This window comes from Pollachius pollachius (genome assembly GCF_949987615.1).
Source record: "Pollachius pollachius genome assembly, chromosome: 11".
NCBI classification, from domain to species: domain Eukaryota; kingdom Metazoa; phylum Chordata; class Actinopteri; order Gadiformes; family Gadidae; genus Pollachius; species Pollachius pollachius.
The window spans coordinates 12,822,661-12,894,749 of record NC_136944.1 but is presented as its reverse complement, the minus strand read 5'-3'; the positions used below and the strand labels follow the sequence as shown (position 1 = coordinate 12,894,749).

General features: G+C 45.1%; 2 protein-coding genes across 2 annotated transcripts; one reads left to right on the top strand and one right to left on the bottom strand.

Annotated features, from left to right (window-relative positions):
• Positions 1 to 45,085: 45,085 nt before the first annotated feature.
• On the top strand, positions 45,086 to 58,995 carry LOC307083210 (BEN domain-containing protein 6-like; the record flags this gene model as incomplete). Its single annotated transcript, XM_079747044.1, has 7 exons — positions 45,086 to 45,146; positions 57,004 to 57,146; positions 57,318 to 57,413; positions 57,528 to 57,651; positions 58,191 to 58,342; positions 58,559 to 58,775; positions 58,883 to 58,995. Exons 1-7 carry the CDS (start codon positions 45,137 to 45,139, stop codon positions 58,993 to 58,995), a joined length of 855 nt encoding a protein of 284 aa, XP_079603170.1. The 5' UTR covers positions 45,086 to 45,136.
• A 5,252-nt stretch (positions 58,996 to 64,247) lies between these two features.
• Positions 64,248 to 66,284, bottom strand: LOC307083209 (uncharacterized protein; the record flags this gene model as incomplete). Its single annotated transcript, XM_079747043.1, has 6 exons — positions 65,540 to 66,284; positions 65,285 to 65,435; positions 64,815 to 64,898; positions 64,526 to 64,736; positions 64,297 to 64,424; positions 64,248 to 64,255 (listed from the first exon to the last, which is right to left on the bottom strand). The coding sequence occupies exons 1-6, from the start codon at positions 65,636 to 65,638 to the stop codon at positions 64,248 to 64,250; spliced, it is 681 nt and encodes a 226-aa protein (XP_079603169.1). The 5' UTR covers positions 65,639 to 66,284.
• Between the last annotated feature and the right edge of the window lie 5,805 nt (positions 66,285 to 72,089).

The window sequence follows — 72,089 nt, the reverse complement described above, 5'->3', positions numbered from 1 at the left end:
GGTATCGGATACAGGGGAGGGCCGGTTATCCCCGCCAGCTGGGGTAAAGGCTTCCGACCGAGGCCCCGCCGGCGTCGCCGGAGGGGTGGGCTTTGAGGCGGCAGGGCGGCAGCGAGGGGTAACGGGACCCCCCTGGGCCAGTGGGGAGGCACCCCCTTTGTACGGAGCCAGTCTGTCTCTGTGCAGTGCCACCCTTCTTCCTTTAGGTGGTAGGTGCAACCGGTACACCACCTCACCCAGCCTCTCCAGAACTCGACAGGGGCCCACCCAAGGACTGTCCAGTTTAGGGCATCTCCCCTTCTTCCTTTGGGGATTGAACACCCAAACTAGCTCTCCCGCCTGGAAATGCCGGCCTTTGCTTTTTAGGTCGTAATTCCTTTTCTGCCTCACCCCTGCCCTCTGCTGTTGCTCCTGGGAAAATAGGTGGGCCGACTCCAGGCGATCTTGGAGTCTCCTGGCATACTCAGGGCCAGGGGAACAGTCTGGGGCATCCGGTGAACGACCGAATGCCAACTCCGCCGGGGTACAAAGCTCCCTTCCCAGCATGAGAAGGGAAGGCGTGCATGACGTAGACTCCTGCACGGCGGTGCGGCAAGTCATGAGAACCAGGGGAAGGTGGTTATCCCAGTCTCTCTGGTGCTGGGAGGTGAGGATGGCCAGCTGTTGGCCCATGGTGCGGTGGAAGCGCTCCACCAGTCCATCACTCTGCGGCCTCTGGGGAGTGGTGCGGGTCTTATGGATGCCCAGGCGCTCACACATAGCGGAGAACAACCGGGACTCAAAATTTCTCCCCTGGTCGCTATGCAATGTCTCTGGCACCCCAAAACGGCTGAACATGCCTTCCAACAGGGCGTCGGCCACGGTCTCAGCTTCCTGATCGGGGATGGCATAGGCTTCGGGCCATTTGGAGAAGTAGTCGACGGCAGTGAGAATGAAGCGGTTGCCACGGTCCGAGCGGGGCAGCGGCCCCACCACATCCACCGCCACCCTCTCCATAGGCGCGCCCACCAGAAACTGCTGAAGGGGAGCATGTGAGCGCCCGGTGGGGCCCTTCCGTGCGGTGCAGGGGTCACACCGACGGCAAAAGTCCACGACATCCCTCCGGGACCGGCCCCAGTAAAAACCCTGGCGTAGGCGTCGGAGTGTTTTAGCAACCCCAAAGTGCCCCGACCCTGCGGCTCCATGCATGGCCTTGAGCACAGCCCCCTGTAGGCCCTTGGGAACCACAACCTGCCACCTCTCTTCGCCCGTGGCCGGCTCCTTCCAGGCCTGCTGCAGCACGCCCCGGCAGAGGCGCAGAGCCCCGAACTTGGTCCACAGTCCCTTGACATCTCTGGAGAGGGCGGCCACCTCCTCCCACGGTGGTTTTCGCTGCACCTCCACCCACTGCAACACCGGCTGAAGGTCGGTATCCTGCTCCTGCTGCTTTCTCCAATCGCCTCCATCTATGGTCTCCAACCCTCGGCAGATGACCTCCAACTGCTGCACCGCAGCTCTCTCTCGCGGGCCTCCTTCCTCTCGCAGCAGCGACACCCCTCGGCAGCACAGGGCCGCCGAGAGAGTGCGTCGGTGTTGGTATGTCGGGCTCCAGCCCGGTGTTCCACTCGGAAGACGTAGGCCTGGAGTTCCTCCAACCACCTGGCCACCTGCCCTTCCGGCTCTTTGAAGGTCATTAGCCACTGGAGAGCAGAGTGGTCAGTCCTCACTGTAAAAGGCAGGCCGCAGAGGTAGTACCTGAAGTGACGGATGGAGAGCACTACGGCCAAGAGCTCTCTGCGGGTAACGCAGTAACGCCGCTCCGCCTTGTTAAAGGTCCGGCTAAAGTACGCCACCACTCTCTCTCCATCGGGCCCCACTTGGGAGAGCACCCCTCCCACCCCGACGCCACTAGCATCGGTGTCCAGCATGAACGGCAGCGAGGGGTCAGCTGGGGCCAGCACGGGGGACTCGCTCAGGGCACGCTGAAGGCTGGTGAACGCCCCCTGGCACTGCTCAGTCCACAGGAAAACAATGTCCTTTTGTAGCAGCCTGTAAAGAGGAGCAGCCAAGCATGAAAAACCCTGCACAAACTTCCGGTAATAGGAAGCCAGGCCCAGGAAGCTGTTGAGCTGCCTCTGATTAGCCGGGGTGGGCCAGTCTGCAACCGCCTGCACTTTCGCTTCCATTGTGCGGATACCCTCCCCCCCACTGTGTGCCCCAAGAACTGTACCTCTCTGAGCATGAAGTGACACTTATCTGGATGCAGCTTCAGGCCCGCTGCACGGATCCGTTCCAGCACCCGGCGCAGGGACTCGAGGGCGGAGTCAAAGGCACTGCCATGCGCCAAGATATCGTCCAGGTATACCAGGCACTGTTGGCGGGGGATGCCCGACAAAACCCGGTCCATCAGGCGGGCGAAGGTGGCTGGAGCGTTACACAGTCCAAAACTAAGGACTTGGAACTGCCACAAACCCCGGCCTGTGCAGAACGCTGTCTTGGGTCTTGCTTCTGGGGAGAGGGGCACCTGGTAGTACCCACTGCGGAGGTCCAAGGCAGAGAACCAGGACAATCCCGAGACTAAGTCCAGGGACTCGTCGATGCGCGGTAGCGGGTACGAATCTTTTTTGGTCACCCCATTTACCGGCCTGTAGTCCGGGCAGAGCCTCCAGGTGCCGTTCTTTTTGGGGACCATGACGACAGCGGACGCCCAAGGACTGTCACAAGGCTCAATTACGCCTGCCTGCAGCATGTCCTCCACCGCTTGGTCACACGCCTCCTGACGTGCCAAAGGGAGACGACGCGGCCGACACTTGATAGGCCTGGCCTCCCCAGTGTCGATCTCGTGAAGCACCAAGGGAGTCCGGCCCACGTCATCCTCCCCCATAGCAAAACTGTCCTGGAACTCCAGCAGCAACTGCCACAACCGCTCCTGCTGCTGGTCGTCCAGCCCCTCCCGGTTCTTTAGCCATATCTCCCTCACGGTCGGCGGCGACGCCCCCCCCTTCAGTCGTCGTGACTGGGCCTGGGCTGCTTGGGGCACATAAGTCCTGGGAAAGGTTACGGACGCCACGGGCAGGGGATCGCTGACTTCGGGCTCTACTGCACACACTGCCGGCGAGATGGACCCCACGGGCGGCCCCGAACCTGAGCCAGTGGGCAACTAAGCGATCACAGGCCCCCCTCGGAAGCTCACCGTGCCCCCGTCCAGATCGAGTTGGCAACCTGTGGCCTTCAAAAAGTCACAGCCCAGAATACATGGGTCCTGCACCGCTGCTACCCACACTGGGTGTCGTACGTCCTTTCCCCCCACAGTCAATGTAAGTAGCCCTGTACCTTTCATCGGGGCCAGCCCCCCTGTGGCCGTGCGCAGCTGCACGTCAGTGGGCTCCAACCGAATCCACTCCGGGCACACGTCTGGTCTGAGCACCGTCACTGATGAACCGGTATCCACCAGGGCCGAACACGGCACCCCCTCCACGGCCACAGGAACATAGCATGAATCCCCGTCACCGAGTCGACCCACCACCATCGCTGTCCTTGAAGCTTCGATGACGTCTGCTTCTGGGGGAAGTGGGTCTTGGCTCCCCCGCCTGTGCTGTGGCCCCTCCGTTTCTGGAACAGCTGGGGCGGGGGGAGCGGGGGAAGAACTGTTTAAGGTCCGCACATCCCCCCCTGTGCGGGCCCTGTGGCATTTCCCGGACCCGCGCGTGTGGGGCAATCTCTGACCAAATGTCCGGGTTGGCCACACCCCCAACAGGCTCTTTGGTCGGGACTCTGTCGAATGCGTGACGGCTGCAGTGATACGGCCCTTATCAGTTCCGTAATTTCTGTCGCCCACGCCGGCTTTTCCTCCGCCACCGGGCCCCGGGCTGCCCCCCCTGCCGGATAACTCCCTCTCGGGTCCCCCTCAGTGACCGCGCCCCACACGATTTCCCTCTCCACGGCCTTCTCCAAAGCCGACTGAAGAGAAATTGGGTGCTGTAATTGCACTTGAACCCGCAGCTCCAGAGGAAGGAGGGCTCTGATGAGCTGGTCCCGTGCCAACTCGCTCTGCACGCTGGGGGGCATGTGTGCATATGCCCTACGTGCCAGGCTCTCAATGTCATTAGCCAACACCCTCAGCGACTCCCCCGGCTTCCTGCAGCGGTTACCAAGCTCATTACGAAGGAGCTCCGGCTTCACACATTGTCCAAACCGCCTCTGCAAGGCCCCCACTAAAGCTCCGTAATCCCGTCTCTCCCCCGGTGAAAGCAGCAGCAGGCACGACAACGCGTCGTCTGTGAGGCACAAAGCCAGCTGCAATGCTTTAGCCTCTACTGTCCATCCCCCAGCGTCAGCCAGCAGTTCAAATTGAGCATGAAACGCCTACCAGTCAGACCTACCGGAGTACTTAGGCGTCTTAACCGAAAAGGCGGCAACTGGGACATGGGGTGCGGCAACTGGAACATGGGCGCCGCCATGTCTGTTTACCTCCCGAGCCGCGGGCTCCCGCTCCGGGCGCGCGGGAAGAGAAGACAACCCTGCGTCGGCCGCCAGCTTCCTTGCAGCTTCTCTCAACCCCTCTCTGGCCTCTTGGGAAGCTCTGCGAAACTCCCCATACGCGTCCTCTGTCCATCCGAACGCACCAGTCTCCTGCTCCACCTTCTCCTCTTTCACTTTCGGAAAAGACATGACCGACGCGAACTAACCGACACACTGAAACTAACGCTGTAGCCCGACCGCGACGTAAATCCAAAGTAGCCCTCCGCTTGGACGCACAACTCTCCACCCACTCCCGTCGTTTGTTCACTTCTGACACCAATGTAATGACCACAGGCGAGGTAGTTAGCGAAGTAAGTCCATAGGAGCTTTATTAGATTCCTCAAAAAGGGCAGACAGGCGCAGCTCAACCGGAACACTAAAACAACCGGACACACCCACACGGAAGGAAACCCCCAGGACCCCCCACTCAGAAGGCCCACCCCTTCCTCCCAAACCCTGTGACGCTACAATATTAAACCAATGCATTTAAATCGGGAGATTTTTTTCGACTTCAGAAGGGGGGGCGGGCTAAGCAGTGCACGCTCTAGCATCATCTTGGTATAATGATAATTGAATAAAAGCTAAAAGGGAAGGGCATACAAGTCTTTTTGGCCATGGATCCAGATCTGTTCCGGAGCATTTCAGCACCTCGGGCAACAGCGCAAGGGTTGCCAGGTCCTTCAAAAAACGTCCTGCCCACATACCGTTCAAAATCCACCCAAAATGTCTTAGAAGCAGCCCAAATAAAAAGATATTCCATTGTGGCCAATGTTTTAAAAGTAATAATATTTGAGGGAACTTTTTCTTCTATTTTTTTTGTTGTTGTAGCAGCGAACTGCATTGTGTGTGTGTGTGTGTGTGTGTGTGTGTGTGTGTGTGTGTGTGTGTGTGTGTGTGTGTGTGTGTGTGTGTGTGTGTCCACTGCCCAACCCCGCCCATCCTCTGGTGTTTAATAGTTCTGACTGAGTTTTCATAAAGATTATACAATACATATTACACCCCAACTGTTCCTGCGGTGGGTTTTGAAAGTATGAGAAAACCGTGACCCGCGCCTTTGAGGTTTACACGGAAGACGGAAATTCCCGAGTTCTGAGTACAATGGAACGCAGCATGCCTCGCTGGTGAAGTCGGTATGGGTATAAAGTGATGCGTGGTATGTGGACGCATCTGCCCTCCACAGAAGTTAATGCTGGGTTTTGAGTATCATATGCACGCGAAATTGGCATATGGCGTATGTACTGCACGCATTTTGAAATTGTAAAACCGTGCGATCTGTACGCATATTGAAGAGACTGGGTTGCTTTCCGACAAACTTGTTTGAGATATACAAACAGGGATATATTTTGTTAACAACTCAAGCAGCTATTTATTTTAAAGATGTTTATCTGGTTCGTTATCCTAATTTGTGTAAAATGACTATTATGAAACTTTTTTTTTTCAAATGTAGTTTTAATTAATAGAGTTGGCATATAAATCTTCACAGCTGGACCTGGAAACAAAGCATCATCCAGACATATGTAATTTTAATTCAAGACAGAACACATACAACACCTTATTATTAGACAGATAACATGCATTACAAGACTGAAAATTTAGACCTGAAAATAAAATGGTATAAAAGGACAGAAAACCTCACGTTATTGACAGCAAAAAAGGTAGCCCTACATATATCATGATCCATACAAGACTTACAGCCTACGCACTAAGCTTACATCTTAAAACTGCCTTTATTATACCATAACATTATAAATTAAATACATTTTATTTTTTTAATACAAGTAAATATAAACAATGATATGTATGATTATAAATCTTAATAACACAGGGTTAGACAACAAAAAAATATGATAGTATTATGGTTTAAATAACACACTATCAAATAATGCAAAAACGTGTAAATGATCTCTGATCCTGCCCCCCGGTCATGTAGCATCTCAACCAACATTTGTCGCCTCATTGAATTATGCAAAAAGGACTTTGGGTCTTTCTCCTCTTGCTGAGCCTTATAAGGTGTCAGGTGTAGAACAGGACATCTTCCGCCAGTTCAGCTTCAACACAAACCATGTTCTCTGTAGCTGTACTGCTGCTGCTCCTGGCTGCTGGCTCTGGTGAGGCTTCATGAGAAATCATCCAACCCATAAGAAAACATATTGATTCATAGTTGAAGTTGCTTATATATGACCAAAAGCTTATATTCTCTACAGGTGTGAACTGTGAACAGCTTACTCAGCCAGAGTCTCTGACTGTCCGACCTGGCCAACGTCTGACCATCCGCTGTCAGGTCTCTTATTCTGTTAGTAGCTACTACACAGCTTGGATCAGACAATCTGATGGAAACGGACTGGAATGGATAGGCGATGAAGCAAATCTGAAAGACTCCCTAGGTAGCAAATTCAGTATTTCTGTTGACGGGGCCAGCAACACAGCTACTTCACAAGGACAAAACATGCAGCCTGGAGACTCAGCTGTGTATTACTGTGCCAGGCGCCACAGCGCTACAAACTATTATGACGAATATACAAAAACCCTTTACCCATGAGCTGTCATAACATGAACCCTCCAGAGGGAAGGCTTTTAATCATCTCATTGGTTATTTTTCTCAGAATATAAGCTAATAAATACAGAAAGTCAAACTCTGAAGAACAAACAATAATCTTATTAGTTGAAAATAAAAACAGGGCAAATATATGTATTAATAAATCCTACAGCCATTTGTACTCTGGAGATTATGAACTGGTTCTCTACTATCAGAACCTTTTTTTTATTAGTATTAATACATTTTCATAAAATTATTAATCAAACTTTTAGAAACTGCCGTTAAAAGATCTGAGTTGCTGCTGGAAAAGCAACGGCAATGTTATTACAAGATATCGCTGTCGGTACAATAAGAATGTTCATAGAACCAAGTGCAAAGCACCAAAAACCGCTAGTTTAACCCAATCCCCGTATTCAACATAGATAGATATGTTAACATTCTACATAACTAAGCACTATAACTAAATATGACTGTGGGGGGCGTGCGACGTCTGGCCTGCAGGGGGAGTATGGACAGGTTGGGAGCGCACGGAATTGGCCGGGGGGGGGGATTGAACCTGGTGGTGAGCAGGTGTCTGCACTCAGGTCAATCAGAGAGGCTGTACTTATGTGCCTGCTTTCTGTTATAGTGAGAACCAGACCCAGGACCGAACGGACCACGGAGGTCCGGAGCGAGCGAGCGAGTGAAACTGACCGAGATCCACAGCGAGACGGCTCTAAATGGACCCTTTTGTTACAATTTAGATATTTCTGTTCCGTTTGAAAAGCCAATAAACCGATCTCCTGCGGAGAGAACGACAACCCCGCCTGCTCTCATTCCTCGAACCTGCTACAATGACATACAATAAGTAAGTACATTAAGTGCCACGATGTACAACCAACCCAGTCTCACGGAACAACAAAGTCTCACTCCCTACTAGTCAAATGGGTGACGCATGGCTAAGGATCCCTGGCGTCAAGTTCCGACGAAAGATGTGTACCTTTTGCGTTGTTCTTCGACGTGGGGGTCCGTCAGATAGACAATCATGTTAATCCCTCACCGTCAGATATAGACAAAAGGAACGGTGATGGTGCCCATATGAAAGTTTACCATGGTAAATGTACCATGGTAAACTATGGTACATTTTGTACCATGGGATTTTTGACAAGTACCATGGTAAATGTACGATGGTAAGGTACCATGGTAAATGTACCATGGTAAATGTACCATGGTAAGTGTACCATGGTAATTGTACCTTGGTATACCATGGTATACCATGGGATTTTTGACAAATTTACCATGGTACATTTACCATGGTACCTTGACCATGGTACATTTTACCATGGTACCTTGTCATGGTACTTTTACTATGGTAATTACCATGGTACATTTACTATGGTAATTACCATGGTACATTTTACCATGGTACATTTTACCATGGTACCTTTACCATGGTACATTTACCATGGTACCTTGTCATGGTTCATTTACTATGGTAATTACCATGGTACCTTACCATGATACCTTACATTTTACCAAAGTTTACCATAGTAAATGTTTCATAGTAAGTGTGCCATACCATTGTACAAGGAGTGGTAGCTGTCAGGTTGGCTCTGTATCATATGCTTGGCAACAGCATCACAGAACTTGGATAATCTGAAAATTATGAAATGTGTCAGTCAAAACAATACCATATTTTCCTGCACGACTTTGGTTATGTATAAGATAGGCTTTACGTAAAAAACACAAATGCTTAGATGCAATGAATCGTTTTATTTAATTATATTACAACTCAAGAGGACCAGAATAAAAAATACATATAACCTCAACCAATGACACAAAGGTTATCCATTTTCTACAAAAAAGATAAGCTACATGAATTTATAAGTTCCTCCCTAAATGACCAAATATATTCACAACCGTGCAATATTTAAAACAAAAAACAAACCACACATGAACTGGTGCATTAACATAAACATGATATTCTATCAAGTACAGTTGCAGTATCAAGACTATCACAGATGTACATGTTGTGTCCTGTTTGAACTCACTGGCTTAGCTGTTGATATATAAATGTAGTACTTACAGATCGAACTTTTCGCTAACATTCTGATTAAAATCTCCATATATAGCATTAAGTCCGGTCAGACTTCTCTTTACGCCGCAGAATTTTGGCTGCATTCGAAAATTTTTCCCTCATGAAGCGCCTGATGTCAGCTTCCGCTGCCTCGGGGAAGACCTTGCGTGCTTCAGCTGTGCATAAAAAAACAAAGATTCAGTAACACTGCCCCTTGTAGACATTGACAACTGAATGCAAGGATTAATTAACGCAACCATTTTGGTGGTTCATGTAATTGTCAGTCTTACCTCCGGTTGCCATTATTTTGGCCGAACAAAGTTTAACTTTTCCATTTCGTTCCCTCCATCGCACGACATATTCTTGTGCTTCATTCTGCTCGTCAAATTCTCCCTCAATCCAGGAGAGCTCGCCAATGTCGACAGAAAAATCATCAAAGGCAAAAACAGCTAACATTACCATCGTGTTAATATTGATAGTTCTTCAAGTAAGACTACTTCGAACCGCGACCGTTAGTGCTCCGCTGCGAAAGGTCGCCACAATATTTAAAAAGCTCCACTCCGGATAAGCGGTAGGTCCTAAAACTCGGACTCACGTGATAATTAGCGGTCTAACAGGATCATGCAAAAATGAATATGCAATTTGCAAACTGACTACACTCAATAGCTCTGTGAGTAATGGTCCAAGCGCGAAAAATAAGCATTTGATATTCAATATTCCGCATTGTACCAGATTTCATCGCACATGCGCACACCTGCGACCGGAAACTGGAGTGCGATCCAGAACGAGGATTGCGTCAAGTTGATTGAGATGAAAGAGCAATGGCGACCTATCTGTAGTTGTTTTTAAGAGTGGGCTCGAGAAATGGATCGTGGGAGAAAGATTCCGCCATCTTATAAGCGATATTTATGTGACGAATCACAAGATATTCCTCGGACTACTGAGTTATATCGAAAGCTTCCGAAGTCGGCGAGGACGGAACCGACGTCATCGTCAGATTCTGAAGATGAATTACAAGGGTTGCCGCCTGCGTCTGCATCAGAGATTTCAGAACAAGAACAAGTTGTACAATGTCAAATAGAGTAAGTATAAGTGGATCGGTGTAACTTACACCTGATGCCATTTATTACCTGAGCAACTTTTTAACTGTTTAAGGCTTAAGCTGCTCATGCAGCAATTTTTCACCTACAGTGTGATTTTAGAAATGTTATTTTGGCAAAACGTTCTGTAATGTTGGCTCCATGAGTAGATGTGTGATCATATGTTAGAAGGTAAATGCAATGCTGTAATGTGCAAATGTTGATGGTATAGTAATATTAAGTTACATAACACAGCCATAATTGTCCACACAAGTTTCACCCATTTGGCTACAAAATGGCTTATATAACCACGGCAGGGCTGGTAATTTATTGCATAATATAAGTTATGTGCTTATATTTATACAGGCATGAACGGGTAAATCACAATCAGGGTCAAAAGTCAAAAATAACACTGTTACATGAGATTTAATATATTTTACAGTGTAAGAAATAAACCTTGTAAGTAAAATCTTCCATGTGATACTTAAATAACTTAGTTAAAGAAAAACGTATTCAAATCTAAACATTCTGGATACAATTAGTCATTTTATGATCTGAATTCCATTTTTATGAATGTTCATTTTACATATCTTAATGTTCAGTCTCTATATTCTTTGTTTAATATTGATGCAATATAGTGATTTTTATTCATCTATGGTGCATTGGGTCAATTTATAATTGGCTGAATTGAACTGCATGGTGTTGAATTATTAGTTTATGACACACACGTCCTTTTTTATTTATGGTACTCTATATTTAGTATATCGAGGCAGTAAAATAATCAGTGTATAAGCAATAACTCATTCTCTCTTTAAAAAATATTATTTCATTTAATTATATAAATCATTATTTTCTATGTCAAACATTTGTATGCGTCTTATGTGACATGTTTTATAGGTATAATATAAGTGTCAACATGGTACCATATGGTCAGTTACTGTGTAACTGACGCACAAATATTTACATTAATTTTCCCTTTATGTATATTTTTATATATTGTCTTTCTAGTGACATCAGTGATTCATCTGAAGATGTCTCTGCTGGCTCTGGCCCAGAAAGGGGATTACAAATGGAAGTTGGAAATATGGATGAACATGGAGGCAACACATGTGACAGTGATCTACTACAGCATATGGTAGGCCTACATTATTTTCCATATTTTTTAATGATGACCTATGCGATATATCAACAATTAATGAAACTGTGTACAATGTTAAAGTTAAGTAAAAAGAACATTTCACCTAAAACAATACTGGAATAAGTTTGATAAGCGATAAGAAAAGGAGCTGAGAGAGAAAAGAAGAATGCAGAATAAGGCTATTCTTCAACTTTGGTGAGACATAAGCGATAATGATTATGTTAACAAGATGTGAATCCTCTTCAAAGCAGCAGTGTTCATAAGCCGGATAGAAAATAATGACCAAGCCAATATAGCTATGGAACCTTGCATTAATACTAATCCTGATATTTCATTTCCAGAATGCTCAACAAGAAGAATATGACGGCGCAGAGCAATATATAGCAGGGGATGGCCACGAACATGGACAGCCTGGCTTTCGTCACGTTAGTTTATATATATAACTTGTCTGTTATAACAAGTAATGTGTAAAAACGGGTGACTTTTTAGTTTTACTTAGAGAACCATATCAAGGTGTAGCGTGCCGAGGGTGTAAGTGGCCAAATCGTATCGCTGCCACGAAAACTGTAGCGTGCCAAGGGTGTATGTTGTAATTACACACTGCTCTGGGGCCCACACCGTAAACTAAACACAGTATACGGTGTGGGGCCCCTACCCCCCCCCCCCCCCCTCCACGGATTTAATGCGCCTGTGCTGCCACCCCATACAAATGTATGATCAAACTACCAATACAATTGAAATATATATGGCATCAGCCTCTTGGTAAATATACTGATAACTATAATTCAAAGAACCACCATGGTCACAAACTGAAATATCACTGTACATGCTGCCTCAAGTCTCTCTTTACATTCAATATATCCTCTAGTTGCCTAATTGCTGGTCGCATAAATCTATTACAGTATTCCTCTTATCCCCAAGCTAATTCTTTACATACCACTGCTGATTCCTCTCAATATACCTCCAAAATACAGCTCTCTGACCTAGACCTCCAAGACAAGCTTATTCCCACATTTTACCTTCCTGATACTGCACAAATACTTATAAAAGAAAATAGCAAAGACTGAAAGAAAAGAGTAAAGAGGTGCGCTGATGCTGCGCTAAGGGGAGAGAGGTGCGCAAACGTTGCGCTGAGAGAGTGTTAGAGGTGCGCTGATGCTGCGCTGTCCCCCCAACTCCAACTGGCTTTCTGGCTTGATGTAGGGCCTTTGATACCCACATCCGAGTGACGCTACCCCTAAACTGACCACTGAGCGTAACTGAAATGAAAGAAACTGTATTCATACACTTTAAAATAGGGCCAAAATGCTCATCATTATCCTTCGAACTACTGGGGAAACTTGCTACATAAAAAAAAAAAGATACATAAACTATTCATTAATATACTGGCGATAAATACTCGAATCCTCTAAATCTTCTCCCGAACTTGCTTCTTTCCTCTCCTGGCAGATGTTTACTACGCAATCTCACCCACGCGCCCCCTGCCGTTGTATTTCTTCCTACCATTATGCTAGTTCCCATATGCCGTGCTACTTCTTATCATTCCGCTAGTTCCCCTATGCAAATTCGCAACAAAGGCATGGCATTGATTCAACAAACCCCCACCAACTGCAGCACCTTTCAGCCCTGACCTAAATGGTTATAATTTTTAGTGATTGATCTTTGTAACTGTTGTGCAATTATATAATTGTATAATTGTTTAACACTTCTTAACAATATCTATAATGCAAATTGTTATGATCTGTATATGGGATAACAATGATTTGTTGTGTAGCAAGTATTGGATAAATGACAATTATCAGCATAATACCTATTAAAGTGCAATATTTGTTGTTTTTTCAGGAGAAGCTGTTTGATGAAAAGCACTTTGACAACAACAACCCTGTCTTTGAAGGAGCTGATGTTTCAAAGGGACAACTGCTAGCGATGCTGATGGGGTTGTGCCTAAGGCACGGATTATCTGGTGTTGCCATGAAAGACCTTCTCGATTTGTTTAATACCGTCATTCCAGGATGTGTTCCCTCAAGCAAGTGGTACTTGGACAAAGCTTTCTTCAATCTGTCCGACAAGGCAGAGTTGCATTTCTATTGCACGGACTGTGTAGGATACATCGGCAAAGGACCAGACTACCATTGTGAAACTTGCCTGAAGCATTGGCACAAGGAGGAACTTCTCAAATCTGCAAGTTACTTTCTGGTGATGCCTTTAGCCGATCAGCTCAAAAACATCTTGCCACAGTCGGCACTGCGGGGCCACTTTCGACATGATGAGAGTGTAGGAGACATAAACACAGGAAAGCTATACCAAGATCAGGGTGATTTTATCGACAATCCGGACAATGTCACCATATCTTTCAATTGTGACGCCGTTCCCGTTTTCAAATCTTCGCAGTATTCTCTTTGGCCAATACTCTGCACAATAAACGAGCTGTCACTGGACGAAAGAGGCAAATCCATTATGTTGCATAGTTTGTGGTTTGGGCGGCACAAACCCCGGGTCGACACCTATTTCGCTCCGTTCATTGCTGAGCTCCAGAGTTTACATGAGAATGGTGTAGCTTGGATCGATAGTACTGGCCTGCAGAGGAATAGTAGAGTGCATGCACTAGTTTGTGTCTGTGATGCTGTGTCGCGGGCCATGATTCAAAACTTTAAACAGTTTAACGGAAAATATGGATGTGGCTTTTGTTGCCATGAAGGTGAAGTTGTTGACAAGGGAAAGGGGCACACCAGGGTGTATCCTGTACAAGCTGATATAGTACCGTTAAGATCCATGGCGAGCACAGTTGAGTTAGCCGAAAGAGCAACTGAGAGCGGCGAAGCTCAGATGGGTGTCAAAGGGGCGAGTCCTTTGTTTCTGTTACCTTCCTTTGACTTTGTCAAAGGATTTGTACCAGATTACATGCATTCTTAGTGTCTAGGAGTCGTTAGACAGTTTACCAACCTGTGGCTTGATGGCAAGTATAGTGCCGAAGAATATCACCTACTCCCAGACCAAATGAGACAGATTGACAGTGCCCTATGTGAGATCAAGCCCCCAAGTGAAGTCAGGCGAAACCCAAGACCGCTTTCTGAGAGAGCCTTTTGGAAAGCCACTGAATGGAGAGCGTTTCTGTTGTTGTATTCCCCAGTTGTTATGAAAGACTTTCTACCCAGGAGGTTTTACAAACATTGGATGCTACTTGCATTTGCATTACATATTCTTCTCTCCTCCGTGACAACGCAGGATCAGGTCAACTGTGCAGAACTGTGTCTGGTCCAGTTTGTGGCACAGATTCCTCAACTGTATGGCATCGAACACTGCTCATATAACTCTCATTTGCTTGTGCATCTGGCACAGAGTGTGAGGGACTGGGGGTCGTTGTGGGCCAACTCTGCATTTGTATATGAAGATGCAAATGGTAAGTTACTTGATTTGTTCAATGGCACGCAGGCGGTACCTTGTCAGATTTTCAAGTACTTCTTTGCCCAGCAGAGGTTAATTCGTTCAGGAACTGCAGTGTTTGAGGACGCACCAAGACCAGCCCGTGAGCTTTTTTGTAGATTAACCGGTTTGGATTATCTGACGAAGGCAGGAACTGTCATTGCCAGGCACATAGTGATGTTGGGGAAATGTAATTACAGGCAGTTATCTGCGTGTGAAAGAGTTGCACTGGAAAATAGATTCCCATTAAACGATTATCTGCACAATATTCCTTGTCGAATATTCAAACGTTGTGTTGTATGGAAAATGTTACTGACAACCCAAGGCTACGCAGCTGGCTACAAGAGAAACAATTCTGTAATTGCAACAGAAGGAACATATGGGTTGATAGCTTCTTTTGTAGTCTTATCCAAAGTCTGTCAATGCGAACAAGATTGTTCATGCTCAGAGTTGCTTATATATTATTATGAGTTGTCTCCGACGCAAAACCAATTTGTCGTCTATGACGGTGATATCAATGTCAAAGTTCCTTGTTCAGGTTGAGAACACTGGACGTTTGATGGTGTGAACCTCAAGGGAAGTGAAGGCCAAGTGTACTCTTGTGGAACATGCTAACCGTGTTCACGTTGTAAAAATGCCTGCATTTGAAAGAGACTAAAAATAAGTTTCTTTGTGATAATCTACACTGCTCATTCGTTCATATATAGTTATTCTATCGAGAGTTTTCGGTCAAATTGACAAAACTTTATGTTAGTAAACTTCAGAGTAAGTTTTTAACTCATGTTGCTTATTTTATTAACATATGATTCAACAAAAGGTGTACAGGAGTAAACGGTTTAACATTTAAAATGTCATTTCTATTATGGATTGTGTTTTGTTCTTACCGTGCCAAATGTTTGCTTCCACTACATTGCAATTGGCAAAAGTGTAAAAGAGAATTTCTAATGAGGAATGTGAAGCCAAACGTATTGTGCACGACTATTTTATAATGTTCATGTCCTTCATATGACTTGTCTCTTAAAGTACACTGATTTTAATCGTACATGAAGCATACATAAGTGGATGATATGTTGGTATCTATAAGTTATCACAAATGAACGTTGATGCTGTTTAAATAAATACATCAATGATCAATTGTACATCTTCATAAAATGTGATTTGCTGTGTCTCCAAAAGTATATTCCTTTTTGAAAGAAAATAAATCATTTATAATTGGATATGCTTGTGTCTTGATGTTATTACACATTTACCGTTGTGCTGTTTAAGAAAATACATTCATAGTAAAAGTTCCATGTAACATGATATTGTGCATTATGAAAGGTACAAGGGATAGAGAAGGGGGCCCAGGACAATAGAGGACTTTGTAGTGGCGAGGGGTACTGACTTTGGCAGGGACTTTTGCTGGGCTAGTTTAATTTTGACAAACATTCTACATCATGCGTGATATATTATCAGAACTTATATCGACTTTCTGACATATAGATCTAGATCTTCAGATTGTTTTATGTATTGTGTATTCCCTTCGATGTAACATGTCATACACAAAATGGTGTCGAAACTGGCAGCATCCGATTTGTTTTGAATATTTTACATTTCCAAAATACCATATGGCATACTGTGGTACATTAAGCCTAAGTACCATGGTACTTAGCGATGTACCATGCTTTACCATGGAACATTATACTCATGTACCATGGTACACGATGGCATCGAGCAATGTACCATGATATACCATGATACAGTAAGTAATGTACCATGGTATACCATGGTAAAATTTCACATGGGTGATGCCGTCACGTTATGCAACTATTGATTTGTTTGACATGATCTATAAAAAAAAAATAACGCAGACCATCAGACCCATCTACCTTATACTATGGAAGAGGATTAGAGCCACTCATAATTATTTTTATTAGTTCTGACTTTATTCTCAGAATTCAGAGAATAAAGTGTGGCCCTCATCCTCTTTCCTAACCTTAGGTTACTTTAATCTTGCATGCTTTTATTCAGCTCTGGTGTAGGTAACGTAAGGTAAAACAAATCATAATAATGATTATGATGATATAATAATAATTATAATCATTGAATATTTATCTCACTTTGTGTATCTGTGTTGGCCAATCAAGTCCATCATCAGCGATGCCGTCAATGTATGCGCCAGGATCATTGCGCTTCTGGACTCAACTGTAAATATAGCTCTGACTTTAGCTTACAAAAATGTGAATTCGAAAAATGACCCATGGAAAATTATCGAGTTATGTTTTGTTTGTTGACACTCTCTAAAGTGCACTGTTAAAAATACATGGGATAGAGACGGATATAAGTGGTCTAGCTGCTCAATCAATTCTGCTCAAATTCAGATAGCATTTAAGGAAATAATCGAGTTATGAAAAGACATATTTTCATTTTTTTCTTGTAATTGTAATATTTGAGTTACTGAGGGGCTATTCACAGCAACACGTATACATGAGATTGTGTTGTAATCGATTCTGAATGCCCCAAGAGCCTTTAACACATGCTTATTGACCCACATTGTCCCGTGCAATTTGGTGGTGTGTGCCATCACCAAAAGTGCAGAACAGTTTTTGCTCCTACTGTCTCCCCCTTAGTCTCTCTATTGCTGCTCTTCCTCTTTCTCTGCGTGTGTGTGTGAGTGGTTTAGGCCCTGCCCCTCCTGCCAAGAACCTAGTCAGGTGAGGGGAAAGTGGAATAGAGCATTAGACCTATGTCCAATGTTCTAATATGTGGTTCATTGTTATACATTTCTCATTAGTAGGTCACGTGGACACTAAAGTATGCTCCTACTAAATGACTTTGTATGATATCTGTACTGTGTTCCAAAACAGGGATAATGTAAGATGTCTGGATTGATATACATTTTGATTGCTTGTTTTGCACCAAACGGCATAGGCATCATTGATTAGAGTAGCCTGGGTGTCTAATAGCTCTGCCACTTTCACTGTATGATAATCATTAGTTTGCCATGATCTGTTGTGTACCTACCTTCTTAAACTCTGGATAATCCTGTGTCAATCCAGAGACGCATATTCTGAATTGCATTGTGCTTCATTTGTGCCTCTTTCCTGCATACAGCCAAATTAAACGCTGTATCTTGATTGTACTTCTTCTCTGTGACTGTGGATCTGATGTCTCACTTTGGTGTACTTTTACCAACCCAGGTGAGCCGAAAAACCTGCAGCTGTTGTTTCACAGCTCTCTCAAACAAAGGAAAAATAACAGCCAAAACTGTGTCCTTGGACAGGAAGTGGGCGGAAGGGCTATAAAAGCTCATATTTCATTAAGCAATAATGATTTGCTTCACTTTCATCAATATTGTGTGATAGGGCAAGGACCTAATTTTACAAAAAGAAGTGTAATCTGTTAGTGAATGAATTTGAGGTAGGCATAGATGGCATTGGTGTAACAAATGATTTATATTTCTTTGTCATTTGACTAACATGCATGGAATAGACTTTCTTTTTGACCAGGCACTCATGTACATTTATTTACATATACAACCGGCTACGTTGTAAATGAAACCTATGCGTGCTACTGAACTCTGTTTCTGCTAAAGGCAGATCACAGAATCCAGACCCAGGCACTATAAAGCCATTCTTGCATGATTATGTAAGTAGATAACATTCTCCAAAATAGGTAAAAGTATCTGGAGGAACGCTGTTCCCCCGCTTACTGCGACACCACCGTCTACAGGCCGCAGCGAACACACATCTCACCGGGACCCGTTTAGAGGCATAGAAGGAAAATCAAAAACAACGAAACATGAGAAAGGAATTCAGAAATGTTTTTCCGTTTTCAATTGTCCGACCAATAAAGCCGCAATTGATGAGTTACATAATTTAATCACCCCCATTTAAATCTGTAACCTATGCTAGCTGGCGTATTTTTAGGTGGAAGAGGAGGAGGAGCGCTGTTTGAACATGGTAGCGGAGGACAGGGCTGAGCAGGCAGGACCATTAAGCATCATTACAGGCCTAAAAAAAGCCCCTTGGAAAGCAGAAGTGAAACTTGGTCACTTCAGTGGTGCATTAAAGACACCAGGTGCAAGATTAAATATGCCAGCAAGGGAAATATGCTTCACATTTTAATATCAAGAATGATTTACATTACTGTCTTTTTGATGGTTCTGGAATTCTCTGGACCGTTGCCCACAAACGTATTTAAACTTGTACACACTGGTTAATTTCCCCCCCAAAAAAGTTTTGACTAAAACAATTGTTGATACTCAAAGATTTCCTCATTTTACTAAAATAACAAATATGTTCTTTTTGACTGTTTCTGCAAGCTGTAATAATGCCTCCCCTTCTCTTCCCGATCCCACACCTCCTGCCACACAGCCATGATGTTCTTTTTGATGATTGCCCTACACTCAGTTAACCCCAGCCTCACTTTTACGTCCACCTCTTCCCTTCTTAAAGCCCTTTTCGCTGCCCCATCAGCTAGCTCATTCCCCTCTATCCCCACATGAGCTGGGACCCACATGAACCCCACTGACTCTCCCGCCTGCTCAATCCTGTACATCAGGGTAAGAAGCTCCACCATCAGGTCCGACCTGGCTCCAAGCCCTCCCTCCCTCAATGTCATCAGCACTGATGCAGAGTCAGAGCATATCACAACTGGCCCTGGCCTGACCTCCTCCACCCACTGCATAGCCCAGATTATTGCAAGCAGCTCTGTGGTATAAACTGAAACCGCCTCAGACAGTCGCTTATACTTGATAACATCAGAATCTGGGATCTGGCATTTAACTTTCTTTCGCTCCGTATTTGTGAGGCCAATCATGTTGCTGGGAGCGTATATCTTTAAGTTCATAATTGGCGAACACAAAATCGGAAGTTTACAATCAACACTGTACAATTGTACCGCTATAAAGTGTCCCTAACAGGAAACAAGCCGAAAAAAACACTTTTCTTTTTTTTCTTTCTTTTTTTTTCTGGGGACCCATTTTGTTTTTATTACAAACCATCGCGACGCAATGTAAAAAATAGAACAGTACGATCAAAAACATGCTTCTTGTTTAAAGATTTTTTAAATGCTCATGCCGAACAGGTAGGCTTGTATTTATGGGCAGCTATTGTTATCAAACAGTCAATCAATCAATTAGTTAACATAAGATAAGATAAAACTTTATTAAACCCCCAGGAGAGAAATTCGGGTGTTTCAGCAGCAAGAAGTAAGACAGTCAAAACTGAAACTGTAGAGAGAGATCCCAAAATAGTGCCATAGTATTTCTGTAAAAAGAAAAAAAAAGTTAATTTTTTTATATACATTTGGCGACCCAATTAAAATCCCCACACGTGGGTCGCGGGAGACCCAGTCTTTGGTAAAGACTGCTCTATGCAGTCTATATATAATACAGTAGCTGTTGGGCTATGGTAGAATAAAAGGCTAAAGAAAAAGGCTTCAATGCTTCCTTTCTTATCGAGTATATCGAGTATAGGATACGCTGGACTATCCTTTAGGAAAGGAAAGGAGCTAATGCTGTCCCACAATTTCTCGCGGCAGGAACATTTAAAGAAATTCTTCAATCGGCGGCTCAATCAACATGACCGACAGTTGTATCACACAATCATATTTATGTCATAACTGGGATTCATGTCGATTAATATGAATGGAGAGGAGGTTAAACTTGAGAAAACATTTCACGATGTGACAACCATTTCTGTTCACCTTTGTGCCTATACTTTTATTTCAGATCCTTGGTAATGAAGTTATACATTTTCTCTGGGTTATATAGCCTGCATGAAGCAACACAAAGTATGCAAAGTATCTTAACATGTGCGCTTAGTAGACCATCTTCGGAAAGTTGTAGGTTCACCAGGACAGATCAACATCAAAAAAGGTACATCTTATGTACTTTCCTAACCTATTTTTCTCAACCTCAATAAAAAAAGGTCATGCCACTTTGATACTTCCGGGTCATTTCACTCAGTAAGTTACCTTTCTAAGCATAAAAGAATGCATCGATCCGTTCGCAGCCCACCTATGCATTCTCCTTCACATCTTTCCTTGACCTCATGGCATTTTCCATCAAGGTCAAGGAAAAGTCAAGGAAATAGAATGTAATTCCATTCGACCGTAGCCTAAAATAATCCGACTGCACTTACACTAGGTTGCCGTGGTGTAACCAGAATGTTCAAAGATGGACTACTCAAACGCATCTTAGAAACTTTGCCCCATGTGTTCTTACTCTGTTGTTGCATGCAGGCTGTATGAACGTGGACAATCCATTGAAAAATATATAACTTCATTACCAAGGCTGGAATTCAGATAGAAAAATTGGATAAAGCTTCCCAGTCACAAAAGCTAAACAAATCTTACTGCTTTTTTTATTGTACAATGATTAAGTGGTTTGCTGTCATACTAATAATGATTAATGAGTATGATTACTGTATAATATAATTTTTTTGCTTCAATTTAAACAGTTTCTGTAAAGATCCTCTGAGTGGGAACAGGGAAAAGATAGCAGCAGTCAGACTGTTACATTTTATAACAAGGCATACAAACAAAAAAATATGTACCTTTATTTTCTTTGAATAACATGATACATGATACATACACACAAGAACACAAAGTCAAGATCTTGTCATTGTCCATGCAGTTCCAATCAGAGGGAGCAGAGCACTGTAAGGCCTTCACCCCAGTTCAGTGTGGACCGTAGGCACACCATTCACATATCCCTGTGGCCTTGGCCTTAGACCAGCATCAAAAGATTGAAAACCACATTTTGATAAAAAACTAAGAAGGTAGGCCGACAGAAGTTTAGATCTTCAAACAGCCTTATAATAATATTATTAATAATGATTATAATAATAGTGTGTAAGTAAACATACACATTATAAGAAAATGCAAAAATGTGTAAAGGATCTGTCATTCCTTTGTCCAATGTCACGTATCTCAACCAACATCTGACACCTCATTGAATTATGCAAAAGGACTGTGGGGTTTTCTCCTCTTGCTCACCCTTATAAGTTCTGAAGTGTAAAACAGGACATCTTCCTCCAGTTCAGCTTGAACACAAACCATGTTCTCTGTAGCTGTACTGCTGCTGCTCCTGGCTGCTGGCTCTGGTGAGGCTTTATGAGGAAATATCCAATCAATAAGAATGCATATTGATTCATAGTTGAAGTAGCTCATTCATGACCAAAACCTTATATTCTCTACAGGTGTGAACTGTGAACAACTTACTCAGCCTGAGTCTCTGACAATCCGACCTGGTCAACCTCTGACCATCCGCTGTCAGGTCTCTTATTCTGTTAGTAGCTACGAGACAGCTTGGATCAGACAACCTGAAGGACATGCACTGGAATGGATTGGAGAGATTTATACCGGGGGCAAAACAGTGAAAGATTCCCTTAGTAGTAAATTCAGTCTTGCCGTTGATGGCTCCAGTAACACAGTAACTTTGCAAGGCCAAAACATGCAGCCTGGAGACTCAGCTGTGTATTATTGTGCCAGAGAGACACAGCATTACAAACTGTGGTCAAGGATGAACAAAAACCCTTCACCCGTGAGGTGTTATTACTTGAATCCTCCAGGGTGGGAGCTCTAAACAAAAAACATCATTCAAAATAGATTATTTAGCTCATGAAAATATGCTGAGAAATTCAGTGGGAGATGAATGACAAGCTCTCTGGAACATTTTATTTATTTTTTTTTATTCATTGATCAGTTAGGCCAACTGACTAACTTACCAACCAACTTTCTTGTGAAGATGTTCAAGTGGTTCATTATCCTAATTGGTGTTAAATAATCATTATGCAATATATTTTCTTTGTTTTTCATTGTCATTTTAATTAACAGACATGCCGTATTAATCTTCACAGCTGGACATGGAAACAAAACATCAGCCAGACACAGTGGCGGTTCTAGACAAATTTTACTAGGGGGGCCAAAGAGGGGCCGGTGTTCAACCAGAGGGGCACAAAAAAAAGGCACAAAATGATATTTAAATATTTATTTATTTTATTTTCAAATTAGTAAAATACAAAGAAAACTTCCCTGTATGGCCCAATAAAACAAACCAGCTCAACTGTACTGCATGGCTTTTTAACTTAACCACTCAATTTATGGAGCTCATGCCCTAAATCCTGAAGCTAAAGGAGGTAGGGCCGTAGAAAAATGAAAAATACAGTACAGGGTACAAATACAGTGTTTCAATTCAACGTGAACAAACCTCCAGGGTACAACAAAGGGTATAAAAATGTGACATTACCTATTAATGTAAACACTACACTACAACAACAGGATACGGCGGTTGTGCTGTCTGGCAAAACGGTCCACAAATGCATCCAGATCCAGAGCCTTGGCCCTTCTGGACTCTATGCTCAGGACACCAAGATCACTGAGTCTCATGTCAGTAGTGGTGGACCGCAGGAAGGTTTTGATCAGTTTCAGTGTGGAGAAACTGCGTTCGCAAGAGGCTGAGCTTACAGGAAGGGTTACGGCAATCTTGCACAGTCTAAAGAGTTCAAAGAAAACTTCCCTGTATGGCTCAATAAAACAAACCAGCTCAACTGTATTGCATGGCTTTGTAATTTCACCACTCTGTATTTTTCTGTCCAAAACTCTTAAATTGATGGAGCTCATGCCCTAAATCATCAATGTCTGCATTGTACAAACGGCCAAATGAAAAAACATTTGTCTCCTTTAAAAAGGCATCACTCTGGGGGTTGAGAGACTGTATGCTTGTCATGAGCTCACAGTTGGTATTGGAGAAACGTCTGTTCAACTCCTTGAGCATGCTGTCAATTACAGGATAGAAAAATGATGTGCAAAACATAGCTTTGTCACGTTCTACCTCCCTCTGACCAACAGTGCTTAGTGTGCAGTAGCCACTGAGCCTAGTGCTCAGCATTGTCTGACGTTTTGCCACTGATGGTGCAGAATCACAGTGCTCACAAATAGTCATAGCTTCATCCCACAACTTATCAAAGAAAGACTCCTGCCTGTGGTCTTTCAATGTCTGGACTAAAGCATTTACCAAGTCAACAGCTCTAGCCAGATCAACAGTTTGTGACTGTAACATGTCAGACAGTAGTTTTGTCTCCCCAAACAACTTACTAAGAGTGACAAGGTGCACAACAAATTGTAGGTCAATTTGAGGCAGAAGACCTCGGGCCTCAACAGTTCTTTCACCGTGGCGTTCTTGAGCAATCTGTTGCAGTAGTCGTTTAAGGGCAGGTAGAGTGTCAATTATGTTGCGTAGTGCTAGAAATCGGCATGCCCAACGTGTGTCGCTTAAACGTTGCAACTCTCTTGTTTTGCCATACATTTCTTTTTGGAGAGACAGCCATTTTGGGTGCACATATGAGCCAGAGGTAAAAATATAAAGGCTCTGTAACTGTGGTAACCCGAGGGTAATGACGCACGCACACTTGGAGCTCAGTTAGGGTACTTTACTGGAAAAACATATCACCGTACAACAGCCCAGCATGGACCATGCATTCCTTAGACGGTGCAACACTAAAACCGGCCGGTAGAGTACACGGGTAAAGGCACAAAGGTTCCGGGGTGCAATATATAAATGAATGCAACATTAATTCAATCTATAACACTTCTCCCCCTTTAAGTAAACACTTAGAATACGGTTAAACAAATAAACTGACTTTGCATGTATGTACCCTTGTAACCAATACATAAATACTATTGCACTTAAACCAACTCCAATTCACATTTCACAACAAGCCATCAACAACATCCGGTATTGCACAACATTTTTCTTTAACACAACAGGCAACAACGACCGATATGGCATAACACTCTTTTTCTTTTAGTTTAACAGTTCAGTCTCTCTGGAGGCTTGTGTTGCCTCTCTGACCTTCTTAGTGAAACATTAGAGTCCACAGCCTGGGCAACAGACGGTGCTCCACTGGGAGGAAGTTGGGCAGGGGCAGGTGAGGCAGTCTGCTCAGACAATTCCTCAGGAGGCAGCAACCGTCCATCAATGCACACCGGTGCCACACAGTCCGTAGAGCCGCTCACACTGTCCTTGTGAGCAACACTCCGAGACCCCTCCCCCTCTGCATCAGTGCGGGCCCGCACGTGATCCTGGTGCCGGCGAACCTGCCTGCCATCCAAAAGGTCCACCACAAAAGAAACTGGACCAGACTGGCGGTGAATAACTCCTGGCAGCCATGGTGAGCCAGCGGCAAAGTTCTTCACATACACACAGTCCCCCTGCTGCAACAGCCTCTCCCTGGCATGTTGGTCCCGTCTCACCTTCTGGTTCTCCTGTGACCGGGCAACTTTTGCCCCCACATCCGGGCGAAGGAGGTCCAGATGAGATTTGGGCTTCCTCCCCAGCAACATCTCTGCTGGAGGCAAGCCAGTGGTTGTGTGTGGAGTAATCCGATACTGGAACAAGAAACGTGCAAGCTTAGTCTCCAGCGTGTTCCCCGACATTTTCCTCAGTCCATCCTTCAGCGTCTCCACAGCACATTCTGCTAAGCCGTTGGAAGCAGGGTGGTATGGCGCAGACCGTATATGTCGGATTCCATTCTTCTCCACAAACTCTTTGAAAACCTCACTGGTGAAAGTGGGCCCGTTGTCACTGACCACTGTATCCGGTAGCCCGTGGGTGGCAAAGATGCTTCTGAGCGTGTCAGTGGTAACAGGGGCTGTGATATTTGACATGATGTGTGCCTCCATCCACTTTGAATGAGCGTCCACCAGCACAAGGAACATGCGACCCATAAACGGACCAGCAAAATCCAGGTGGAGCCTGGACCAGGGACGGCCCGGCCACTCCCATGGGTGGAGAGGCGCCGGTGCGGGCATCTTCTGGTTACTTTGACACTGTGAACATGCTTTGACCTTTTCTTCCAACGCACCGTCCATCCCTGGCCACCACACAAACGACCTGGCGAGGCTCTTCATCCTTGACACCCCAGGGTGGGCTTCATGCAGCACTTCCATTACCTGAGCACGACCCGCAGGTGGAATAATCACCCTGGAGCCCCAGAGGATACAGCCATCCAGCACACTGAGCTCCAGCTGACGCTGGACATAGGGCTTGAGCTCCTCCCGCTCAACTGTTACCGGCCAGCCCTGCAGTAGCCACTGCTTTACTTGTGACAGTGCCGGGTCTCTTTCAGTCCACTGTTTGATCTGCTCTGCGGACACCGGAGAGTCAGACAGCCTGTCTAACAAAAACACAGTCTCTGGAAGGAGGTTAGCTTGGCTCGGTGACTCTGGGAGGGGAAGACGGCTGAATGCGTCTGCATTTGCATTTTCACTTCCTGCTTTATACACAATGTGATACTGGTACGCTGACAAAGTTAATGCCCAGCGCTGCACTCTTGCTGACGCCATGGGTGAAATACCTTTAGTCTCACCAAACAGGCCCAGCAGAGGCTTGTGGTCTGTGAAAATGGTAAATGGGCGACCATAAAGGTACTGGTGGAACCGTTTCACAGCAAAAACTACAGCTAGCCCCTCCTTCTCTAGCTGAGAGTAACCCCGTTCTGCTGATGTGAGAGTACGAGACACGTACCCAATAGGCTTCTCACCTCCGTCGTCCATACGATGCGAAAGGACCGCCCCCACGCCGTAGGGTGATGCATCACAGGACAAAACAACTTCCTTGTCTGGGTCAAAGTGCACAAGCAGCGTTGCAGAGTGCAATAGTCCTTTTACCTGCTGGAACGCTGTCTCCTGATCCTGCTGCCAACTCCAGGAACAGTCTTTGTGCAGAAGCTGATAGAGTGGAGCAAGCACAGTGGACAGTTCGGGCAAGAACTTCCCATAATAGTTCACTAAGCCCAAGAACGACCTGAGTTCTGCCACATTCTTTGGGCTAGGAGCCTCCTTTATCGCCCTCACCTTCTCCGTCATGGGGGAAAGCCCCTGAGCTGAAATCATATGACCCAGGTAGGTGACACTCGGAGCCTGGAAAACGCATTTACTGCGCTTTAACCGCAGCCCGGCCTCCTTCATTCTCTGCAGCACCTGGTCGAGGTTTTGCAGATGCTCCCCTTCGGTCTTACCCGTCACCAAGATGTCGTCTAGGTAGACAGCAACATGGGGAATGTTCTGCAGGAGGTTGTCCATGGTGCGCTGAAAAATGGCTGGGCTGGACGCGACGCCGAACACCAAGCGATTGTACTTGAACAGACCCTTGTGAGTGTTGATGGTCACGTATTGTTTAGAGTCCTCGTCCAGCAGCAGTTGTTGGTACGCGTGACTCATGTCCAGTTTTGTAAACGTTTGTCCTCCTGCCAGTGTGGCGAACAAATCCTCCACTCGTGGCAGGGGATAAGGGTCCAGTTGTGAGGTTTGGTTGATTGTCATCTTGTAATCACCACATAGCCGCACCCCACCATCTTCTTTCAGCACAGGCACAATTGGGGCTGCCCAGTCAGAGAACTCCACCGGTTCAATGACACCTGACCGCTGCAGCCTGTCCAGCTCCGCTTCCACCTTAGCCTTCATAGCGTATGGCACTGTGCGTGGTTTACAAAAACGTGGCTTTGCGTTGGGGTCCACGGTCAACTTCACTGTTGTGCCCCGGAGGGTGCCAAGCTCATCCTTAAAAACGTCTGCATACTTTGATAGGATGTCTCCAACCACCCTCATGTGCATGATCTCCCCCCAATTGAGGCGGATTCTCTGTAGGAGGTCCCGCCCAAGCAGACTAGGTCCCTCCCCGTCTACCACTATCAGCTCCCCTTTAGCTGACTGGCCTTCGTACATAACGTCTACTTCTATAGCTCCAAGTAGAGGAATGCACTCACCAGTGTATTGTCTCAGTTTAATATTAGTCTTTCTTAAAGCGGGCGCCTTTCCAGAGCCCCACAACCTGCAGTAGGTGGTATGACTTATCACTGAAACTGAGGCACCCGTGTCCACCTCCATGGTCATCTCTTTTCCATTTATTTGCAGCGTTGTGCAGATTGGGGCTGCCCGGGGTTTACAGAGGTCCATACTGAACATGTTGAATGAACACTGCTCCTCAGGTCCTTCGCTTTGCAAATGATGCGTTTTCATTTGGGGTTTTGACTCTTCCCACTCCTTTTTCCATTGCTTTTTAGCACCTCTGCACTTCTTGGCTATGTGTCCCTTTTTCTGGCAGTTATGGCAAACAGCATCTTTAAAACCACAGTCATTAGCGAGATGCGCTCCCCCACACCGGTAACACTCTAATGACTTCATCGGCTTGCCTCTCCCCTCCTTAAACAGACGGTGAACGGTGCTCTGTGGCACACTGGCATTAGCTGCTTGAATGTCTTTTGAGTTGTTAGCTGCCGTTTCCATCGCATGAGCGATCTCCAACGCCTTCTTGAAAGGTAGTGTAACTTCACCCAGCAATCGGCGTTGAATGCTGTCATTATTGATACCACAGACCAACCTGTCCCGTAGCATGTCGTCAAGCCCCGGTCCAAACTCGCAATATTCCGACAGTTGTCTCAGCTCCGCCACGAATGCAGCAACTGAAACTCCCTCTTTGCGTGAATGGGTGTGGAACTTGAAGCGCTGAACAATCACTAACGGTTTGGGGTTGTGATGCTCCTGCACCAGGGTCACCAATTCCTTGAATGACAAGTCACCTGGCTTCCGTGGGGTTGCTAAGTTGCGTATCAACTTGTACGTCTTGGCACCGCACACACTGAGGAGAATCGATCTCTGCCTTTCCTCCTCCTCAATGCCATTCGCCAGGAAAAAGTGCTCCAGTCTCTCGACATATTCAATCCAGTCACCATCCAGCTCGACGAACTCACTGAGCGTGCCGACCGTAGCCGCAGCCATGCTACAAGCTAAAACTACACGGAACTTCTTCTCCGACCCTAACCACACGACACTCCGTCATATATGTTTTAATCCTCGTCGCCAAAAGTGTGGTAACCCGAGGGTAATGACGCACGCACACTTGGAGCTCAGTTAGGGTACTTTACTGGAAAAACATATCACCGTACAACAGCCCAGCATGGACCATGCATTCCTTAGACGGTGCAACACTAAAACCGGCCGGTAGAGTACACGGGTAAAGGCACAAAGGTTCCGGGGTGCAATATATAAATGAATGCAACATTAATTCAATCTATAACAGTAACAAAGAAAAAAACTCCTCTGTTTCTGGGACATTTTTGACTACATCAACTAACACTAAATTGAGACAGTGTGCACTACAATGAATGTAGAAGGCAAATTTAGCCTGTTCTTTGATCCTTGCCTGAACCCCTGAATGTTTACCGCTCATAACGGCAGCGCCATCGTATGCTTGGCCTACAAGGTTATTTTTGTAGTTCAGGCCGTAACTTTCCAGTAAGTTCACTATTTTTCCAGTTAGGCTTGCTGCATCTAACCTCTCTGCAGATTCAAAATGGAGAAAACTCTCCTTAATGGCCCCATTGTAATAGTACCTGAGTGTGAAAGAAATCTGTTCACTTTTTGAAACATCCTTTGTTTCATCTGCCATGATGCTGAAAACCTCACTGTTCTTCACTTCTTCTATGATTTCAGAATGAACCATTTCTGCCAAACAACCCAAAACCTCATTCTGGATGATCTTGCTTGTGTACTTTGCATTGTTAATAGAAGTTAATCTTCTCTTAACAAGTGGGTCATGGTTAGCAACTGTGCTAAGAATTTCCCGAAAGTTTCCTTTGTTATTGGACTCTTCAGATTCATCATGCCCTCTTTGTGCTGTTTTGTGTAGCTGTAAGTAACAGCACTTCCCCAATTGTTTTAATGTATGCCCGATTTTCTTGTACTTGTTTAGTGTGTTCTTTGTTAAGGATATCTGCTAGTGTTGCATCATTTTTAACAGCACTTTGATAATCCCGCCATGCTATCATCGCACACTTGTGTCGCTCAGACTTTGCATGAACTGAAAACCCTGCCTTTCTCATAGTTGCATTTTTCCAGTTTCTAAACCCAGGGGTTGAAACAAAAACAGTGTCAGGGGCCTTTGGTGTGCTAAAATGTCTACATGCATAGCAATATGTAGAGTCCATTATGACAGAATACTCAAGCCATGGATGAAGAGTATACCAGTTTTGCCTGAAGCACCGTCTTCTGTCCCCCATCAAAGTGGTTGGGAATATATTCAAGTTCGGCTGTACTGGTGCATCATTCGTGGACTTGCTGATATCTGTAGAAAGATGTACAGTAAACATAGAGCACAACTACAACATTTATTTACTTACGCATGTATATCTGCATGTAGTTCAAGTTTGTGCCATATTGGCACAAATTGAATTTACAGCAGAAAGCATAATTTTAAGGATACACAGTAGACCTACAATGAAATTGTAATTGCACTACTTTGCAAACAGAAATAACCTTCTTCATCACAAACCTGCAGTACTTGATCCACATGGATTTACTTGCTGTACCTCTGGCTGTTTCTCTCTGTCTCTGTATGTTTTCTTCCTCCTCACCCTCTTCTTCATCCTTCTCACTCTCTGAAATTTCCCTGTGTCAGAGCCCTCACGTTCATCACATGCCCTCTCTCCAACCTCCTCCGACTCTCCCTCTTCCTGCTCCTCAGCTCTCTCAATACCTTGACTTGTTTCTCTCACTGCTGTTTCTTTCACTTTTTTGTTTACTGGGGCAAAAAAGGATGCTATATTCTTTCCTCGTTTCATGATAGCTGCTATTAGAAGAAAAAATCGTAGGGGCACGCATTACACTTCGTTGCAAAACCATCTCTCCCTACTTAACACGGGAAGATCAACAAGAACAAGTCACATAAAAGATTAAATCGTTTTGCTTACCTTCGACTTTTGCAACAGGAGAAATCGTAGCTCCTTTCTTTCTCCAGGAGTATTTGCTGAGCTCGCATTCACCGAGCAGCAGCAACACAGTGTTTGGGTGCGCCGTTTGGGTGCGCCGCTCTAATTTACCCGTGTAGAACGTGCAGCAACAATGTTTGGGTGCACCGTTTGGGTGCGCCGCTCTAATTTACCCGTGTAGAACGTTGCGTCGCATTAGTTCCGCTTTTGGCACTCGCGTGTAAAATCATAATCAATTCATAATTGTTTTATTTGGTCAGCACGGTGGGGCCACAGGGGGGGCCAGGGACATGTCCACAGGGGCACGGGCCCCCGTGGGCCCCCGTGTAGAACCGCCATTGGCCAGACATATATAATTTTATCACAAGACAGAACACATATATCACCTTATTATTAGACAGATAACATTTCTTAAAAGACTCTAAATTGAGACCTGAAAATGAAATGTTATAAAAAGGTCAGAAAGCCTCACATTATTAAAAAACGAAAGAGTTCGGACTACAAATATCATGATCCATACAAGACTTACAAGATACGCACAATAACCCAAAATGTTGATCTTAAAACAGCCTTTATTATCAAATTACATTTTTAATTGTATTAATGATATTTTTTAAATACAAGCAAATATTTAAAAATATGTGTATTATAAATCTTTATAACCCTTTAAAATAAGAAAATATAAATAATTAATAAAAACATTATAGTAATGTTTTAAGTAACAGACTTTCAAATAATGCAAAAACGGGTAAATGGTCTATGATTCCTGTCCCCCGAGCAGCGCAGCATCTCAACCACTCTGTGCCGCCTCATTGGGTTATGCAAAAAGGACTGTGGGTCATTCTCCTCTCGCTCTACCTTATAAGATGTGAAGTGTAGAACCGGATATCTTCCTCCAGTTCAGCTTCAACACAAACCATGTTCTCTGTAGCTGTACTGCTGCTGCTCCTGGCTGCTGGCTCTGGTGAGGCTTTATGAGGAAATATCCAATCAATAAGAATACATATTGATTCATAGTTGAAGTAGCTCATTTTTGACTGAAAGCTATATATTCTCTACAGGTGTGAACTGTGAACAGCTTACTCAGCCTGAGTCTCTGACTGTCCGACTTGGCCAACCTCTGACCATCCGCTGTCAGGTCTCTTATTCTGTTAGTAGCCACTACACAGCTTGGATCAGACAATCTGAAGGACACGCACTGGAATGGATTGGCATGTTATATACTGGGGGTAAACACCAGAAAGACTCCCTTAGTAGTACATTCAGTCTCACCCTTGACATGGCCAGTAAAACAATTACTTTGCAAGGCCAAAACATGCAGCCTGGAGACTCAGCTGTGTATTATTGTGCCAGAGAGACACAGCATTACAAACTGTTACAAAAACCTTCACCCGTGAGGTGTTATTACTTGAATCCTCCAGAGGGGGAGCTCTGAAACAAACATATGATTCAAAATAGATTATTTAACTCATGAACATCAGCTGATAGAGGGAGAGATAAATGCCAAGCTCGTTGGAACATATAATTTAGTTTTTTATTGATTGATCAGTTCTACCTACTGACTAAGTTACCGACCAAGTTGTTTGAAATATATAAACAGGGAAAAATGTATATTGCTAACAACTCATGGAGACATGTTTACATGTTTCATTATCTGAATTTGTGTTAAATGATTATTATGCATTATATTTTCGTTAATCGATCAGTTGGTCAGAAACTAAAGGATGATCAACTTGCAGACTGTTATACATAAACAGGAAAAGGAGGAAATAGCATTAGCCAGACATTAACATGTTTAAATGTAATAGTTCCCCCTATATAGTTGCCTTATAGATTTTCACGGCTGGACCTGGAAACATTGCAGCAGCCAGACATATATAATTGTATTACAAGACGGAATACATATAACATGATATTCTTTGAAAAATGACATGCTTTACAACATTCCATATGTAGACCTGCATATACAATTTTATCAAAATATCAGAATTTAATAACATTTTACTAAAAAACTAAATGGGTAGGCCGACATTTGTTAGTTTACATTATGAAAAACACCCTTATTCTCAAGTAAAATTGTATATGATACTAATGTTATTTATAAATAAAAGCAATTATTAATAATGATATTTAAGGCCCACTATGCAGAATCGGCCATTTCTTCGCTGTTTTCTCGGTTTGCGCTCGCACTCTTCCCTACACAGCTCCCCAAACAGCTTCGTAGTAGATATTTTACACACTGTCGTAACAACTCGTTGACGACCCTTTCCCATCCACTTCTACGCTAGCCATGTGCATTGGTTTTCAAAGAAGCCGGTGAATGCGTGAAGCCATGTCCGAGGTAGGTGTTCATAATGAGTAAACAAGGTTATCCATTTTGAAATGGTGTATTTGTGTTACAATAAACCCATCCTTTTTTATAGTTGACGGGGTTAGTGTTAGTTAGTTAGTTAGTGGTATATCTTAGATTAGAATTTTTTTTTCTTTGGTTGTTCAACAGCGAGATCAGTGTAAGAGTGATGGCCAACATATTACATAACGATAGCATGAACAATTTGCGCAGCAATCGTACATTTATGTATCTGCTCAAGTAGGCCTATGTCATTTGTGTACGGAATTACAGGGAGATGGATTCAGACATCGAGAGGGTATGCTGTCGCTAGTCCCCGCAGGAGAGTTGTCATAGCCAGATGCTGTATCTGGAAGATTAGGGACACATTTATGACTATGTGTAAATGTTCGCAAATAAACATTGTAAATAAATATTATTGTATATATTTTTTTTAATGTTTCCATTTTTTTATATAACAGATGCTTGCATCACCTTTCTTTCATTTGTTTGTAACCCTTGTCCCATGTAGTTAAATAATACATCTAGAGTGGTTAATACAATAAGACTGGGCCTGGGCTCGTTGTAGGAAACTACAACTTTGATTCATATGTTACTGTTAGATAATTTTAATAAATGACCACCACAACTGTATTTTAAATGTAAAAGTATTCATTCACATATTTATTCACAAAATGAAATACTAGTTCAATGTATTTTAGGCAAAGAAACAAATAAAATCAGATGCACAGGATTCTCCAATTTACAACAATGCAAACTCAATGTACCACACACAATCAAATTAACAACACACTTTAAATGAGGTTAACCCGTTGCAGGCCTGTTATTTGAAGCTTGTGTGCGGCTGGGCCTAAAAACTGTACTGGCCGCTTCACTCAGCGTTGAGCTCACAATAAAAGCACGTGCATGTGTAGGTCAGTACTCACGAAATCCAGGGTGTAATTAGTAGGGGCAGAAAGGGATTGGGGGATGATATTCTCACGAAGATAATGGCAATGGCGGTGGCAATCCAAACACACACGCGGGCAATGGCGGTGGCGAAGTCACAAAGAAAGAAAAACACAGAAACAGCAAGGCCATCTGCTGGAAACCCCTCTCTCTCCAACGTCCAGCTCCTTTAAGCATATTATCCAATGAGCCACAATATCAAACACTATTTCACATCGAACTAGCATTAGCTTTGCGTTAACTTAAGTTACATTACAAAACTACAATATGTGGGCACATTAGCACAGAATGCTACCGCTAACTAGCACGTCGCTAACCACGTTACACATCTAGTACTCTTCGTTACTATAACAGTTAGATATAGCACAATGGAGGCATACACATCGTATTCACCTTTTGCAGGTCACAAAGAAGTTTAAATCAGGACCACGAGTAGTCGACCTCACGATAAAACTTAACTGCTTCCCACACTACGATGCCTCCTCTTAGCTCTCAGGTCAGGTTTCTTTCTCTACATGTGCTCACTACTCCCCACACTAACCTGCTGCACTAGTCCCGCCCGTTACACGGTGAGACTTTATTTGGATTGGCTTGTGAGGTTTTAATACAACCAACGACAAAACAGAAATTAAATGATTTACGTGTGACAGGCAACAGGTTAAGTTAAACATTAACACGGCTTCTTCCTCTCTTTTATATCCTGAATTCACAAATATTTTAGACTTGATAACTTAAAGACCTTTATATTAATTTATCTTTTAACTGTAAATAGTTTTATTAAACGTATTATATTTATGCTTTTAACCCGCACACATTTTAACCCATTTTATTATTATGAACTCTATTTATTTATGAACATTTAACACAGCATTTTATTATACTGTTTATTTTTTATGCTCTGTAACTTATGATTTTTGTACAGGGCTACATGTTCAATAATAGACACTTTTTGGTTAGAAAAATATTTAGATTGGATATTGAAAAAAATGCAAGTGACAGTTCATCATGGTTGGTTTTTTTGCCTTACGGCTATTGTGTAGCATCTTCTTGAGGGTTCTCAGGATTTCCTTGTGACACTTATAGGGGGATTATTTGTTTATCAACACGGCAGACGCGCGCAGAATGACGGCAAAAAGAAAAGTGTTTGACCGGTTGCAATGGTTATCTCTGTGGTTAATTTGCAGTTGCAGTGTTAATTAGCGATTTTGTCAGCTAACTGTTACATTAAACTGTGATCAGAAAATGCGGTTATATGCTATAGACCCTATAGTATCTGTGGTATAAAGGCTGGGACGAATTTCAAATTATAAATATGAACACTTTATACTGAAAGCATAGCGTCGTGATTCCGAATGAAACGAATGGCGCGGTGATTATTCTTCAAAACGAGAAGAGGTGATGCCTGGAGCAGGCATCACCAAATTGCGGACCGGGGTCCGGGTCCGGATCCAGTGACGGTTCTGCCCGGACCCGTTCAAATTCTAATTTTAAATAAAAAAAAGTGCATGCGCAGCTAATCTAGTTAATACAACAGGAGCATCATCAATAGCCAAGCCAATCAAATTGATTGTTTGCCTTCCCACACGCGCTAGACTCGAGTGAGAGTGAGGAGATGAGGGATGGCTTGCTCAAAAGTGAGAAAAGTAGATGGTGAAAACAGAACTTTTAAAGATGAATGGACAGACAAATACATGTTTGTTCTGCCTGCAGACAGTTCTAAACCGCTGTGTCTCATATGCTGTGAAACTGTGGCGTTGACAAAAAATGGCAACGTTAAGCGCCACTATGAGACCAAACAACATGATGGAAAAGGACTGGAATGGATTGGAGGGATTAAGACTAATTGGAAATGAGTGAAAGACTCCCTTAGTAGTAAAATCAGTCTTGCCGTTGACGGCTCCAGTAACACAGTAACTTTGCAAGGCCAAAACATGCAGCCTGGAGACTCAGCTGTCTATTACTGTGCCAGAGAGACAGCATTACAAACTGTTTTAAAGGATGAACAAAAACCCTTCACCCATGAGGTGTAAATTGAATCCTCAAGAGGGGGGGCTCTAAACCAAAGACATCATTCAAAATAGATTATTTAATTCATGAACATCAGTTGATAAATAGAGGGAGAGATACACTATGAGACCAAACACGGGACGTTTGAGGAAAGGTACCCACAGAAGTCCTCAGTGAGAGCAAGTAAAATGATCGAACTGAAAGCACAGTGTGACAGGTCTACCCGTGTCCTCACGGATACATTTACAGGCCAGCAACGTGCAAATGAATGTTCATTAAAGATTGCGTGGATTTTGGCTCAACACAAGAAAGCATTCAGCGATGGGACAGTTGTGAAGGAGTGCTTAAATGTGGAAGCAGAGACTTTACTTGACGGTAAAGAAAAAGACGACATGTGTGAAAAAATCAAGCAAATACCATCGTCAGCTACGACAGCAACCAGAAAATCTGAACTATTAGCTGAGGACGTACTGGCACAGCTTGATGCAGCTGTTCAGAACGCAGTATGCATATCCTTAGCCATTGATGAGTCCACAGATGTAACGGATAATGCCCAGCTTTTGGTGTATGTCAGATTCCTTCACAAAGAGAAGAAAGAGATGTGTGAGGACCTGTTGGGTTTAATGCCACTTGAGACATACACAAGAGGAGAGGATATATACGAGGTGATGAAGGAGACGCTCACAAAAAGAAAGATTAATCTGAAGCAAGTAGTCTCAGTCACCACAGATGGTGCACCTGCCATGGTTGGGAGAGAGAAGGGGGCTGTGGCACGGATGAAACAAGACAACCCTGATCTCATAGCCTACCACTGTATCATCCATCAGACTGTTCTCTGTGCTATTCTGTCTGAAGGGTTTGCTGAAATAATGAATACCATGATGAAACTCATCAACATTCTCAGGGCATCCTCATCCGTTCAGCATTGACTGCTAAGATAATTTCTTAAAGAAACGGAGGCAGATGCAAATGACCTACTACTCCACAACAACGTTAGATGGCTGAGCAAAGGGAACAAACTGGGACGCTTCTGGTCCATCCGAAAGGAAATAGCTGCTTTCTTACAGCAGTTCAAGAGTCAAAAAGCAACACAGTTTGCAAACTTTTTGCAAGATAAGCACAAGATGGATGTGGTGGCTTTTTTGGTAGACATCACCGGACACCTTAATGAGCTCAATTTAAAGCAGCAGGGTCAGAAAAATTCTGTCTGTGATTTGATGAAAAATGTCCGCTCCTTCCAGATGAAGCTGGACATTTTTAAAGAAGATCTCCAAGGAGAGTGTGAGCACTTCCCACAAATGCGGGAACAAATTCAGGGTGAGGGAGACATTTCCCATTATGTCGGCTTCATAGACAAGCTGATTGGAAACTTTTGTCAACGATTTGACAGCTTCAAACTTGGACACCAGCTCCTCCTGCTAATCGAGAATCCATTCCTTATCAGAGAAATCAGAGGATTTTCAAAGGAGGTTCAACAGACCTTCACAAGTGGGCACATCCTGGATCTTTACAGTTAGAGCTCACTGATCTGCAAGCAGATATTGCTCTGAGAGAGCATTTTGAAGCAACTGAGTCTGCTTCTTTCTGGTTCCAGATTGTGCCTGAAACGATGTTCCCTGGTCTAACCAAAATAGCACTTCACACCTTAACCATGTTTGGATCAACCTACAGCTGTGAGCAGGGCCGTGTCTAACGAATGGGCTGACCGGGCTGTAGCCCCAGGCCTCGCCGCTAGGGGGGCCTCCGGTCGCTGAAGGTCAAATGACAAAAATCCATAAAAAAAAACGAGCGAAAATGCTGGGCCAAAGGAAACACGAGAGCGGAGCAAAAAAACGAAAATAAGATGAAATAAAAAAGGAAAGAGCGAAATAATTATTACAGAAAACACCCAAATTAACCAACATGTGGAAGAGTAATCAGCCCGCTGTAGCAGCTACCACCAACAAAGATACAACTGTCAGTGACGGAGAGCAGCCAACCACCGCTAGCCAACTAACCAGCCCAACTAGCCAGTCTGCTAGCAATAGTGCTACAATCTCTGAGGAAACAAGGGATGGAGAAGAAGCAGTGGGTAATGTAGCAGATGAGCCTGTTGATTCTGAGGCTGGGGCGAAAACAGATATATCAACAGACATTGCCTGCTGGGGAGAAGTTAATGAGGAGACGCGAAGCTATTGGGTCGGAAAGGGAATTGAAGCACCTACACAATGTCAACATAAAGATGTCGATTTTTCGGCTTCTGAAAGGAGCTATAAAAATCAGAAGCGATGTCTGAGCAAAACATTGTTCTGTCGCTCGCTCAGAAATGGAGAGAAGGTGGCAAGAGAATGGGTGTCTTACTCCCCATCTACTGGAAATGTGTTTTGTTTTTTTTGCAAACTATTCAGTAACGATTTGTCCGCTTTCACGCACGGATTCTCTGATTGGAAACACTCAGTTGACCGAGTCGAGATGCACGAAGCGGGTCAGCCCCACAGAAAGGCTGTTCTTACTTGGCTTGCGCGCACCCAGGTGCGTGGTATCGACGCGGGCCTGCAGGATCAACTGAAAGATGAGGCGAATTACTGGAAGGAGGTATTGAGGAGAGTTGTGGCCGTGATAAAATTTCTGTCAGAGCGTGGGCTCGCTTTCAGGGGAGAAAATGAAACACTGGGCTCAGTGCACAACGGCAATTATTTGGGCATCTTAGAGTTGCTGGCCAAGTTTGACCCTTTTTTGGATGAACACTTAAAACGTTTTGGAAACAAGGGGCGGGGGACACCCTCATATTTGTCATCGACTGTATGCACTGAGTTTATTGCACTCATGGGCCAGCGAGTACAATCAGAGATAATAATGCAGCTTCGACACGCAAAGTATTTTTCACTTATTGTGGATTCTACACCGGATTTGAGTCACACTGACCAACTAACATTTGTGGTGCGTTACGTGTCTCAGGAGGGCAAGATCTTTGAGAGATTTTTGAAATTTCTGCCCATTTTTAGCCATACAGGCGAGTCCCTTTTTGACTCAGTCACAGGTGCGCTGCAGGACATGCACATAGACATTAAAAATTGCAGGGGACAGTGCTATGACAACGCGTCTAACATGGCAGGTGCATACAAGGGATTGCGTGCCCGAATTCAGGAAATAAACCCACTTGCTGATTGGATTCCATGCGCGGCCCACTCCCTGAACCTTGTTGGGGTCTGTAGTGTGGATTGTTGCCGTGACGCCAGCTCTTTTTTTAGGCTAGTTCAATCCATCTTCACTTTTTTCTCAGCTTCGCCTAGCCGCTGGAAAATATTAATGGATGGACTGGAGTCTAACGAGAACAAGTGCATGGAGATGGTCAAGGGACTTTCATCGACGCGATGGGCAGCACACGCCCGGGCTACAAAAGCTCTCCGTTTAAATTTCAAAAATATCCACGACACTTTAAACGAGATAGCAGAAGACGACCATCAGAAATCAGCCGCACGAGATGAGGCGAAGTCTCTAGCAAAAAAATTGAATAGATTCGAGACAGCATTCCTCGCCATCATATGGGATACCATGCTGCAAAGATTTGACATCACAAGCAGGGCCCTGCAGAAGGTGGAGTTGGACCTAGTTACTGCTGTGGAATTGCTCCAGTCCCTCATAGACTTTGTGTCCAATTTACGCTCCCAGTACAAACACTTGGAATCCCAGGCCAAATCACTATCACTGTCACAGCAGTACACTGTGACTCGACAGGTAAAGCGCACCACCCCGGCTGATGACACAGACGAACCAACCCTTGTGTCCAATGCGGGAGAAAATCGCTTTCGGGAGACATTCTTTGTCATCATAGACAAACTGATCAGTGCATTACAACAGAGACACGCAGTGTACAAAGAAACGTCCACCTACTTCGGATTTCTAACGCAACTGGACACATTGTCTCTCAGTGAAATACGCGAGAAAAGCGTCAACCTGCAGGCAAAATACCACGAAGACCTGGCTGATGATTTCCCTGATGAACTAGGACAGTTTTTGCATTTCGCAAAAGTCTCCACTGTAAACAGGCAGCCGATGAACCTACTGTCATTCATTCGAGAAAGGAATCTACAACAAGTTTTTCCAAATGTCGACATAGCACTGCGGATCTGCCTTACATTGCCTGTCAGCAATGCCAGCGGAGAGAGGTCATTTTCCAAACTTGGAATTATCAAGAACAGGCTGAGAACGACAATGTTGGAGGAGAAACTTAACAATCTGAATTTAATGTCAATTGAGCACGACATGCTGGCCCAAATGGACTTTGAGGAGCTCATTAATGATTTCGCACGGAAGAAGAGCAGAAGACGGACCTTCTGAAGTCCCTTGGTGAGTCATGTTTGCCGCGGCGGCCTCCTCTATATGACCCAGCCCCATTAATGTGTAAAATAGTTTTAGCTTGTTTGTGTGCACATTTCAAACAGTTCACCCCAAATATGTTGCATCGTACATTCCTGCCTGTCTTCTTGCTTGGGGTTTGTTGTGCGTAACCGGACATGTAGCCTACCAGGGCGTTACTCCCGGAGTAAATTAACCATTCAATGCCCAAACCGTTTGAGCCATAGCCGGGGCCTTCATTGACCTTTGTTTAATAGCCTACAATAGGCCCTACATTGTTTTATAGTTTTTGATGAGTTTACAAAAACAGGATGCATTTCTATAAATTAAGTAACTTTCAAAAAACAGTTCATTTATGTTGTCTGGGCCTAACTTGCTGTACTTGATAGCAAATGCATTGTAGGACCTATTACTTTTTCTGTAATGATTTGCCAAAGTCACCGAATCACCAATTTCATACTTTCTTTTTTCCTACATTTTCAAGTAGGCCAATTCAGATACATTTTGTTTCCCCATCCTCATTCTGTCAGCTTTGTCAACACTACTGCAATTATAATAAAGCTACCCTTGAATTGAAATGAATTTAATTAAATTGAAATCATATTACCAGTTCACTTTAAATAGTCTGTCATAGATTGGTAGGCCTACTGTGTACGCTGATGTGTTAGTGGGTTTGTGTGAGGTCATGCGTCAGAACATCATGATATGAAGGGCCTCACCCGGGTAATTAGCCCCGGGCCTCAGAAAGTGTTAATCCGGCCCTGGCTGTGAGACAACTTTCTCTTCGATGAAAATTATTAAAACAAAGTACCGTTCCAGGCTCACCAATGAGCATCTCCACATGAGCATGAGAATGGCACTAACCCCATTTAAGCCAAGATTCAAACTGCTTATCAGAGAAATCAGAGGATTTTCAAAGGAGGTTCAACAGACCTTAAAGTGGGCACATCCTGGATCTTTACAGTTAGAGCTCACTGATCTGCAAGCAGATATTGCTCTGAGAGAGCATTTTGAAGCAACTGAGTCTGCTTCTTTCTGGTTCCAGATTGTGCCTGAAACGATGTTCCCTGGTCTAACCAAAATAGCACTTCACACCTTAACCATGTTTGGATCAACCTACAGCTGTGAGACAACTTTCTCTTCGATGAAAATTATTAAAACAAAGTACCGTTCCAGGCTCACCAATGAGCATCTCCACATGAGCATGAGAATGGCACTAACCCCATTTAAGCCAAGATTCAAACTGCTGGCAGGACAGTTACATGCACATTTCTCTAACTAGGAAAGGAAGTTGGAATGGGAGGAAGGTGAGGAGGAAAGGAGAGAGGAGAAAGGGAGCTGCTCAAAGCTCTGCACTTTTCTTTTATTCATTCTGCCATGTTTTATTTTACTACAAATGTAAGCTTTGGTCTAAGGTCCCCATGTTATTTTGTTTGAAATGTAGTTTATACATGTAAAAAAGGGGGTGGGCAGCTCAAAGGTCTTTTTAAAAAAATTTTTCTTAAAGATGCACTTTTATTTTATTCAAAAAATTCTGAATGTTTCGCGTTGAATACCCCTGCCCTAGAGTATTCGTCCCAGCCTCTGTATAAAGGCTGGGACGAATTTAAATTGTAAACATGTACACTTTATGTTGAAAGCGATTCCCATTGAAACAAATGGCTCGACGATTATTCTTCAAAACGAGAGCTGGTAAATTGTGGAAAATGAATTAAACTGTAATCAGACAACGCAGTTATATGCTATAGACCCTAGAGTGTCTGTTGCATAAAGGCTGGGACGAATTTCGAATTATAAATATGTGCAATGCATAACGCTAGCTCTCTGGCTCATAGATCAGCTGACTAGAATACCTCCCATTGCCAAGTCTTCGCTACGGTGCGTCCTATTTATGTGAAAAACGTTATATTTGGATTGAAAAACGCATGAAAATATAAATGAATGATCTTAATTTCTTTTCTTTGGCAAGTGACCCTGGTATACCCTTAGCAAAAAGTAGTTTATTAAAGTGTACTACAAGTATACTTATTTTATACTAAAACTGCAGCAGTATACTTGAAGTTTACTTTTTACATACTTTATTTTATATACTTAAGAAAAGTATAGTGAAGTATACTTGGCTTATACTTAAAAGTATAAAGAATAGTCTAAGACTTAGTACATTAATAGACTTATACTTAAATACTAAAGCTTATACTTGTACTTTAGTATATTTCTTACTTCTTTCTGCCACAAAGTACTAATACTTAGTATATCTTGATCCAAGTACAGAATAAGGTCAAGTCATTGACTTGTGCTTACCTTTAATTTAGCAGAATAAAAATGTTTTTCACTAAAGGTATTACCCCTATAAAACTGTTCAAGATCGTGAGTTAGAGCTTAAAAGTTTACAGTCAATAGTATGTGTGCTCAATTGCATCATCTTTATGTACGGTACCTTAAAAACATACACAAAAACAGAGAAACATTTGACTTGACTTTATTGATCAAGTTCTAGTCCCTTTCATAAGGGTTTGGCAATGGTGTTATGTACACAGCATCATCTGTTTCAACAAGAACACATTTTGTTTTAATCATGTTAGGCCAGACAGCATTAACAGTTTCAGTCTTTTTAACCTGATACATGAAAGTACTTTGTACATTGATCTGTGAATCTTTACATACAGGCCTGTGTGATTTAGAAAGTACCTCGACTAAAACACAACATAGTTTAGCACACGAACAGAATGCAGAAATTTGAACGTTTTTTTTTCCATAAATGTTTGCTATTATGTCCAAAGTCAGGTCAGTGGCGGTGAAACTCAGACCCCCAAGCCCACGCCAGTGCTGTTTAAACAGACCAGCGAGGCGCATCAGAGGCGCATAAAACCTGTGCTGAACAGGCTGTCTAAAAGGGGCTTATGTTAACAAAGTTGGCCTAGTGTATTCCCCCAACCCCAAAACAATTTTACAAGTGTACCTCTTGAATGTCCATATCCAGCAGGCTGGTTGTGGAGGAGTTCTCATTACTGAGTTCATCTTCACAGCTGGAATTGTTGATTTCTTTCTCTCCACTGGTTGAAGTGTTACTCATGTGACCATCTGTGCTGATGTCGTCATCATGACTGGAAGTCTACAGATTAACAAGAGAAAGACAATAAACAATTGAAAGAATTAACTCCCTTTATGTCAACTCCAATCACCAAATCATAAACAGAGAAGGTGTACACTTTCATTTTTAGACAACTTAAAAGTTATTTAGACCTCAACTACCTGTAGTCTGGGAGAAAAATAAATCAGTGACGTGGCATATGACATGTGCTAATGATTATGTCTACTTGGGGAGCTGACAGCACAGTTTAGGGAAGATTCTTAAAATTGAATCAAGCAGAACTGGATAAAAAAGGGGGGGGGGGTATCCTGGCAACATGTTACATAAGATGTCCTGGCATATTTCAAGATTTGATGCTTGTAATAAAAACAATTCCACTTGTACTAGAACTGTGTCATTGCGTATTACCTGTTGAAGGGCAGTATCTAAAAGCCTAGGTGTGGAGGAGCTTCTGCTGTTGACATCATCTCTACCTTCTCTGTGGGAAGCACTGGGCTGACTCATGAGATCGTCTGTGTTATCCTGTAGTTCTCCACTGTCCTGGAAGTGTGGGGGGTTCAAATATAAATGTCAGTTATTACTCAAGTAATTTAATCCATGGGTTAGGACTGAAGCGCTGGAGCCACCGACAGCTAAAGCCTCGGTGGTAACAAGTAATGTTTTTTGTGGTGAACTAGCTCGGTGCTAACTTCGGCTACAGCGCTTGCGGCTCGCGTGAAAAATAGAAATGAACCGAACTGAAGCCTGCAGGCGCGCGCACTGCGCTCCACAGCGCGAGCTGTGTGACCAGGCAGACCGGTTAACATGTGCGCCTGGGCGCTGCGCTTCGGTTCCGCGTGCAATGCGACCAGGATTTCTTCACAGCTCACACAACAGTAACTTTTACAACATACTGCTCCCGTTGGTGACCCTCCAGTGCTTCACTGTATTTGCTTTCCTTTGCCCATAGCTTGGCCTTCCCCGAGATTCGTGAAGTCCTAACCAATCAATGAGCTAGCTAACCGGGCTACGATAGAGACGGACGATTCTGATTGGATAACACGTTTTCAGGACAGTAACCCTTTCATTGCCGATGTGAACTTGACAATAAACTTAACTTTAGAACATAGATGACAGAAAATGTATTAAATGTATTGTATTAAATTAAATTAAATCGTTTAAAAATATATATATACACATATTATTTAATATTCATATTTTTTGGTTTAGAATTTGTAAGGCCTTCTCTGAAGGCCCTGAAGGTTCCCCTCTGACTACTACTACCTCAGAGGAGGGGCCTAGTTTGAATGTACAAACAACAACGAACAAAACTCCAGACTCTACCTGAAAATCATTATCTGTTACTTACTTTTACTCTCCATCTGTGTTTCGTAGTCCTTGGGATCTCTGCAGTGTAATCCTCCAAATATCTTTTATACGGTCCACGACGTTTCGCCATGTTAGCTCTAATGAGCTAACTCAGCGAGAGCCTCTTCCCGCTCTCGCTGAGTGTTGATTGACTGTGTGGTCGCGCAGGCGCAGCAGCAGTGCACTTCCCGCCCATGTTCCCGCCTTCCTACCTGACTGCCAATGGGAGGAGCCCAATTTAAAATTGGCGCCCATTTACGTGGTTAACGGTCTTTTTTAATTTTTCTTTAAAAAAAAACAACCCAAACCGTCCGTCCTGTTCTCAACAGGGAAAGAAAGGAGAGGGAAAAGGAATTTTCCGCGTACCACAATGGAATTTGCCATTTATTATTTCAAGGACAAGAGTGTGGAAGTTGGGAAGACTTCATGGATGAGTATTGAAGACCAGCAACGATGTCCAAAATTAATCACCTAGTGCCCTAATCTAGAAGATGACGGATGGATGAAGGTAAAGTGGGACACTGGCAGAAAAAAGTCAGACGGTCCAGCCTTTTTCCCAGCCAAGGTTTTGATGTTTGGTGGTAAGTTGTTGAATTTTATTGCTTTTTTTGCTATCCACCACTTTATTTCCCCATGATCGATTGTGTCACACCACGACAGAAGTCGGTTTTAGTAGCATTCTAGCGAGCGGCTAAGTGGTAGTGTTAGCGGCTTAGTCGTAGTGTGAGCGGCTAAGTGGTAGTGTGAGCGGCTAACTGGTAGCGTTAGCCACCGGTGTAGGCCCCAAATGTGGGCTGCCAAAACCGTTGTGACTAAATCTGATGTTTGTTAAGTCTATTAAAAAAATGTAGCAATCTTAAACTGGTGGTAGCCTGTGGTAGTTTCTCTCCAGGTTTTCCCAGGTTTTAATAGGCTTTTGTATACTGTTGGGGCAAAATAACCTGCTGAGCACATCACATGTACATTATAAATATAGCTAACTCCTACCCTAGCTTAATGAGCACATCACATGGCAGTCACCTTATAATATAGTCAACTTTTAACACATAACACATACATGAGAATATAGTCAGGTCAGGGCCAGAGCCAGGGCCCCATATCTCCTCCCGGCAGATGGTAAACACTCAGACAATGCACCAGTCATCCTCAAGGACGGGAGGACCACAACGGATGAATGCTCTGAAGCTCTCCCCCGTAAGGAGGAACACAAGAAGATATACATGCATACACTAGTGCCTGGGAACCAAGGTCAAGTAAAAACACACAGAACCACACACATCTCAAACGCACACACCTCATCACGAGGAGATACAGCATAAAACTGTATCACTCTGAGACTCTTCACCTTCTTCTGAAGCAGACCTTCCACGGAGGCGAAGCTCCGGACGAACCATCAGCGCTGATTAGGGACTTAGACATATTCGATTTCTCACGCTTATGACTCTGTATAACCGTTGCCACTTTACTTAATAAATCCAAGGTCCTCGTGCCGATAGACTTTATTACCTCTCCGTCTCATTTTATCTGGTCCAGTAACTAGACAGACCGTTTTTCCCAACAAATTGGTGACCCCGACGTGATTTTTTCTGAATTGGACCGCAACTGGGAAACGAGAGACGGAGAGCGGCACGGCCTCGGGACCCCGGAGAACCGGACCGATTCCTGCAGTCTCACCTCGCGATCGCCCAACAAAAGGTAGGCAGAACCTGTTGATAAAATCCAAACTCTGCATAGTTATATAGGAACCACATTAGGAGATGAGACTGTGAGAACGGTTCGCTACGGGATATCTCGTGGGGACTAATAGGACTGCACCCCAGCATTTCCCCGTAAAACCCGATTGACCCCGAATGCGTGACACATCGAATATCGGCTCGTTGCATGGTGAAAGAATACCCTCGAGACCATAGGGCCTATAAGAATCGGTCAGTGATACAAGACTACCGATGGCCAAAAGAATATATGCCTGAGCCATTGAGTGGACTCAGAGGGATGCCTGGGCCGGGTTCGGAACCCAGATGGAATATATGCCTGAGCCATTGAGTGGACTCAGAGGGATGCCTGGGCCGGGTTCGGAACCCAGATGGAATATATGCCTGAGCCATTGAGTGGACTCAGAGGGATGCCTGGGCCGGGTTCGGAACCCAGATGGAATATATGCCTGAGCCATTGAGTGGACTCAGAGGGATGCCTGGGCCGGGTTCGGAACCCAGATGGAATATATGCCTGAGCCATTGAGTGGACTCAGAGGGATGCCTGGGCCGGGTTCGGAACCCAGATGGAATATATGCCTGAGCCATTGAGTGGACTCAGAGGGATGCCTGGGCCGGGTTCGGAACCCAGATGGAATATATGCCTGAGCCATTGAGTGGACTCAGAGGGATGCCTGGGCCGGGTTCGGAACCCAGATGGAATATATGCCTGAGCCATTGAGTGGACTCAGAGGGATGCCTGGGCCGGGTTCGGAACCCAGATGGAATAATCTGTGTATTAAATAATTCTATGTGGTGAGAAGTTTAGAGTCCTTTATCAGGGTTAAAGTCCCTTTGCAAAGGAAACAGTGTGTGTATGCGCGAGAATAAGAGAGAGAGAGACGGAGTGGCTGTGTGTGTGTGTGTGTGTGTGTGTAAGAGGCCCAGAGAGAGAGAAAGAAAGAGAGCGAGCGTATTTTTGGGCCGGCTAAAATATGGAAATATGTGTGCAACGCTTGCTTGCTTTGCTATGCTTAACGCTATTCTGCTGTGTCTGATGATTGTGGGTGCGGGACACAGAATGAGAAGTCTGTCGATATGTTTCTGGGTGCGTCTGCGAGAAAGAGGGAATCTGTGAGTGAATCAGTGGGTGTGTATGCGTGATAATCTGTGAGTGAATCAGTGGGTGTGTATGCGTGATCCGCTCTATCTTTGTCCGTTAAAACGGGTAAATGTAGGAATAGATAGATTGATAATAATGAATAAATGTCTCTCTGACGTATTGCGTTGCTCTATGGCGTAACCAGCGGAAATAGATAAATTGACAATGATAAATAACCTTTTTTACTGTGTCGCTTCAATTTACTGTTTGAACCGTTAAAACTAGACCTAGACAAGTTGACAAGGATAAATGATATCTCTTTTACTGTGTTTCTTTGAATTACTGCCGGACCTGTCGCATAGATAAACCACAATACTAAACAACATCTCTTTGCCGCGTTGGTTGACGGTTTAGTCTGATTGACGCAGATTAATCAATAAAGATAGATAACGATTATTGGCTATAAAGAATATCTGGATGTATTGAATAACGTCTATAGGCCCTGTTGTTGTTTTTTGCTTCCCTCCCCCCTGTTTTTTCCTCCTTTTTCTCGTTCTCCTCCTCCAAGAGTGACAAAAGTTACCCCCTAGTCTCTCATCCGCTCTTGTGTGTTAGACAGGCCACACAGAGTTATAGCATCAGGGCCGCCATTTTTTGAGTTCTCTCGCTCAGTCCGAAGCCACACCTCCCCCTCCGCCAAAAGTTTAGCCACTCCAACCTTACCCTTCCCCAGCCATAGCGCCCCCTACCACTCCAACCTTGCCCTTCCCCAACTAGACTGCCCCCTGCCGGACCACTCCAACCTTGCCCTTCCCCAACTAGACTGCCCCCTGCTGGACCACTCCAACTCTTACCCTTCCCCAACCACCGTGCCCCCTACTGGACCACTCCAACTTTACCCTTCCCCAACCACCGCGCCCCCCACTGGACAACTCCAACCTTGCCCTTCCCCAACTAGACTGCCCCCTGCTGGACCACTCCAACCTTACCCTTCCCCAGCCATAGCGCCCCCTACCACTCCAACCTTGCCCTTCCCCAACTAGACTGCCCCCTGCTGGACCACTCCAACCTTGCCCTTCCCCAACTAGACTGCCCCCTACTGGACCACTCCAACTTTACCCTTCCCCAACCACCGCGCCCCCCACCGGACCACTCCAACCTTGCCCTTCCCCAACTAGACTGCCCCCTGCTGGACCACTCCAACTCTTGCCCTTCCCCAACCACAGCGCCCCCCACTGGACAACTCCAACCTTACCCTTCCCCAACCACAGCGCCCCCCACTGGACAACTCCAACCTTACCCTTCCCAAGCCACAGCGCCCCCCACCGGACCACTCCAACCTTGCCCTTCCCCAACTAGACTGCCCCCTGCTGGACCACTCCAACTCTTACCCTTCCCCAACCACAGCGCCCCCCACTGGACAACTCCAACCTTACCCTTCCCAAGCCACAGCGCCCCCCACTGGACAACTCCAACCTTGCCCTTCCCCAACTAGACTGCCCCCTGCTGGACCACTCCAACTCTTACCCTTCCCCAACCACAGCGCCCCCCACCGGACCACTCCAACCTTGCCCTTCCCCAACTAGACTGCCCCCTGCTGGACCACTACAACCTTACCCTTCCCCAACCACCGTGCCCCCCACTGGACAACTCCAACCTTGCCCTTCCCCAACTAGACTGCCCCCTGCTGGACCACTCCAACTCTTACCCTTCCCCAACCACAGCACCCCCCACTGGACAACTCCAACCTTGCCCTTCCCCAACTAGACTGCCCCCTGCTGGACCACTCCAACTCTTACCCTTCCCCAACCACAGCGCCCCCCACTGGACCACTCCAACCTTACCCTTCCCCAACCACCGTGCCCCCCACTGGACAACTCCAACCTTGCCCTTCCCCAACTAGACTGCCCCCTGCCGGAACACTCCAACCTTACCCTTCCCAAGCCACAGCGCCCCCCACTGGACAACTCCAACTCTACCCTTCCCCAACTACAGCGCCCCCCACTGGACAACATCAATACCAATCCAACCCCGACTCTCGATCACCCCCTGCTAGAAGAATTATCCCGGTGAATAATAAAGATAAAAAGACAAACCTCCCCGCACCCGGCCTCCAGTGCAAAGGCGTCCACGACCCCGACCACCCCCACACCAGGCTGCTAAGGAACGGCGAACACACCCACCATGTCGGACGAGCAACGGACCAGAGCGGTGGGCTGGTTGTGCCTCAACGCTGAACCGGGAAAAATATTGAAAGGCCAAGACCGGAAGAAATGGGAGAACCGATGTGATGTCTACATTAAAACCTGGCAGAAAGAGGGCGTGATCCGAATGGGACCCCTCGACCACACCGGCCGGGCCGCCATACACGCGTACATTGGCAGCCAGTATGAGCGGGCAAAGGTCCGTCGCGACAACGCCGGAGCCAAGACGGGACGAACGGATGCACTCGAAACCCAAGACCGGAAAAGACAAAAGAGAATCTTAGTATTAAAAGCATTGGCCTCTTGCCTCCCGCCCCACACCCTAAAACCAGCCCCCTCCTCCAGGAATCCCTTCCTAACGGACCAAGTAACCCCTACCCAACCAAGCCTGACAGCTTCACCTTATCCCTCCCTACCGAAGGCCGATGAGCAGGCCCGCCCAACTCCGTACAACCACTCCCTCCCCTATGCCCCGACCGACTTCCAGGTCCCCGGGTCCCCCCATCTCATGTGCCCAGTTATCGAAATAACCCACGCCACATCTCAGTCCCCGGTCACGGTGACCTGGCAAAGACCCCCTCCCCCGGAACCGGAACGAGCCAAAGAAGGGGTCCACTGCACAAGGACAAACCACCCACAAAGCAAGGAAAGCCCGAAGCTGACAACAGCTCCCTCCCCATGCCCGATGATACCAGGAAGGACCGGGCCATTGGGGCAAGAACCATCCAGCACCGAGAACTGGACACCCCCATCCTCCAGCTACAGCCAAGCCCAGGCCCCCGAAACCAGGCCACCAACACCAGGGGAAGCCCAACCGGAAGCAGAAAGGATGCGTACGCGGATCGGCGTACCTGGCGCCAACACATTGGACTTGGCCTCCTTCCTGATCAACCTATCGTCTAAAGAAGAAGAAACGGAAGTGACAGTAGCAACAACAGAAATGAGAAGACACTCCGGGATTCCCCAGGGGAGACACAGAAGACACGAGGAAAGAGACGAAAGAGGTGAAGAAGACGCAGACACCGTGGAGTGGGACCCAGTGGGAACGAGATGGAAAGAAGAAGCGCTGGAAAGAATGTCCCTCGGCATCGAGACAGAAGTCCATCTCCTGTCTCGACAGCTGCGGGAAAGGAGCGAAGGCAGAGATCAGAGGTGGGGAAGAGGCGCAATCCACAGGACAATTGGCCCGGGCAGATCACAAGCCCGAAGTACCGCAACCCCGATCGCGACCCTGGCCATCACCAGCACTCCACAAGCTGGCCCCCCCCGACACAACGGAGCCAAGCCCTCGACCGCCGGACGAACCGCGACCTGGATGAGGGCCCAGGACTGATGTTCCCGCTAATGGACACCCCTGCAGGACGAGCGATGTACGTTCCCTGGACCCACCGCGACCTCAAGGGAGTAGTGGAAGACCTTCCCCCGATCAAACAGGGGGCGGGCAAGTGGATCAGAAACCTCGAGCGACTGACCACAGCTGACCGGCTCACCATGGGGGACATCCGAGCGGTCCTCATGAGAGGAGAAGGACCCCGGGCAGTCAACGACGTGGAAACCGCAGCCAGAACCACCAGAGAGCCGGACGACTCCCCTTTCGACCCCTTTCGCCCCATATGGTGGGAGGCCCTGAGGGGCCTATACCCCCCTCAGAACTCAGCAGCATGCATGACCGGCCTGAAAAGAAAACCCAGTGAATCAGCGGGCGAATACCTCACGAGAGCCACTGAACGATGGAAAGACGGATTCGGAACCCGACCAGGAGCCTCCGCCGCCACCGAGGCCATGTTCCGGATCGCGGTTGAGACGGGTCTCTGCACCAAGACCCGCGAAGGCCTCAAAACAGTGATTGGACTCGGAAGAATGAACGCCATGGACTGGGAGGAGGCCATTACACACCACGTGAACCTGGAGCAAGAACGGGAGGACGAGGACGTCAAAGAAGACCGCGACCTGAGGAAACGACTCTTGCGCATGGACGTCAAGAAAGCAACCCAGGAACACAACCGGGACAAGAAGGAGTCCAACAAATACCACGCCTCCGAGATCATGCCCCTCGAAGTGGCCACGCCTCCGGCCCCGCTGCCTGCCCCCAACCCCTTGGTACAGCCCAGCGGACCCCCTCCGACCCAGATGCAAGCCCCTCCCGCTCAAGCATGGGGGCCCCAGCCCCCGCCGTACCCGTACCCGTACCCGTACCCATCGTATCCATACCCCACACACCCACCCTCGAACCCAGCAATATTGACGGGACCCGGGATGTACCAGAACCAACAGTCCAAACAAAGAAGCGGATTCAAATGGAGAGGAAGAGGCCGGACCCCAAACACAAACCCCCGGTCCTACCCCTGCTTCATTTGTGGGCTCACGGGACACTGGGCGAAGGAGTGCCCCCAAACGGGACAGCCAGCGATGCAACACGACCAACAGGATCATCAGTAGCAACCCGGCCCGACCCACGGTAACCCTGGAAATGGACCGACACATGCCTCAAACCCCGGGACCCCGATGTACCCTCTCTGGGAGGACCCGGGATACAACGGCCAATATTGACGGGACCCGAGAGCCTCGAGAGGGACCCAGGTGGTGAACCTGGGAACGGGAGCCCCAATGGTGGACGGACTCGTAAACCAAACACCAATTCGTTTCATGGTCGACACCGGAGCCACAGTATCCACCATCGGGGACCTGAACCATGAAATCCCGCCCCTCTCCACTCGAACCCTGACTACCATGGGGTTCTCGGGAATAGAAAAGACCAACCCCTTCACCACCCCCTTGCCGCTCACCATCCTGGGACAAACCTTCTACCACTCCCTCCTATATGCCCCCAAGTGTCCCACCAACCTCATGGGTAGAGACATCCTGAGCAAAATCAACTGCCTCATCAGCTGTTCCCCCGAAGGGACTACAATGACGACAGAAGCCGACCAACCGCTCCAGATGATGCTGGTGCATGAACCCCCGCCCCGAAGCCCCCCGTCAGACGTATATTGGATCCGGAACATGACTACCCCGGACGGACTCAAGCCCCTAGAAGAAACATACCGAGAGTGGGCCCCCTGGATCCATCAACAGGGGGACTTCTGCCCACCGCACGACCCCCTCCACACGACCCTCAATGTCCTTCGAGACCCAGACGAAAGCTACGACGAACAATGGAGACACACCATGGAGGGAACCGGCCAGAAGTGCCTCTACGAAACAATGTTCATCGGACCTGAGGGGGTGGCGGCCCTCACCCTTCTCACCCCGGATCAAGAATATTGGTACCGCCTCAAACCCGAGTCCCGACCACACGTGACCCTGGCAGTAGCCAAGCACCACACGGCTATGAAGCTGGGGCCCATGGTCTGCCGAGCGACTCAAGTACGAGAGTGGGCCCCCACCGACAACCCACACATTCACCTAGCCCCTGACAAAGGCTTGATCCGGGTCTCCTTCCCCCAAACGGCCTCCTGGGGGGTGGCAGAACGAGTGGAGTGCGACCGACCGCTCGCCCCTGAGGAGGTCGACACCCCCAGCCCCCTGGAAGCCGAAGACCCCGACGTAAAGATCATGCTAGACGGCCTCCCTCAGAATCTCTGGGCCACCGGCGCCTACGACATGGGGTTTACCCCCCAACACAACATCCAAATACCTCTCAAACCCGATCAAACCCCGATTCATCAGCCCCAATACAAGGTCAGACCCGAGGCAGAAGCAGGGATCACTGCCACCATACAGGGACTCAAAGAGGTAGGAGTGCTCCGGCCCTCTCAGTCCCTTTGGAACACCCCGATTCTCCCAGTGAAGAAGGCGGACGGACTCACGTGGAGGATGGCCCATGATCTCCGCCTAATAAACGACGCCACGGAAGGACCCCCCGAGAGGGTGCCAAACCCGCAGGTGGCGCTCCACGTGGTTAACCCCGACCACCTCTGGTTCTCTGCAATAGACCTGGCCAACGCCTTCTTCTGCATCCCCCTGAACAAAGACTCACAAGACATCTTCTCTTTTACCTGGAGGGGAGAAAAACTCACCTACACCCGAATGCCACAGGGGTACCGATCGACCCCCACCATATTCAACAACTGTGTGCGGAAGGACCTCAAGGACACTGTACTTCCCGACGGAGTGGTTATGGTTCAATATGTAGACGACATCCTGCTCGCCGCGCCTACCAGACAAACCTGTGTGGATGCTACCAAGACCCTGCTCGAAACCCTAGGGAAAGCAGGGTACAAGGTCAAGCGGCCCAAACTACAGGCTGTCCGGCCCAGGGTGAAATTCCTGGGGAGGCTGATCGGAGAAGATACCAGAGACATGACCCAGGATACCCGAGAAACCATCCTGAATTACCCAAAACCCGCCACGGTTCGGCAAATGTTGGCCTTCCTGGGCCTGTGCAACTACAGCCGCCAGTACCTCCCGGAATTCACAGAGCGAACGTCCGAACTCCGCCAGATGGTCACCACAGCCGGGGCCCGAAACCTACGGGCCCCGCTGGAGTGGGACTCAGGAAAAGACACCGCCTTCCATCAGCTGAAACAGGCCCTCCACTCAGCCGCCGCCCTCCAAGCCCCCGACTATACGGCCCCCTTCCATCTGGACGTCACACAGAGAAACGGAAATGTAGCGGCCACCCTCTGGCAGGCAAAGCCCGGCACCCGAAGGATCCTCCACTATCACAGCTCGGCCCTACCCACTCCGGGCCTAGGACTCCCTCACTGTGCCAGACATCTCATGGCCATCGCCATCGCCCTACGGAAGACACAGTTCCTCACCATGAACAACCCCACGGTAGTGCACACCACTCACGGAGTCAAGGCTGCAGTGGAGAGCTCACTCTTCACCCTGTCGGCTGCCATTACCCAGATCCGGTTGACCGAGGCCCTGACAGATCCCTCGGTGAGCTACTCAACAAAAGGAGTAAATATGACCGGAGAGTATCCCGCAGACACAGACGGCACCCCCCACAACTGCGCGCCTCGCATCCTGTCGGAACTCCGAGCACGACCAGACCTCCAAGGGACCCTCCCTCGCCCTGCAGCCTCTGACTTTGAGGACGAGCTCCCCTACACACTCCCAACCTACGCCTCCGAAGAGACACTCCCAGCCCCCGCCGAGCCGGACATCTACCCGTGAGTGCGAGTGGCCTCTCCAGATGCACGGCCCCGGCGTCCTGTTTCCATCACCGTCGGCTGACACCCCACCGCAACACCCCTTCCCTCTTCCTTCCCCCCCCCCCCCCCCCCCCCCGCCTGTGACGTGCTAGTAACCTCTCCAGGTGGGCTGCCCCATTCCCGTCCCCGCCAACGGCATCACCCCCCTCCCACCTGAAGCACCCACGACGCCCGGACCAGGGATCTGCGTTCCGGTACCAGGGGCTGCGGCCCGCTCCCTTACGGCTTGAGGGCACCCCTGGCTGTATTCGCTTCTGTACGCTTCACTGTTTTTAGCCGCTCCCATATCTATGCCCGCGTCTACGCAACCGACGCCGGGAACGTAAATGTTGTTGTTTATATCGCTGTTCCACTAGATGGAGCTCGGGGATTCACACGGGCGAGATTCCAGGGGCCTTGATTGCCCGTTTATCAGACGAGGTCCTGAGCGCAGTTGAATAAAAGGGTCTAATGCTCAGGTGGCGCCTTGCGACCTCCTGCCCATGATGACGCTCAGGACTATTCCATGGTTTCAGTTGTTCCCGTGCCCCGGGCCTACCCTGGATGCCCCATGCGTGTGATTGTTTGTTGTAACACGACCAGTTAACTCCTCCTCACATCCTTAGTGTGTGGTCCTCTGGGGATGGGTTGAGGGGGATTGCCATTCGCTATCTGCCTCATATCTTCGCTATTATTTAGGGACACGTTTCGTGGTTACCTTTCTTTCCTGTGCTCGTTAGTGTATTTGTGTGATTGTTGCATTTATATTGTTATTGTTTAATAATGTTATGATGGTAGTCCCGCGCTGGAGTCCTATCCCTCGTACCCCTGATGAGTAAAAGTCGTCTTGCGACGACTTGAGGGGGATATGTTGGGGCAAAATAACCTGCTGAGTACATCACATGTACATTATAAATATAGCTAACTCCTACCCTAGCTTAATGAGCACATCACATGGCAGTCACCTTATAATATAGTCAACTTTTAACACATAACACATACATGAGAATATAGTCAGGTCAGGGCCAGAGCCAGGGCCCCATATCTCCTCCCGGCAGATGGTAAACACTCAGACAATGCACCAGTCATCCTCAAGGACGGGAGGACCACAACGGATGAATGCTCTGAAGCTCTCCCCCGTAAGGAGGAACACAAGAAGATATACATGCATACACTAGTGCCTGGGAACCAAGGTCAAGTAAAAACACACAGAACCACACACATCTCAAACGCACACACCTCATCACGAGGAGATACAGCATAAAACTGTATCACTCTGAGACTCTTCACCTTCTTCTGAAGCAGACCTTCCACGGAGGCGAAGCTCCGGACGAACCATCAGCGCTGATTAGGGACTTAGACATATTCGATTTCTCACGCTTATGACTCTGTATAACCGTTGCCACTTTACTTAATAAATCCAAGGTCCTCGTGCCGATAGACTTTATTACCTCTCCGTCTCATTTTATCTGGTCCAGTAACTAGACAGACCGTTTTTCCCAACAATACACACACGCACACACACTAGGGATGACCCAAAAAAAATCGAAGCTTTGTTCGTTGTCATGGTAATTGATCATGAAGTTCGTGATCGATTTATTTTCATTTATTTATTTATTTTTTTCCTTTTTGACACCTGTTCTTATCAGCAACTACATTGAAATAAGGCCCCGTTCACACGAAGCCGATTTCATGGCGAAACCGCAAAGGTCTTGTACGGTTCGGCCTTCCATCCACACGAAGCCGGCGAATCCGCTGACCGAAACCGCAAACTTCTGAAACCACCCTCGGAGGTGGTTTCAAATCTACCCGGTTTCGTTTTGGATTCGTGGGTACGCCTGAAACCGACTGAAACCGCAAACCATGACGTCATCGCCCCACCCCTCGACCTTCTAGCCAATGGCTCTTAAGCCCGCGGAGTCTCAGAAATCACATGCGAGCATGCGCATAAGGGCAGCCTTTATGCGCATGCTCGCCTCTTCTTCTTATTTCATTTCTTCTGGATTTCTGTACCAGAAGAGGCGCCCCTTATGGGCCTGGAATGTGTACTACAGCGTTTCTACAGATCTACCCGGTTTCGCTTGGCTTCGTCTTTACGGAGATACTTTGAAACCGGATAGATCGAAACCGTAACGGTTTCGCCCGTTTCGGCTTCGTGTGAACGGGGCCTAAGTAGGCTACTTGGCATCCTGGAAACCTGCCTGAATTTGGGGACATGCACTGTTTGTCTGCCACACACACACATATCTAAAGAGATCCCACGTAGTCATGCTTTTAATTTGATCACGTTTCCCACACAGCCAACTACAGTGATCTGTGTAAGAAGAGACAGGGATTCATAAAGGGTGAAGACATCTGGCAAGAATCACCCAAGAGGAAGAGTAAGCCGAACAACAAGTGGAAAGCTGTGGAAGAGGAGGATCAAGAAGTTCCACCAAAAAAGGTAGTTGCCTGGATACAGTGGGAGCCACATAGAAATTCCCCTGCCATGCTGCTGCCATGCTGTTCCCATGCTGTTCCAATGAGAGCTCCAGCAAAGTCCCAGCAGCTTGAGTGACTCCCTCCTTTTCCTGGGTGTGACTAGTTTTTAATAATATAATTATTATTTTGACAGAAGAAAAAAAGAGAAACATGTTCAGCAGAAAAAGAGTCTGCAAACCTCATGATCGAAGAGCTGAAGAAGCAACTTGCAGACAAAGCATCTTCAGAGGTAAGATATTTGACTATATTTTAATTGTGATAATTTGAGTTGATGCAGTAATTATAGGCTGATTTTTTTTTTATTTCCTGTGTTTTGGTGTTGTTAACTAACTCAAATGAGGAGTCATCAGATGAGGAGGAGATGCCCAGAAACTGGAGTGTGGCGGTGCAGAAAATGAAATGGCTTCAGAGAGAAATCAAGAGCCTGAAAGAAGGCCATGTGGAAGAAATACTAGATGCGATGAGAGGTATTTTCTGCACACCACCTTTTAAAGACTTTGGTGGTGTGCCTATACTGATTCCTGAAGTCAGACAAACTGACAACAATCAAAGCTGGTTTTATCTAAATAGAAACAGATAGATATAATTACTGAAAAATCTTCCCAAATACAAAGAAATGACCATTTAACTGATAATTCAATAAATATACTGTGCAGCCTTGAACCAACGTAATTTAACACGGATACTCCAATATTGAAGCACTGACATCTGAATAATGAAAACAAAGAGACTCACAAATCACACAGACAAACAACGGCTGCCAGGGAGAGCTGGGATCTGCTGCCAAGTGTGGAAAAAGGCCGATACCTGGCGACAATCTTCTTTTTATAGGTTATGGCTGATTCAGCTCCTCATACCTCCTGCTCCTCCTTAATCAGCTCTACCTCCAGCCATGCTTTTCATAACACAAATTACTATGTAATGTTTTAAAATTGTCTCAAAACACAGTAATGACACAAAAACTTTTGTTCCCTTGTTCCCCCTCTTGTTTTCATTCCCTTTAAAGAGCTCCCAGCAGTGGTGACACAGCTAAAAGAAGTTATTGAAAAAATCACAGTACAGAGCTCAACTCCTGCATCCACCTGGTCAACATCCCCATCTGGAGACCCACCATTTTCTCCACCCGGCTCTCCTCAAGTGTCTGACCCTAATGAAATGGTAAATACCTCTACATCTTTTGATTGTACACATAAGCTAGAAAGAAACCATATTCATCAACTTTGTGGTGGATTTATGCCATTAATGATGGATTAGTTAGTTTATAGACTATGACTATGCATATTCACTGCAAAGATGAATAGATACAGTAGATTTCCAAAGAACACCGTATTTGTTTAATAATTATTTGGTAAGTAACATTCAAATGTTTTGCAGGTGCTTCTTGTGCCAGGCCATGACGTCAAAGTACCAAGACGAAAGCTGAAGTCTCTGCGGACTACAAATTCAGCATTGTACATTGGGGATCTTGCGGTGCTCATCTATGGTAGAGAAACGCTGTCCAATTCAAGTTTGACCGGGAGGCAGTCAGGGGCTCACAAAGAAGTGGAATCAAAGCCACAACTGGATAACACAAAGCTCGATGCTATACTTGGTGAGTGCATTATTGGGGATTCCAATAACATGCGTGTTAATGTGGATAGTGCATAAAAAATAACACTGAAGTAATGTTGTTTTCTATGTCTGTTTTTTCAATCACAGTCCATGTCCAGGCGAAGTTCCCTGACACCACCATTCAAGATGTGAGACGCATCATAAGAAAGAAATGCAACAATATAAACTATGCCAAGCAAGTGACTGAAAAGAAGTCATAAAAACGTTTTTGGTTTTTATCAAGCTATTTTGTTTGTTCCAAAGATGTGTACCTTTCTTACACCTTTTTTATTTTTTATTTTTTTTTATTATTTTTTTACAAAGAAAGACTTTAGTTCTCAGTTGGAGACACTATTTTGTTTACATTTTTACAAGGAAATGTTCACTTTTTCCTTTACCATTTTTGATAAAGAAGGACTTGATCTTGGAGAGACTATCTGATCACCTGATCTCCACACCCACGCAACAGGAAGTGAAGCATCACGTCTTCGTTTTGAAGGAAATGATGATCTGTGGTCTCTGGAAATGTTACATTAATATATCAAACTTGCTCTCAACATTCTGTCTTGTGATTTTGTAAATACATTAAAGTCTAGAGTACATACAGTATGAGTTAACTTTAATAATACTTAACGTTTTTTTCAAGTATATAAATAGTATGCTACAAGTAATATACTAAGCAAATTTAGAAGTATACTTAAAGTATAACAATAAGTAAACTAGCAAGATATTCTAAGTTCATAAAATAAACTAGTAAACTAAAAATGTGGAGTAGAAGTATATACCTAGTACACTAGTAGTATATAGATGAGTATACTTGTATACTTAAAAGTGTACTTTTGTAAACTTAAAATTACCTCAAAGTATACTTTAATAAACTAAAATGTGGACTAGAAGTATATACCTAGTGCATTAGTAGTATATTGATGAGTATACTTTAAGTATACTTTTATAAACTTAGAAATGTTCCAATTTAGTATTAAATTAGTATACTTTCTAGTATTCTTAAAGTACATGGTCCATAGTATACTTGCTATACTTATACTTATACTCAAGTATACTTAATAAAATAAACTTCAAGTATACTACTTTTTGCTAAGGGAACATAATAAAACTATTCTAATACTTTAATAATTATGCTTTTTCTTATTCGTATTGCATGCTTATTAAATGTATAACTCTGTTTGACTTCATCTCCCTCAAAAAGGAGTCCCCTTTAATTACGATTGATCAAACATGTTTTTGACACCTCAAAGGGCATTATCTCGCTTACCCTTAGCAAAAAGTAGTATAAGAGGGCTAGAACTCCAAATCTCGGATATGTCGTACACGGGGCCCCGGGAAATGTGTGTAAACATTTTAGCATCTCTAGCTATCTCGAAAAGGTGGAAAAAGGGGCGTGACCTCCAACAGTAGAGTAAATGTATATGACAGAAGTTATTTTTCTAGTCCCCATTTACTGTGGGATGTAGGTGTACATTTGTGGCTTAAGGTGGGTAGACACAGCTGGCCTGTGGACACGTTTTTGAAGTCTGGGGTCAAAAGGTCAAAAGGAGCCGGCACCACACCGCTTATGAGATAACAAAAAGTTAATGTGCATTTCTCTCATAACTTGTCCTTAAAGTGACTGTCAGCGTATGCTTTTGGCGACTGGGTTGCCATACCACAAAGGTTCAAAATAGTTTTTCATCAACCCCCAAACCTTGACATTCTTTCTCATTATAACAAGATATTTCTCGAATCTCATCCACTTCTGAAATTGTATATATGAATGAAATTCATAGTATCCGCGTTTACATGGCACATCTGATCCGCATAGATTTCTATGCGTCATAGATCTCTTCCTAAAATGTGATCCGAATGTACTGTATACATGGCAGTAACAAAAGTGTCCGTTAAGTCTCGTGCATAGAAATCTATGCGGAACAGATGTGTCCATGTCAATAAGGCTAGTGAGGTTATAGCACTATTTATTCTCACCCACCCCATCTTGAATTGAAGAGATAGATTTTTTTATTTTTTTATTTTAAACATAGCAATAACAATGATCATTTGTGTACATCAAGCGAGGCACGAAACCACACCATCAACTAAGTTGCTTGTTCTCTTGCATCTTCCTCATCCTCGCTGGTGTCTGGACTGACCAGGCCCATCGGATCACATTCCTCTTCCTCACAAACATCAAGGAGGACAGAGGCCAATGGACCTAGAGCAGTCTTATACCGCTGCAGGACCATTTGATGTCGTTCTTCCACTTCCGCAAGTCTTCTTGCCAAGAGACAGTGAAGTCCATTTTCATCTTCTACAAGTAGAGGACAGAAAACCCAACAACGTTAATATATATTGAAACATCCCCCACTAATTGAATACATTAAATGGGATCCCCAAAACTTGTCTTTAACTTACCGTATCTTGCAAGCTCCGTCTTGAGGGCCACTCCCAGGTTCTGCAACCACGTACAGTGCTGGGCCATCTCCAACACCAGGATAGGGAGCTCCTCTTCCAGCCGTGTTTTCAGCATTTCTTGGTCGTGCAGTCGTTTCTTGACCCCGATTGTTACTAATGATCCAAAATATTAAGATCAATACATGAGTATCTGCTAAACATTTAGCAATGCAACCATAATGGAAACAGAATTTAGAAATGATGTTTCTTTCCCAAAATCGTTTTATATATTACAAAACCACCATTATATTTAATATATCATTTCAGGATAGTTCACTATTCCGATATACTGCATGACATTTTAAAAGCATTGAAAAATGCATACCACTGCCATAGTCCTCCCATGGCCATATTGCGCCAGTGCTCTGTCCAGCCAAAGAGTGGTCAACCAAGGCCACATCAATCCTTTTGGAGAGGTCTGCAACAAGACTGTTGTATTTATCAATCTCCTGGAGAAGGCGCTTTTTGTCTTCCGTCAACTTTCTTCGGAGACGATGGCGAAGCTTGTTGCTGTCTAGATTGTTTAGGAGAAACGTAATATGCAGACACAAAAACCTTGTATAGGTTATATTAAAAACAATATAGATACATTGTTAGGTATACCGGATAACTCAAGAAAAAGCCTACATACCATTCTGACGGTAGAGGGTTTGTTTCTGTTGCTTTAGACCCAGATGGAGACCCTCAATGGACTGCTGGAGAACGTGCAGACCCGTTACTGGGGTCTCTGTAGATATCCGTTAGGGTGAAATTAAGCTCAGTGTACTGTATTCTATACAATGCAACCGAGTTTTCTAGATTTTTGCAGCACTAATGCTTCACTGATTGTGTATTATTTTGATTACCGTTTGAACACAAATGTCTGTAAGGAAACTGCAAAAAGGCATGTATATTGTTCTGTCCTCACCGCTCTCTGCCCATTCCTTGACTTCAGCAATCCACTGTACAGCCATTGCATTTGAGCACTGCAGGTCCTTCTGCAGTTGTGACAGCCTCTCTGCCTCTTCTTCTGCCCTTTTAGATGTCTAAAATATTTACAATAATTACAATAGGAACTCAGTCTGCCTAACAACTGGCACAAAAACATACATGAATATGAAACATACCTTCACATATCTTGTGGAGAGGGCCTTGTGTAGCGTCTCTGCTTTGTGATGGTTCCAACCCATTGCATGCACAGTGAGCATGTCCACACGTGCTGGTATAAGGAGAATTACATTATGTTCTGCAATCTATGAGCAATATTAGATGATAGCATAAACTCAGACCAAAGTGACTTACCTGCTTTTGACATGTACTTTGTTGTCAGGGCACAACGGGAGAGGTAGCTGTTTATTTGCTCCACCTCCTCACCGGCAGTTGTGCCTGCTCCCTTCTGATTCCGACCACTCCATTTTATCTGTTGCAAGGATGGGTGGATTTGGGGTTCATTAGAGCCAATGAAGCAGTTGGAAAACGTGGACAAATATTATGGAAAAGGAATTCAGCTTAAAGCTGTCCATTCCTATAGTAACACATGGCGTATTCATTTGAAAATAACAGATAACAGACATACCTCACACTTGGTAGCATGAGCTCTTGCATGCATGATGCTCAGGAAGGGCTTCATTTCTGTGAGGCTCTTGAGAGCTGGAATGACCGAAGCAACTTTTTGTAGGTATGGCCAGTATTTGCATGCCACATCCATAGCAAAAAACTGTGCCTTGCTTGGGAGAAGCTCCCTTTGGAGATACATAGGATACACAAATATCTCTCCTCGGTACATGTTAAGGGCTTTTAAAAGGAAGCCATGCCGACACACCGCAACCTCAACGCCTTCCTCATCCAGTTTAGAGGCCCGCCTAGAGGTCTCCCTTGCTGCTGCCCATTGAGAGTCTCCACATGTGCCTCTCCCCTTTATCTGTGAATATAGGTCATACACATATTGTTAATGTAATTCACGACAAAAGAGTAGGGAGTATGGAATACTTCTAGAAGTCCAGGAAATGCAATGATTCCTTTAGTAACAGAACTATTTGAGTGTTTAAACTTAGCTTAAACTTACATTCTTCACCGCCATCTGTATTGTGTTGACAAAATCAGACACCTCACTGTCTTTGGCTAGAAATAGCCCATCAAAAAAGGGAGTGTCATTAGATCTAGGGGAAAAATATATAACATCCATTACCTACTCTTGTTGTCACTTACAGTCACGACTCAATTACCAAAGAGAACTTAAAGTGCACCTTCCAGTATGGCCAAAGCGATAAAGCTTCCTGTTGCCATCTGCTGACACTGCTACCATTTCAGGTGTGCAGGCAGGGCAGGTGAAAGGGGTATCACAGCAGAGCTGGTCTTTCTCAAAGGAGGCGTATGCAAACTCAAGAAAGCTCCTCTGCAGGGCATCCCCGTTGATCTGTCCAGACTAGAAAGTATATCAGAATATGGAAAACATTTTTGAGATAGTCAAAAAAAAAAAAAAAAATTGCTGACAATATTGGTGAGCATAATAAATAGTATTGCTGATGTCACTTACTCTTCCTGCACACAGTGTGCGATGTTCCAGCATTTTTGCAAGGGCTTGCCTGGAGAATCCAGGTGAGATCAACTTCAGCTCCTGAAAGGTGTTGAGGAGGTCCACCGTGTAGATTGTGGAAGCATTTGCAGAAGCTGGCCAATATCCACTCCTGACTAGGTCTCTCACATCAGGGGCCCACTGCTGCAGGCATGTTTGGCACACATAACGTGGCAAATGCAAATCATAACGCCCTAACGAAAAAAACAACATTAGTCATAATCATTGACACATATTGTATATTAGACTAACAGAAGTCTAAATAGAGAACTGGTTTCTACCATTGATGGTAATCAAGATGACTGGTTTCCCAGCTTCCACTGTGAAGCTAGGGACCTGGCAGGTGCAGTGCTGTGCTGGCATTGTGGGTAAAATGCGATCTGTCGAAAAGAAAAGTGAACATTCTGTATATGGCAGCAGACTGAATAAACAAGATAAGGATCAGGAAGTCTAGACAGGTAGATTTGTCAGACCTTACCTTGCTCATGTGTGGCATATATTCCAGTCTCTCCTCTTGAGATACATGTGGATGGGGGAATGGCTTTAAAGAAGCCATCCACAACGCTGTCCCTGTTGTGGAGTGGCCATTTGCTGTGGTTATGCATGTCGCAGGCCCCACAAAACCACTGCTCCGGAAGGCACTCTCTGCACCTAAGCAGACAAAACACTCAAGTCAAGTCACTCAATTTATATGATATACTTTTTTTAGTGTACATAGATACATTCTATTATTTGATTGATGAACATCCAACCTTATAACAGCCGGCTTGTGGCAGAAGCAACACAATGGCTTGCCAACAGCCTCAGATTCCAAAAGGCATCTGAGGTGGTACGGCCGTGCTTCCTCCCAACGGTCAGAGGCTTTCTGCTGCCTAACAGACCACGATGATGCTGCGCTTCTCTCAGGCTCAGCAGGACAGGGGCTTGAATCCAGTAGGGCAGAAAGCCTCTCCATGTTTTGTTCTGCAAATAAAATATAACCAAATGATCTACATTCAATATACAGTATTTGGATTTCAGAATTAAACACTGTATATTTACCAAACATCTCTTGAGGATTTTGCTGTGCTCTGGGTAAGGGCAAGGAATCCTCTGAAGGAAGTGCCAACACCTCAGTGTCCATGCCTGTTAAACAGTACATGACAGATTAATATATCTCTACGGCAGACACTCAAGTGCTTGCACTGCTGCAAGAAACTCATTTGACAGTAAGTACGTCAATCAAACGGTCGTACGGCAATCCCTCTCCCCCGCTCCCATGTACTTGTACTTGGAATGGGTAGAGTCAGCGTTGAAGGAGAGGGGGTAGGACCATTTGAGTTGTGTATTTTCAAAATCTGCTGGCGTTTCGCAAATCCCATACCCAACCTTGAACGGTCCAAATGTTACAAATCGACTTTGACCCACGGGAACGAAAAATCGAATAATAGAAAATTCTGACCCATCCCTAATTGCCATGGGTAATTGTTTGTCACCAAATTAAACTAATCTGAATTTGCACATAAACAAACCTGTAGTTAGGCCACTCCATCGGTCTGCACGGCCTGTATGGCCCGCACGGCCTCCACGTCTCCCTCTGGCCTTGCCGCGTCCGCTCCGTTTGGTTGAGCTCCGTGGTGAATCCCCTCCAGATCTTGCCCGATTGACATTCTCCGCAGCCTCCTGTGTGTTTAAGTCCAACATCTTGTTAGACGGAGTTTCTGAGGTACTGAAACATTCATTTCATGTACAAGTTCAAGTTCAGTTAATGTACAAAAGGTTGTTACCATGGCTTCTGCAAGGAATTGGTCATGCATCAACCCAACGGCAAGGTGTCTTCCTTCTGTGCGGGGGTCACGGAGATCCAGGTCAAACAACTTGTCCATAGCAACACGAGAGAAAAGTTACAGCGATAGAATGAATAGAACTACTGCCGACAATCGATCTTGAGAATGCTTGTAAGATTAGCAGTCCTATCTATATGTCGCTCGAGAGCAGCGTCATAGAGCTCGTAAGTTCGCCCCTTCCGGTAGGCCCCTCATGGGACCTCTGAGATCGAAAAATATGAATGGGTTTCAATGGAGAGAAAGTAATTATTTTCTGGTCCCCGTCTTTATATGTGCTGGATTACACATATGTATACGTAGCGGAAGAGTCGGAGCCAGGCTGAGCCAAAGTCGGCGCATTTTCCACATAGCCTGCATTAATAGAGTCATTTTTTAGTTTTTATAGTTTTTTATAGCTGCTAGGCGTAAAGAGTTCACCTTTCAAAGCGGGATGTTTATTGCGGGGGAGGAGCCACGGCGGCAGTCGTGATCGTAATTTCCGGTTAGTGCACCACGGAGTACTCGATTTGGAACAGCACTCACATCTGAAAAATTAACGTAGTAGATAGTACGGATAGTATACTTCCTTTAAGTATACTCATGGAAGTACAGGTATTGGAACACGGCAGCCTTAACAGCATAGCCTATTTGTATAATAAGGGAAATAATTACTTTTCCAAAGCCAAAACTTACTTTATTTTTCAAGTTTTACAAAGAAGAAATCTAAAAATCATTGTACAAGATACTGTGTGTGTGTGTGTGTGTGTATTTGTGTGTGTGTGTGTGTGTGTGTGTGTGTGTGTGTCTGTGCGTGTGCGTGCGTGTGTGTGTGTGTGTGTGTATAACACGCTATTTTATGTTGAAATGCGACGTAATCCAGTGTTCACGAAAAGTACACTGTCAACGTATGCTTTTGGCGACTGGGTTGGCTCTCAGATATACGTGTTTCTAACAAGATGATATCATTAAAAGTTACATAAAGTAACAGTTTAATAACACAAACGCAGGAAGCACGTGAGCTGCTAGTTTAGCGAAAGCAACCTGACGTCGTTGAAACATGCGAGCGAGCCGATCAAATCCTAATAACTATAAAACTAAAGATCAGACACAATCACTGACTAAAGATTATGCAAGTAAAAAGTATATTTCTCGCTAGAAATGTATTGCATTTCCCATTCAGATAATAAAGATTAATAAAGATCATACACATTCACTGACTGAAGATTATGTAAGGAAAATGTACATTTCTCGCTAGAAAAGTCATTAGAAACGCGTTTAATGGTGTATCTGTCCTAAAATATTGCATTTCCCATTCAGATAATAAAGATTAATAAAGATCATACACATTCACTGACTGAAGATTATGTAAGGAAAATGTACATTTCTCGCTAGAAATGTCATTAGAAACGCGTTTAATGGTGTATCTGTCCTAAAATATTGCATTTCCCATTCAGATAATAAAGATTAATATAAGCTACGCCGTGTTCCGGAGCCGCGGGGGATTCTGGGAATTGGGGTTCTCAGTTGACAAATGGGGCTTTTGTTAACTTGTTTTGTTGTTAGGATACAAACGTGTCTCCCCCCCTCAACAAACGTGTCCCCCCCCCCCCCCCCTTCAACTAACGTGTGTCCCCCCCCTACAATCGTGTGTCGTCGTCCCCCTCAACAAACGTGTCTCCCCCCCCCCCCCCCCCCCCTCCCCGGTCAACAACAGTCTCCCCCCCCCCCCCCTAAACAATCGTGTCCCAAACCCCGAAACCCGCCTCCACAGCGGCACACGTGGATACTGTAGGTATAACACGCTATTTTTTACGTTGAAATGCTACGTATCCAGTGTTCATGGAAACGTGCACCGTCAACGTTTTTTCTTGGCGACTGGGTTGCTGGGTTGGTGTGTCCCCCCCCCCCCCCCCCCCCCCCTACAATCGTGTGTCCCCCCCCCCCTCAACAAACGTGTCTCCCCCCCCCCCCCCCCCCTCCCCGGTCAACAACAGTCTCCCCCCCCCCCCCTAAACAATCGTGTCCCAAACCCCGAAACCCGCCTCCACAGCGGCACACGTGGATACTGTAGGTATAACACGCTATTTTTTACGTTGAAATGCTACGTATCCAGTGTTCATGGAAACGTGCACTGTCAACGTTTTTTCTTGGTGACTGGGTTGCTGGGTTGGTGACACAAACCAGCACCGCAAACTTTCTCTCCCGCTTGAGATGACGTGTTTCTTTATAGTGTAACGACCTCGCCGGTGACATAATCATGTCGAGTCATTAGTTGAAGGTAGTTTTAATGGACCAAAAACCAGGTCACTGAAACCCGTAACATTGTAACAACATTGAAACCAACAGCTGAAAACCGGACCCAAACAAACCCCGGTTACCCCGGCAACACGGTCTCACTCGCGTGCAGGCCCCCACCCTCCTGTTCTTCCAAGGCCCTCCCCCAGCTGACCTAATGATTCGCCCCACACGCTGTTTGACAAGAATAACATTACAATACATGCACATAGAACAACTGGCATAACGGACAACGAAATATAATGTAACACATAACACACAAACTATGTAACTGTCCCAGGGTCGCTACAATAGATTCATGGGTCTGATTCGCCGATTTCCCATGCTGATATCCCGAAAGATTCTCGGGCATCTTCGACAATTTGGCTATAGATTGTCTCATTACACGCTAAATAATATAATTATAGCCTAATTATATATATAGGTTTTGGCATAAACATAACTAGGGTGCACTGTACTATCTGCGCACACCCTTTCTGAAGCCTCTCTCTCGCTCTCTCTCTCTCTCTCTGTCCCTCCCGCTCTCTCTTTCTCTCTCTCTCGTAGCGTTTTGTGGAGAACGTTAATTGTCTTAGAACACTCCCATTCAGAATGCATTGGTTTACATTTCGTTTTGTGTAACACGCAAAAAGTCGGACTATCGTGCTCGGGAACACGCTTCAATAGATTAACGTTCGTGCGCAGGAGCACGCAATGGCGTGATACCGGGTTGAATCTGCTTTTGTTCAGGGTTGAAAGAGAAAATGTTTGCTCACGTATATATGTTGAGCCGAACAGGCTCATCAATCTTTTTGCGTGGCGCGTCATCATAGGAAACTTGGCCTTTTCCAAGCTCTGGTAGAAGTTGGGTAGGGAGAGAAGCTGGTGCTGATTCTTCAGATGGTCATCAAACTGCATTTCGATCAGTTCCATCTGCAGACTCTTGCACGTCTTCTGCGGCCATCAGGAAGGGAGTCGAGAACAGCTTTATTTATTTTTCAATGTTAGAAAAATCTTGGAAACGCCGACTGAACTCATGAGAGTTGCGAACACAGACACGTATTTATCCTTTTTAGCAGAAATATTTGCCTCTGGAAAAGCAGCATTGATTTCTGACAGCGTGGGGAAATGCGCAACATTGATGTTATAACTGTATTCTATTATATAGAATATTCTATTATATAAAATTCTATTCTGTACTCTATACATTGCTCTTTGAGACACAACGACGTATACGTAGTTGTGTCTCAAAGAGACGGAGCTTGACACAATGATTTCATGTGCGCATACAGTTGTGGCACAAGTTGGTCTTTTCCTTGTAGGCTCTTGTTCAGTGTGTTGAGATGGGCTGCAACATCGGCTAAAAAAGCCAGGTCTGCCAACCAAAGAGGGTCATTCAGCTCAGGAAGAGGTCGGTCCTTCTCTTTCAAAAACTGGTCGATTTCTGACCTCAGTGAATAAAACCGCTTCATCACGGCGCCGCAACTAAGCCAGCGCACTTCCGAATGGTAGAGTAGGTCCCCGTATTCAGCATCTACATGTAGCCCTGTACAAAAACCATAAGTTACAGAGCATAAAAAATAAACAGTATAATAAAATGCTGTGTTAAATGTTCAGAAATAAATAGAGTTCATAATAATAAAATGGGTTAAAATGTGTGCGGGTTAAAAGCATGAATATAATACGTTTAATAAAACTATTTACAGTTAAAAGATAAATTAATATAAAGGTCTTTAAGTTATCAAGTCTAAAATATTTGTGAATTCAGGATATAAAAGAGAGGAAGAAGCCGTGTTTATGTTTAACTTAACCTGTTGCCTGTCACACGTAAATCATTTAATTTCTGTTTTGTCTTTGGTTGTATTAAAACCTCACAAGCCAATCCGAATAAAGTCTCACCGTGTAACGGGCGGGACTAGTGCAGCAGGTTAGTGTGGGGAGTAGTGAGCATGTGTAGAGAAAGAAACCTGACCTGACCTGAGAGCTAAGAGGAGGCATCGTAGTGTGGGAAGCAGTTAAGTTTTATCGTGAGGTCGACTACTCGTGGTCCTGATTTAAACTTCTTTGTGACCTGCAAAAGGTGAATACGATGTGTATGCCTCCATTGTGCTATATCCAACTGTTATAGTAATGAAGAGTACTGGATGTGTAACGCGGTTAGCGACGTGCTAGTTAGCGGTAGCATTCTGTGCTAATGTGCCCGCATATCGTAGTTTTGTATTGTAACTTAAGTTAACGCAAAGCTAATGCTAGTTCGATATGAAATAGTTTTTGATATTGTGGCTCATCGGATAATATGCTTAAAGGAGCTGGACGTTGGAGAGAGAGTGGTTTCCAGCAGATGGCCCTGCTGTTTCTGTGTTTTCTTCCCAAACACACACGCGGGCAATGGCGGTGACTTCGCCACCGCCATTGCCCGCGTGTGTGTTTGGATTGCCACCGCCATTGCCATTATCTTCGTGAGAATATCACCCCCAATCCCTTTCTGCCCCTACTAATTACACCCTGGATTTCGTGAGTACTGACCTACACATGCACGTGCTTTTATTTTGAGCTCAACGCTGAGTGAAGCGGCCAGTACAGTTTTTAGGCCCCACCGCACACAAGCTTCAAATAACAGGCCTGCAACGGGTTAACCTCATTTAAAGTGTGTTGGTAATTTGATTGTGTGTGGTACAATGAGTTTGCATTGTTGTAAATTGGAGAATCCCGTGCATCTGATTTTATTTGTTTCTTTTCCTAAAATACATTCAACTAGTATTTCATTTTGTGAATAAATGTGAATGAATACTTTTACATTTAAAATACAGTTGTGGTGGTCATTTATTAAAATTATCTAACAGTAACATATGAATCAAAAGTTGTAGTTTCCTACAACGAGCCCAGGCCCAGTCTTATTGTATTAACCACTCTAGATTTATTATTTAACTACATGGGACAAGGGTTACATACATCAGACAGGAAAGCTTGGAATTCTCTGTGGTAGAGCCCTCGAGCTCTAATAATGTTGACGGTTTTCACAACCGTGTTCATCACATCGCCAAGCTGGACTGTATTGGCACAGAGCGCTTCCTGGTGGACGATACAGTGCATTTTAACAGCGGCGCCTCCACACTCTCGGACCTTTGCGCACACCAAAGAGGCCATTCCTTTATGCTCGCCTGTCATAGCCGGAGCCCCATCAGTTGTTACTCCACACATCTTGTCCCATTTAAGTCCGGTCTTCTTAATTGCATCTGACACCGCTTCAAACATGTCAGTTCCCGTTGTTGTGCAAAACAAACGTTGTAGAGCAAAAGTTGTTGTCAACTCCCCTCAAAAATATCAATAGCTGAGCGGTGTCGGTGGCATCTGTGCTCTCGTCATATGCAATTGAATAAAAATCCAAAGCACAGGCTTTTTCCAACACGTGGTGTCTTATGTTTGCTAATAGGTCTTCAATTCTCCGCACAACTGTGTTCCTGGACATGCTAACATTGTTAAATTCCTGCATTTTCTCAGGGCACATTATTTCAGCAACTTTTGTAAGACACTGCTCTACAAATTCACCATCGGAAAATGGGTTTCCATGTTGTGCAATCAGTTTTGCTACCTCATAGCTAGCCATTGTGGCACTTTCTTGTGTTTTGTTGGCCCGGCTAAAAAACTGTTGTTGAATTTGCAGGCTTGCTGCCATCTGTTTCACTTTAATTTGTCGCTCGGCACCAGTATAGGACATGTAGCTGCACTGATGTTTAGTTTCATAGTATCTTCTTACATTGTAATCCTTCATCACGGCAACACTTTCCTTACAAATTAAACATACACACTTCCCCTTGACTTCTATGAAGAAGTATTCATTTACCCACCGTTGCTGAAATTTTCTTTGGTTCTGCCATCTTTTCTTACGGGCGGGAATTTTTTTCTTTGATTGCTCTTGTTATGGGGAGTCACCTGACTTGTTCGAACAATGTCTCCACCTAGTGGGTTTACTAAGAAATGCAATAAAGTCAAGCAAAAAAAAAAGATTATAAAAAAAAAAAAAACATTTTTAAAATGTGCTGCGGGCCAATCAAAAGTGGGCCGCGGGCCGTAGTTTGGACACCCCTGCTTTAAATGAACAAATAGCCAATTAACATGAATGCATGTCAATGTATTGCTGCTTACATTCTTATAATTGCAACCCAGAGAAGAGGAATATTGTATGTTCTTTAAACGCTTTAAACTTAATTGGTATTTTGAAAGTGTTTACATGTAA